The sequence below is a fragment of the Coptis chinensis genome, chromosome 6 (genome assembly GCF_015680905.1).
Source record: "Coptis chinensis isolate HL-2020 chromosome 6, ASM1568090v1, whole genome shotgun sequence".
Taxonomy (NCBI): Eukaryota; Viridiplantae; Streptophyta; class Magnoliopsida; order Ranunculales; family Ranunculaceae; genus Coptis; species Coptis chinensis.
The window spans coordinates 79,676,391-79,748,222 of record NC_141461.1 but is presented as its reverse complement, the minus strand read 5'-3'; the positions used below and the strand labels follow the sequence as shown (position 1 = coordinate 79,748,222).

At 38.7% G+C, this 71,832-nt stretch overlaps 7 protein-coding genes and 1 pseudogene across 7 annotated transcripts in view; 5 read left to right on the top strand and 3 right to left on the bottom strand.

The window, feature by feature from the left end:
• Window positions 1–4,149, top strand: part of LOC147494707 (wax ester synthase/diacylglycerol acyltransferase 11-like) — a 4,784-nt gene extending 635 nt beyond the window's left edge. Inside the window, exons 2-7 of the mRNA XM_086569207.1 lie at window positions 691–1,284; window positions 1,384–1,450; window positions 1,972–2,081; window positions 2,166–2,378; window positions 2,740–2,877; window positions 3,784–4,149. Coding sequence (XP_086425333.1) covers window positions 691–1,284; window positions 1,384–1,450; window positions 1,972–2,081; window positions 2,166–2,378; window positions 2,740–2,877; window positions 3,784–3,936 — 1,275 coding nt within the window. The 3' untranslated portion in view covers window positions 3,937–4,149. The remainder of the gene's footprint in view (window positions 1–690; window positions 1,285–1,383; window positions 1,451–1,971; window positions 2,082–2,165; window positions 2,379–2,739; window positions 2,878–3,783) is intronic.
• An 8,486-nt stretch (window positions 4,150–12,635) lies between these two features.
• LOC147494706 (Ribonuclease P protein subunit P38-like protein) lies at window positions 12,636–15,732 on the bottom strand. The gene is made up of 3 exons (XM_086565789.1): window positions 14,304–15,732; window positions 13,229–14,103; window positions 12,636–13,150 (listed from the first exon to the last, which is right to left on the bottom strand). Exons 1-3 carry the CDS (start codon window positions 15,550–15,552, stop codon window positions 12,809–12,811), a joined length of 2,466 nt encoding a protein of 821 aa, XP_086421915.1. The 5' UTR covers window positions 15,553–15,732; the 3' UTR covers window positions 12,636–12,808.
• Window positions 15,733–21,412: 5,680 nt separating this feature from the next.
• On the top strand, window positions 21,413–22,336 carry LOC147494705 (uncharacterized). Its single transcript, XM_086568222.1, has one exon. The coding sequence runs from the start codon at window positions 21,413–21,415 to the stop codon at window positions 22,334–22,336; it is 924 nt and encodes a 307-aa protein (XP_086424348.1).
• A 957-nt stretch (window positions 22,337–23,293) lies between these two features.
• LOC147494704 (uncharacterized) lies at window positions 23,294–24,139 on the top strand. Its single transcript, XM_086568221.1, has one exon. The coding sequence runs from the start codon at window positions 23,294–23,296 to the stop codon at window positions 24,137–24,139; it is 846 nt and encodes a 281-aa protein (XP_086424347.1).
• An 11,934-nt stretch (window positions 24,140–36,073) lies between these two features.
• On the bottom strand, window positions 36,074–37,982 carry LOC147494703 (polygalacturonase-like). The gene is made up of 4 exons (XM_086568220.1): window positions 37,545–37,982; window positions 37,080–37,369; window positions 36,744–36,972; window positions 36,074–36,292 (listed from the first exon to the last, which is right to left on the bottom strand). The coding sequence occupies exons 1-4, from the start codon at window positions 37,980–37,982 to the stop codon at window positions 36,074–36,076; spliced, it is 1,176 nt and encodes a 391-aa protein (XP_086424346.1).
• Window positions 37,983–41,419: 3,437 nt separating this feature from the next.
• Window positions 41,420–42,559, top strand: LOC147494702 (uncharacterized). The gene has a single exon (XM_086568219.1). It carries the CDS (start codon window positions 41,420–41,422, stop codon window positions 42,557–42,559), a length of 1,140 nt encoding a protein of 379 aa, XP_086424345.1.
• Window positions 42,560–50,627: 8,068 nt separating this feature from the next.
• Window positions 50,628–51,371, top strand: LOC147494701 (uncharacterized). Its single transcript, XM_086568218.1, has one exon. The coding sequence runs from the start codon at window positions 50,628–50,630 to the stop codon at window positions 51,369–51,371; it is 744 nt and encodes a 247-aa protein (XP_086424344.1).
• Window positions 51,372–70,276: 18,905 nt separating this feature from the next.
• LOC147494700 (small nucleolar RNA R71) lies at window positions 70,277–70,369 on the bottom strand (annotated as a pseudogene).
• Window positions 70,370–71,832: the final 1,463 nt, after the last annotated feature.

The window sequence follows — 71,832 nt, the reverse complement described above, 5'->3', positions numbered from 1 at the left end:
GAAGGTGCGGTCACACCCCTGGCACCATGCCACCATCCTGTGTTCCATAACCTTGCATAGAGTCCTGAATACTTTTAGCATAGTCTTGGAATTTATCTTAAGGAGTTATACATAATGTTGGAGTTTATATAGTATTAAAAAAGAATATACTAAAACTCACATTTTTGTTTAGAAATCGAAAATAAAAACTGAACTAGTTCTCCTGTGGTAGCATTTGGGCTGTAGAAAAGATGTTTTCAGATGGATTATTAGCTGTTTTTGCCATAGGTGTTCATGAGAGAAAAACTTCAGATTCCTTTTTTAATTTTTTTTTTCTTTCAAGAATGAGAAATAAGTTGTGTACTTGTTTTTGAAATTTAAAATTAAAGGACATCAAGAGAGTAAAAAGAAAATTTTGACAAAATAATCATTTTTAATTTTGTTTAATAGAATAGATTCACTAGTTTTAAGCTGAGTTACGGATTCACAGTTTGGCCATGAGCATGTGTAGAGTTTTCAGTCAGCTGAAATCTAGTCTGCATGCACAACCACTAATCACAAAGGTCGCAGTTAGCTTGAAAGCATGACATGCCTGTTGTCGACGTGGCACGTGTACCTAATGTACTTGACAGTTAACTAACTAAATGAAGTTCTAGTTCTAGAGTTTTAATTGTGTATGAGTGTGCCTTTCTTACAAAATCATGTATGTAGGTACACCACAAAAGTGAAAAGCAGGGTGAGCAGATCATGAAATGGGTTCCAACATTGGTGAACCTAGATAAACACATACACATACCGGATGTGGATCAAAACATGGAGTCGCCTGATAAGTTTGTGGAAGACTACATTTCTAATCTCACAAAAACAACTATGGACATGTCGGGGCCGCTCTGGGACCTCCATCTCCTCAATGTGACAATCACTAATGCTGAGGCAGTAGGCGTTTTCCGAATCCACCATTCACTTGGTGATGGTGTATCTCTCATGTCTCTTCTCCTTGCTTGTACTCGACAAACTTCTAATCCAAATGCATTGCCATCTATCCCAAGGAAGAATGTAGTAATTAGGAAAAAGCCTAATAGGTTGTGGCGGCTTTTAAAGGCGATATGGATGATGTGGGTGATTTTTCAACTCATGTGGAATACTTTCATGGATATGGTTGTATTTATGTGTACATCGATTTTTTTGAAAGATACTGAGACACCTTTCAAGGGTGCACCAGGAGTTGAGCTCACTCCTAAGCGAATTGTTCATCGGACAGTCAGCCTTGATGATATTAAACTGGTGAAAAATGCCATGAACATGGTGAGTTAACAAAAGACGAAAAATCAAATCTCATGATTTTTTTATTTTACATTTACTGAATTATCTTCTTAACAAGAATTGTTGTTCGTTTGTCTTTAGACAATAAATGATGTGGTGCTGGGTGTCACGGCTGCTGGTCTCTCTCGTTATCTCAACAGGAGATACGGTATGTTATTTCACTTTTCAAAAACTGTACCTACAATTAAAGCGTTAAAACAAAGGTTAATGAAATACATTGTTCGAGGGGATTTCTAAGTTGATCATCAGATGAATGTAATAATGCCCCTTTGAGTATAAGGATTCATTATGGGTGAGGTGAGAGTTGGAAATTGATAGATTACAAGAAGGTAGAGCAGCATTGCAAGAATATGGGATGACATAAGCAGAGGAATGTAGGGTCTTTTGAAAGTGCATTTACAGAAACAAAAGGCCCACAAAGAGTCAAAGTAGCAAGCAAAACAATCACACATATCGCACACTCTCACCTTTTAACAACCTTAATATGTTTCACAGAATCTTCCTGTAAATAAAACTAAAATTGTTATGTTACAACCATATTTACACCAAGTCACTTTTAATGCTGATAAGGTTTGTTATAGGATGTTGATAGGAAAATGAGATTTGCTCAGGCCACCTTGGTGCATTTGTTAGTTTGCAGTATTCTTAACACATTTTTGTATTCTTCAGGTGAGGGAAAGAAAGATAAAGGGTCAACACAGAAGAAAAATAACCTGCGAAAGTATATTCGTCTCAGAGCAACTCTTCTTGTTAATATTCGTCCATCTGTCGGGATCCAGGTGAGCTTGTAAACCATTGGAAATGTGAATTTGTTATACAGTATTTTATTTTGTCTTTAGTCTTGTGTAATATATAAACTACAGGCTTTGGCTGACATGATGGACAAGGGTAAATCAGATGCAAAGTGGGGCAACTGGATGGGTTATGTACTCCTTCCTTTCAACATTGGCTTACGAGATGATCCATTGGATTATGTTCGTGAAGCGAAAGCCATTATTGATCGAAAAAAACTCTCTCTTGAAGCTATCTACACATTTTCATGTGGTTCTTTCATAGTGAACTCCTTGGGCACAAAGGTCTAGTAGTTTTTGTTACTCAAGTTTCTAGTGTTCTATATCTAGATATCTTTGGTACTTTATATTTGAAAAGAAAATCGGAAGGCTAATAACCAGCCCCGCTCAAAGGTGCACTGATGCCACTGAATCTATAATGCATGCTATGTCAACTGTCACCAATTTCTTGTACATACACGTGGATTGCATATTTTCTTTTTTGTTGAGTAGATATACTAGATCTGTATGCCAACGGTTAAAATGGACTTGACATGCCAGGGTTGGCATCATTTCAACTCATTAAAGAGTGCTTACTGGCATTCCTCATATCTTGTAGTTGATATTCAGGCTTCTTAATTCCTATTCGTATAAATTATTCCTACAGGCTGCATCTGCTCTATCAAATAAAATTCTTGCAAACACAACGATGTCCTTCTCAAATATTGTTGGACCACTCGAGGAGATCAGTTTCTATGGGCATCCCATGGTTTACCTTGCCCCCAGTGTTTATGGGCATCCACATGTAAGTGTTCTTCAGACGAAATAGTTTATGTCACGGTACGTCGATCACTTGAACATTAACTGAATCTGAACCAATATGAAGTGATTTTTTCCAATGTTTGGTCATCAATATATATATCATAGAAGGTCTATACAGCCCAAGATGATGGTATAATCAATCACATATTACTCTCATTGGTAACCTGCATATGCTTAACTGGGATCTCGTAATATTTAGTTTGGTTTGGATCAATTTTTTTGGTTATTGACTTAACTTGTTTCATCTTGAGTTGTCGGTTCCACTAGTGTTGTTTAGGAACTAATCTTAATCTTCATATGACAGCGATATATCCAACTTTTTTGCTGATTTTAAATGCTACATCTCTTTCAAGCTATTTCTGCTTAGTTGACATAATAGAACAACTTTTTTTCTGCATATAATCCGATGGTAGAAATTAAAAAAGAACTTGGCCCGCTCAGAAGCCACTATTTAGTGATTCCCTTGAATCATCTTGGATAGAATTGAAGTTGTTTATCTGACAAAGTTCTTTTCTGAACCAAGGGCTGGCCTCCATTGAATCATGCCTAAGAATCCAACTTTCTACATTTTCTATTAGCGGAGAAAGTTGGACTGTGCTATGATTGATTGAAGTGACACATGGTTCTTAAAGAAACCATCATCAGCATGTCTGTTATATGATTGTAGAAAGATTGTCTGATATTAATGTCGGTGGAGGCGACGATTTTTATTTGTGACTGTTACTTCCAACAATAATATTGCATTAGCCAAGGTTTTCACGAACCAAAACCTTCCTTTGGTCTTGTCACTGGTCCCTTGGCAAAAATACACTCATTTACTGGAAGTGGGGTCAAAATATTATGTTTTGCATGGATCAAGTATCAGCCACTTAAAGATGAATTCTGGCAGGGATTAACTATTCATTTACAAAGTTACTTGGACAAGATGACCATCGTTCTCACAGTTGACGAGAAATGCGTTCCAGATCCTCATCAACTCTGCGACGATTTAGAAGAATCTCTAAAGCTAATCAAAGGCACGATTTTAGCAGGACGAAGTTGAAAATGTAAGTATATGTATATGCAAATAGTAGACCGGCATGAAGGCTAAGAGATTTATTATGGTTTGAATAATGTGCAACAACTCACTAGTGCTATTGGCTTTAGCTCTGGTATAAGCTTTCTTCACCAGTACAAATGTTTCCTTTTATTTTAAAGAATCCTTTTTGTGGTTGATAATCATAATCCCTACATATAGGGAAAAGCAATTTTTCAAGACTTTCACTTTACCTTTAGGTACAGTTGAATACATAGACAGTTTAAAAATTATGAATCGAGAATTTTTTTAGAACTTTAAGAAGCATATAATCTGCCTGTTTGGACTAGAAATTCCCAAACACAGTTAGGGTTGTGAAGAGTGGATTGATTGACCAAAAGAAATGAGACTGAACCTTAGAAGGTTGCTTTACATTACCCGATCCAGAAAGCGGGGATCAAAGTCCAGTTTTTGTTTGCGTAGTTCTGAAAGTGAGAGCAGACTCTTATAAGAAAGATTCGGATCCCAAGATCCGGATCCCACTCTAACCCCTAAATCTTTGAAGATTTTGGTTTATCTTCTTTTTTCCTTCTCTGTCCCCGTTGACCAGACTGTGCCTATTTTCTTTCTTAAACCTATGCCAGATGCACTTGTAAATATTTGGATCTGGACCAAGTCCGGAATCATGTTGGGTTGAATCCAGAATGTTGGGCCAGAGTCCGGAAAGGTGATGAGCCGGATCCGAGTCTGGAAACACACCGAAGGTGGGGCCCAAACATCACTTGTGCCAGATGCACCTGTAAATATTTGGATCTGGACCAAGTCCGGAATCATGTTGGGTTGAATCCAGAATGTTGGGCGAGTGGAAAGGTGATGGGCGGATCGAGGAGTCGGGAACACACCAAGGTGGGCCAAACATCGCCCCTCTTTGTCATATGGATGAAAGCCATGTGGCAAAGAATGAGAAAAAAAATGCAAAAACACTTTTGCAAAAAAAATAAAACCCAATCCAGAGTAGACATTGTTTGACTAAAGGGCACAAAAAACACTGTTGTAATAAAAAAAATAAAACCCAACATCTGTTTAAGTGCTTTGCTAGTACTTAAGTTCTTGTCCGGAAACAAAACTTATGCTGCGAGTGTCTGCACTCGGCTGTTTAAGCGCGCGTTTGCTAACACTTACAATTATTTGTCCGGAAACAAACTTATGATGCGAAAGTGTAATCGCGACTTTCGGCTGCTTAAGTACGCGTTTGCTAACACTTACAATTATTTGTCCAGAAACAAACTTATGATGCGAGTGTCTGCACTCGGCTGCTTAAGTGCGCGTTTGCTAACACTTACAATTTTTGTCCGGAAACAAACTTATGATGCGAGTGTCTGCACTCGGCTGTTTAAGTGCGCGTTTGCTAACACTTACAATTTCGTCCGGAAACAAAATTGTTCTGCAAGTGTCTACACTTGGTGGCTAAATGCGGGTCAACACACAGACGTCAACTTTGTTCAGAAAACAAAATGTTAAAGGTTTGCGCCGATGATTGCACTTGCTAGATGATGTAAAAATGTATTATGTAAAAATAAAGCATAGTAGCATATGGAGAAATTTGATTATTAATGAAAATCAAAATAGAGTTAACTAAATACTAATGGTAAAATTTACGAAGTCTTGTTGCATTCCAAGGCTTTGGAAGAAAATCTCCGGAAAGAGTTTTCAGTACATAATAACCGTTAGGCCCTGTTTTCTCCACAATAAAAGGACCTTCCCAAGCTTCTCGACGGCTTGCCCCGATTGGTCATCCAATTTTCTCCGGTACCCAATCTCGGGCTGGAATGTTCACGACCTAACGCGTTCTTGTCATAACTTTTTGACACTCTGTTGATACTTTTCCAAATGCCGGAGTGCCTCTTCTCTGCTCATCAATGAATTGTTTTCGGGAAGACAAAAATTCTTCATTATCATCGAAATGACATTTTCGGGGTTATTTGGTGGGAGCCATGAGTTCAGTTTGGCAAAACCGATTACATCCCATATGCTAGAGAAAGGAGTCATTCGTAGAAGTTTTGGCGTCTTTGCGGTATGCCCACAAAAAGCGACTAGTAATTCTGTACCCATTTTCCTTTTGCTTCTTTAAGCGCCTTTTCAAATTGGCTAGGAGAGACTTGTTAGTTGCTTCGGCTTGTCCATTAGCTTTGTGGATGGTAAGGAGCGAGAAAAATTATGTTGAATTTTGAAGGTGTCACTAACCGATTTTAATTTCATCGAATCAAACCGCTTTCCATTATCGGATACAATTACTGGCCGGTATTCCATATCGACATATGATATCTCTCCAAATGAACTGTTTGACTTTGGAGGATGGAGTCCGCGACGAGTGGAATCGCCTAAACCCACTTTGTGAAATAATCGATGGATGCAAAAGGAATCGAAATTTCACGGTGCTTTGGGCAAAGGTCCAACAATATCTAGACCCCATTTAGCAAATGGCCAAGAACTCAAACTGGAAACAATTCATTGTTTGGTAGATGGTTTGAGTTCGCATGCATTTGACATTGTACACAAGTTTGGTCAGATAACTTAGCTTGTTTCGCATTCCGGGCCACCAATAACCTTGAGTGAGTGCTCATGTGCCATACTAACGCCCAATATGATTGCCGCCAAATGCCCCGATGCAACTCTTCTAGAATAAAGTGACCTTGTTAGGATGTAAGACAATGAACAACGGAGATAAATTATGCTTCCTATATAACTGGATCGTCACCGCCAATGGAAGAATGGAAAACTTGAATGATGTCCGGAGTATGTAATCGCAAGTTTCTTGTCTTCGAGGGAGAGTCGGTGTTGCAGGTACTCTATGTAAGGAATCGCCAATCATTCATCTTGGGAATATGCTCTACATCTATTAGGTGGATTGTTGTTGGTCGGGATCTAGCGTTTCATCATGGTTGATTTGGACATTTCAATTGTCAATGTCGTCCCCGATGATTTCTACTTCCCTGCCGAATCCTTTTCTTTATTTGGACTGCAAGCATAAAGAGGCTTGTGCAGAGTACAATACTTGTAGTGCTAAACATTCATCAACATATATTTTTCTGTGGTTGAGAGTGGTGAAGTCGATGCTTGGTTGCTCCTGATATTCAACTTGTATCGTCCGTGCTTCCTTGCAATTTGTAGCTGTTGAAAGATAAGCTAAAGCATCTGCATGCCTCACATCATGTCTTGATTTCTTTGTGATAGATACAGATCTTAATCTTCTTGCTAAAGAATGAATAACATCTAGATACGCGGACATTCTTTCATCTTTAGCTCTATATATACCTCCAAATTGGTTGGTGATTAATTTGGAGTCTGTGAAAATGGCAATATCAGTCGTCCCCAAATCAATAGCTGTCTTCATACCGAAAATTGCTGCTTCATATTCCGCTTCATTGTTAGACGCTTTAAATCCCGGCCTAACAAAATTTTTCTATCTATAAACCATCAGGACATATAAGTACACATCCAATTCCGGATCCTGATTGATTTCGAGAACCGTCAGTGTAGATTTTCCAAGAAATATGCTTCGAGGATGGGTTTTCGCCCCCGAGAGATGTTTCTTCAGTTTGAGTTGTGGCTGCAGCTCTGTTTGGCTAGTCCGGAATGATAGCAAAAGAAACATCATCGATTGGAAAGTCTGCAATTAAGGATGCGAGCATGTCCTTTTCTCGCACGGCGTGGTTCATATATGATCTCATATGCACTAAGATAAGGCGCTAGAGGCAAAGTGCAGCAGGTATCTGAGCATTAGCTAGAGCTTTTCGAAGAGGGTACTCTGTATGAACCCGGATGGTCCTACCCTGAAAATAAGGTTTCAGTCATCTAGCAGCATGTACTAAAGCTAATGCTATTTTCTCAATATTACTGTATCGAGATTCCGGACCTGTTAAAGTCTTACTTATAAAAAAAATTGGCCTCTCTTCCGGACTTTCAACGAAAAGCATTACGCTTACTACAATACCAGTTGTAGCAAGATATACTCCTACTGGCTGACTAGTTTTAGGACTTACCAATACTGGTGGTGAGGAAAGATAAGTTTTAAGGCTATCAAAAGCTCTTTAGCACTCAGAATACCAAGTGGAGTTTGATTTAATCGTATTGAAAAATGGACAACACTTATCTGAGAATTTAGCAATAAATCTCATTAAGGCTGCCAACCGTCCAGTAAGTCTTTGAATCTCCTTTTTGTTTTTTGGAGTCGGCATGTCTAGTATGGCCCTTATCGATCGAGGGGTTAGCTTGATGCCTTTATGGGTCATAAGATAACCCAAAAATTTCCCGGAGGAAACTCAAAAAGAACATTTTCTTTGCATTCAATTTGAGATTGAATTTTATTACCCTATCAAAGGTTATCGAAGATCGAAGATGATCACTTGTTAACCATGACTTAGTGACCATGTCATCAATATATATTTCCACAATTATCACCTATTAGGCCTTCAAAGATTGTGTTGCCTAATTTCTGAAAAGTGGCTGAGGCATTTTTAAGGCCAAAAGGCATGACTGTAAAACAATAAATGCCTATATATGTTAATGTTATAAAGGTTGTATGTTCTTGGTCTGGACCATACAAAAGTATTTGGTAAAACACGAAGAAGCATCCATGAATGAAATTCTCTGATATCCTGAAGTAGCATCAACTAAATCATTTATCTTAGGCAAAGGGTAAGGATTAAGTGGGCAAACTTCATTAAGTTTAATGAAATCTATACACATTCTTAATTTGCCATTCTTCTTGGTAACTACAACTATGTTTGATAACCATTTAGGATATTCTACTGGTCGAATAAACTTAGCCTTCAGTAAACGACTAACCTCTTCATAGACTTTCAGCCTTTTATCAGGTGCCATGCGCCTTGGTCTTTGCCTGACAGGTTTTGCTGTATGATCCACATCAAGATGATGACATGCTATGTCTGGACTGATGCCAGTCATGTCATCTATGCTCCATGCAAAAGTCGTGCTATTTTTCTTTAACAATTTCGTCATGTCTCTTTTCTCAACTTCGGAAAGCTTAGTTGATATGAAAGTGGTATGTTCCGGACTCATTCCAATCTGAACTTCCTCAAGTTTATCAACAGTAGGAAGGTCCTTTTGTTTCTCGCCTGAAATGGATGTGGAGCCATACTGTAATTGCTACTTCTGTGGAGTGTCCTGAATGACTCTATTGGCATGAATTCCGGAAGGTTTGTAGTCATCTAGTGCTTTGTCATGACATCTGTGGGATTCCATCTGATCACTCCGGATTTTACAGATTCCTTGACTACATGGAAACTTGACTGCCTGGTGGAAAGTAGATATAAGCCGCATCGCATCGATGGATCAATCTACGCCCGAATTGCATTATATATGGAGTGGCAATTCATGAGCAAAAATTGATTTCAGCCCACTTGTTTCCGATCGTATTCTTGGTAGGCGATGCGACTCTATCAAAATAGTTCTTTGTTCCATCGAACCCAACAATAGGGTTTTCTTTCGGAATGATAAGCTCCTGTGGCAACTTCATTTCTATATAAGCTCTAGAAAATAACACACTTACAGAGCTTCCAGTATCTAGCATAAATTTTTGAACCCTCCACATTCCAATGAATGTTGATGTCATAACAATATCATAATGTGGCTGAAATACTCCATATAAGTCACGATCACTGAAGGATAAGGGTTCAGGTTCATATATTTCTGCGTTGTCACCTTTAAGAAAATCAATGCCGTTGACTCTGTTCCAGTCCATTAGAAAATTGAATTTTTGTTTTTTCTCAAACTTCCGCTGATTATTTGAAATGGAATCTAGACGGGCATGTCTAGCCCTGATAACCATATGTTCGGCAAACTTCACTTGTTCTGCTTTCTGTATGAATTCATCCAACTTCTTGTCATCAACTAAGCGCTGAATAGCACTCCGAAGAATTCTGCAATCGTCAGTAGTGTGGCCAAAATCATCATGAAATTTACATCGTTTGGATTTATCTCTGATGTTGGTACGTATCTTCGGTAATGGCCTTGGCTTATAAAGAAGATTTAAGCCCTTTTATTCTTTCGTAATCTTGAGAAAGTTTCATCGACAAAGGAGTGAAAATCTTTTCCTCTTTATTTGGCCGGGTAGGCTTAGAGTTAAATCGGTTGGAAGTTGTTACGCTTTGTTTTCATCTCCGTCCTTTATAGTTCTTTGGAGTTCCGGTCCAGGACTCTTTTTGTTTTTCTGAAGATTTTCTTCTCGAAGCTACCTAGCTTTGAGATCATCCTCAACTCGTGCAAACTCTTCAACACGATCAAACAGCTCGGACTTGGAGAAAGGCGGCTGTCTAGTGAGCGAACTGTATAGACCACTACGATCATATCCTATGGCATCTTTGAAAGCTTGGATGATAAACTGGTCAGAGGGAGGATCAGTAACATTGAGTAAAGTTTGAAACCTTTTGCGAAAATCCCTGATAGATTCTCCAGAATTTTTTGTGAGATTAAATAAAGGCGTGAGAATCTGTTTAATCTCGCAGCTTATTATCGATAGTTATCAACAAACTTCTTAGCTAATTCTGGGAAGTTTCTAATTGATTTGGAAGTAAGAGAGTTGAACCATACTAAAGCATCACCTTTGAGAGTGGTGGAAACAACTTACAAAGTAGTGCATCATCATTTTCCATAGCCATTTGGGACACGTAGTAAAAGCGGATGAGTGTATGGATCTCCATTCTCTTCATCATACATTTCAAGTCGGGCTTCTTGAAGTTAAGTAGAGGCTTACGATAGTTCTGAATATAATCTGAAAATGGATAATGTTGAAAACCCATTACGGCTAAGTCTCTGATTTGGTCATTGCGAGTACTTCTTCCTCTGATTGCTCTTGCTACAATATCTTCGATAGTCCTTCGATCGAGTCTAGCATTACTTTCTTCCGGGAAATCATGTCAGTGTGAATGAGTAGGCCGATATCTGTGAGCATATGGGGGAGGAGTCAGAACTCGATGTCGATGACCGCGTGAATCAAAATTTACCCGTCGGAATGGCCGGGATGGGGAGTAGTCGAGTCAGGGCTCCATGTCCGAAATCTGTCCTTCTGGTTGAATGATGATCATGAGTCCGGACTCCATGTCCGGACTTTGTCCTTCTGGGTGAATGATGATCATGAGTCCGGACTCTATGTCCGGACTCGCCCTTCGGGTATTATGGCGAGAATCCAAACCTAGTCCATCCCATACATTGGATTGTCTTTGGAGGAACCGGGTTCTCGCCTATCATCGATAGCATTTCGATTCCTTTCGCGGTCTTGATGAATGTTGTTCGAACTATTTGGAGAGGGAATTCTAGGCCTTTTCCCCTAGCATTCCGGAGTCTTTCATTCTCTACAGTAAGCCTCAGGATTTCTGATTGGAGTTCATCCGGATTGGGTTGAACTTGTTGCGGATGGCGTGAAGATTCGAACATCCCGGACAACATTTTGTGGGATGTTCAATTGGTGTGTGTGGCATTGGCGGGGAATCATTCTACGAAAGTAGATCGTTGGGAGACTACAGGATGTTGTTGGCCATTTAGGCCATTGGTTTGTGATCTGGTTTGTGCTCTTCCCATTGGTGTGGATTTGAAAAGCACAGACGGAGCCAAATGTTTGGACTAGAAATTTCCAAACACAGTTAGGGTTGTGAAGAGTGGATTGATTGACCAAAAGAAATGAGACTGAACCTTAGAAGGCTGCCTACGTACCCCAGTCCGGAAACAAGGATCAAGTCTCAGCAGTTTTTGTTTGCGTAGTTCTGAAAGTGAGAGCAGACTCTTATAAAAAAGATCTGGATCCCACTCTAACCCCCAAATCTTTGAAGGTTTATCTTCTTTTTTCCTTCTCTGTCCCCGTTGACCAGACTGTGCCTATTTCCTTTCTTAAACCTGTGCCAGATGCACTTGTAAATATTTGGATCTGGACCAAGTCCGGAATCATGTTGGGTTGAATCCAGAATGTTGGGCCAGAGTCCGGAAAGGTGATGAGCCGGATCCGAGTCTGGAAAAGAGTTGGGAAACACACCGAAGGTGTGGCCAAACATCACCTGTGTCAGATGCACCTGTAAATATTTGGATCTGGATCAAGTCCGGAATCATATTGGGTTGAATCCAAAATGTTGGGCTAGAGTCCGGAAAGGTGATGGGCCGGATCCGAGTCTGGGAACACACCGAAGGTGGGGCCCAAACACTGCCCATTTGTATAAGTGGTTTAAGCTCTCAGAAATAAAACCCCGGGATTATTCCTGTTGATGAACCGACTTCTGTTGATCTGAGAAAGTTTAGAAACTACTAGACAGTTGAGATTATGTGCTTTGCCCTAGCCTGGTCGTTGTCATTAATCTTGTTTGGTAGATTTATTAGTCCTATCTACATCAGGAATTTATCTTCCTTAGAAGTTAGTTTCTCCTATTATCTTGCAGAGTTTTTCTATGTTTGGTTTGCATATTTAGAGGCATTGCAATTGGAAATTATATATCTACTTGATCAAACTGACAGTCAGGCAAACTCTTTTAACCTAGAGAAGTTGTTTTGATTTTGGCAGTTAAAATAACTTTTTTGTAATGATGGTTGTTTCATGAACATATTTTACTTTGAATATACATGCTGTTATACTTTCCTATTCAGCTATTCTTTTGTATAGTCGAATTTTGGATAGACTTGGATTGGCCTTCGATATTCTACATCAAAGACATTCTCTATTACTGCATATCTGGATATATAGATTAGCATCAACATGAAAATAGGAAAATTTGATATAACTTTCTGTACAAACTCAACGTTATAATATATATCAGAAGTGTGTCATGAAATAATTGTAGGCCTTACTAAGACGTGATTTAAATCTTATTAACTCAGTTACCATATGCCATCAGAACTATCTTCTGAAATGTGTGATGCCATCACAAGTCAATGTTCCCCCAAGATCCCCTATGATTCGAGCTATTCGAACTTCCAGTCCCCTTTGTACGTCCCTGAAGAGGGTTCTGACACTGTCACCAAATCGCTTCATATCAATTCCTGAAGATCTGTTATCGTCGACAGAAATTGTAAATCCAGATGCTATCCGTGGTTGTATCTCCATTAGTTTCTGTCCTGTCGCAACCATGTATCTTTGTAGCAGGAAAGTTTCTTCAAGAATCATTTCTAGTGTTTTAGTTTCTTTTGTAGTCTTCGCACATCTTGATCCTTCACCACTGCTGTCTAGATAATTTTCATGCTGAATATGGAAAACAAAAAAAATATAAATACTGGAATTTTTTTCCTTTTGGAAGAAAGAATAGAAAAACTTGCTTACCATCCTTTTGCATAGATCATCGATCTTCTCTTGAAGGGATTGATACCTGCAGACTTGTTTATTGAGCAGAGACATATGCACGTTGAAACCCTTTGTCCCAAAAAGCGAACTATCACCGGACTCTCTGTCTTCAAAACCTTTTGAAATTCCTACTAACTTATTAAGCAAGAGAAGTTGTTGCTTCAATCTCTTGATGTTGTAGGAAACTCCTTGAGAATGAAGATCCATTTTCCAAGTAGAAGTATCTTTACTAATTAAACAATGTCTGTTTGATTCTAACTTGACTAACTTGGCCTGCTCCAAACCCACATTTTTCTTTCCTCCATGGCCTGTGTCCATTGTAACCTCTTTCTCTACTTCAATATCTTTTTCAGGAGCAGCCAGTGTAGAATTGCTATACAAGGGGATGTCCTCAATTATCTTCTTCTCTTCTTTCTCAGAGTACACCAGAGGCAATTCCTCCTCGCATGGCTTTGTTTTAATTATCTTGACTTCAGACCAATTGGCGTTTTGATCTGTCTTTTGATCTTTTGGTGAAGAATGCCAGTTAGCTGTTCCATGTAAACTTGTGCTCCCCTTATTTAATGATTTCAGTTCTGCTTCTCGACCCAATAAGGCTTCTAGTTTCATCTTTTCCTTCATGAGCTGTGACAGACTCTTCTCGAGCTCTTCAGTGTGGGAGTGCAACCGTTTTGATTCAAGTTCATTGCTTAGTATCCGCCAGCGGAAAGCTTCTAAGTTCTCCTCTTTGATTCTTAACTGTTCTGCAAAAGCATCTATTTCCATTCGATGCCTCTGCTCAATTATGGCAGTTATCTTCTCTGTTTCGGAGCAAACCCAATCTTTTAACTGCTTAACATCTGTTGTGATTAATTCTAAGAAAGACAGAATGAAACATTCAAAATTCAGATGCAACAAAGGTGGTAGTCATACTTTTGTAAGGCTGTACTACAAGTGAGATGAGTAGTTTAAGAAGGCTAAATGCAAAGACTACTGTTACGTTAGTGATCAATTTGAAATATTTTGATTAGTTAGAGAAAGCATGTCAGATTAAAAATAAACAATCTAAACTTACCAAATTGTCTTTTTTCTGGTGGGTAATGATCAGGACTGTCTGCAACCACATTAACCGCGTCTGGTACAATAAAACTATGTTCTGGTGTATGCTCGACCTCCATGCATTCGAGGAGAAGATTTCTGGTTTTGCTTCTTTTTCCAGTAGGATGTATAACTGTCCGGTTTTGTGGGTGACCTGCATCAATGGAATGGACCTCTTTAGCCTTTGAGAAGATCTCTGATCTCGAATGTGCTCGATTGAGCAAATTACTTCTTGAAGAGGACTTCTCATATATCGACTCATGCAGTGTTCTATATTTCTGCATCTCAAGCTCCGCTTGTTTTCTCTTTACGTTGGAGATCCTCACTTCCTTCAACAACATTTCTTTTTCTGCTGTGTCCAATTTGGATTTCCTCAGCATGGCGGACAGAATCTTATCCTTCTGTTCCGAGTCCTTACGCATCTTTATAACTTCTTTCGATAGCTGTTGAACCATCATGACTGACTCATCCTTTTTCTTAATTACTGAGTCAAGCTCGTGTTTTGCTACTTCAACTTGTCGGAGGGCACGACCCATTTCAGCTTCAAGCTGACGCTGGTTTGAGACAAGCTCGAGGAATGTAGTTTTATGCTTCCAAAGATCAGAGTTATGTTTTTGAGCTTCTTTCTTTATAGTTTCTCTGAACTCCTCTGCAATAGCCTCAGCTCTTTGTGACTTTTCTTCACCTTCTTTTCTCTTAGCCTCTGCTTCCTCCAAGGCCTTATCTTTAGACTGTATCATAAGCTCTTTCTCCTGGACCTTTCCTGTCAAATTCAAAATAATTTCTTCTTTCTTTATTTTTGTAATCTGTAGCTCATTAACGAGGGCACCAAGTTGCTGTTTGAGCTGCCTTTTTTCAGTGAACCAGCTCTGTTGCCGTGTTGCATAGATACTTACAACCTTCTCGGTTGCTTTTGCATCTTCGCTTCTTTGCTTCTTCAACTCTTCCACTTCTATTCGTGCTTTTTCTAGCCTGTTTAGAAGATCATACCTCCCTTCTGCAACTTCCCTTCTCTGAACTGTCCAGACAAGCAATCCGAGTAGGTTAGCACTTCCTTGAAGCATTTTATCTATTACTTGTGACCACTGCTCATCATTGGTATCAGATCTTGACATAAGCTTGAGAACCATGAATGCACATGAAACACTAAAGTACATTGGATACAAACTGTCAGTTCTCCCTCCAGAGATAGACACGGGTAACTTTGAAGCCTCCTCCTCATCCATTGCTCAGACTGGAACTCAAATTTTGACAAAATAAAGAAACCTGTCACAGAGTTAATAAACTAGGAGTCAGAAAATTACCCAAGGCAGAAATTCTTGCATACAATTAACTTGATTTGATATGCTTGCACCCTCAAAGAAGGATTTGAGGTCTGGGGAATGATGGATGTTCAAGACTCAGGGGGGATCAATAAAGTGAAGCAATAAGAATATCAGAGAACCTGTTTTATAAATGCATGGTCAGATGTTTTTCATGCGAAAAAAATGCATAAAGCATGGCAGTTACAACTTACAAGTCTGGATGACTGCAAAGTCAGTTAAAGAATGGTATTGTCACGGAAAAGCAGGAGAAAGTCGTGACAAATATTCCCTGGTTTTCAGTTAAAAGACAAAGCCAATCTAACCCACATTATCTTTTTCTTACTTCTGATTCATCAGTGGAAGCAGAAGTGCTAGATTCCTGGTGATTGGTCATATTTTGTTTTAGGAAAAAGTAGTGAGATGGATATTTCTTTATCTTGACAGCCTAAAAGAGCTGTATTCTTTAGAAGAGTGATTTTTTGCTCCCACTCTCCCAGCGTTGGTTCCTCCAAGCGCAAAATCTCTCGTAGTCAAACAATCTCACCTATTAAAAGAATCTAGTTAATGGTCTAAATAGATTTAACTTATGACTATGGGTGAAATTTCTAAAATCTTAGGCAAATCATTAGATCTAGTAAAAGATCACCAAAAAGAGATCTAGTATGCTCAACATAAGCTAACACATACTGGACCACAGGCTATGGAGTATGGACCATTTGCTCAATAAAGTGAGTACACTGTCAATAATATATGGTGCTAATATATATATTTTTTCTAACATGGTGTTCTCCGCCCATTCGAGTGGTCCTAGTCACCACAGAGTCCTGCCATCCCGGCATTTCTCAGGGTAAGCCAGTACAATTAAACAACCCCATCATAGCATAAACTTCTAAGCTGAAGCAACTTGGTTCATTAACATTCCTTTTGACCATTCAAAAGAAAATCACGGCTGCAATGTATGTGCATAGACCATACTACACTTCTTTACCAATAGAACCTAGTCAATCTACAGAGCTAAACAAGCCTCTTAATTATGAAGAGCTTTAATATAATCACAGATCCATATAAGTTCAATCATTTTGCCAATATAAAGTTCCTGGATCTCTTTTTCCAAAGACGAAATCAACCTATCAAAGCCATCATTCTTTTCATCATAAAACCACCTCGGATCCAGAGGCTTCAAGTCAAGGGTGGAGAGTATGGCGGTTTAATGCTACTTTGCTGCCTGTAAAGGAGGAACTTTGTTGAGATAAAGCTATACATCTTTTCACAAATGACATAAACAACTTCCGCCCATATTCTTTCTTGTACTCTTATCCTATTTTGATCTATCTGTCCTTGAAATATGGACTTTGTGTAAGGTGGATACTCATTTCTTGAATCCAAAGCAACCAACAAATTTCATAGAGTAACAAAAGGAACAAAATATGAAGACCCACATGCTAATGCTACCCTTCTTTTGACGTTTGTCATTAGTTCGATCGTTTTCTTTCTATCATGCACATAACCACTTAACGTTTTCATCAGCCATGCTTTAAAGAAAACACAAAAAAGCATAAAAATCAATATCTGATGATTATAAGTCTTCAATCTTCATCCTGATTCCTGACTGGTGGAACATGTATTATATATCGTACCGGACTTAATCACAAGCTCTGGCCTATACATCGAGTAATAATTTGGTGAAGTCTGTTTTGCCGGCCATCGGGTTTAGTCCCTAACCACATTATAGGGAAGAACAATAATACTCTTTAGTGTTCAACATTTTGAGTGAGATAAAAAGTTATTAAGTTCCAAAAATAGGAGAGAGTAGAAGATCTACTCATGAATAGATAAAATTGAGAGTGAGTTCGATTTGAGAGGCTGATGTAAACTCTAAACTTTGATTCAAACACACAAAATTGAATAATATATGTAGAAGACAAATTTGATTTAAACAAACTTTATTATATCAATTCAACCACTTATATTAAATATAATTAACAAAAGAACTTATCACTTCATACCGATACATCTCTTTTCAACAATGGCTTCTCTTTTGTTATTATCTCACTTATCTACTATCTATATACTAAAGCAGGATGATTTTCTCTCTACTATGTGGCACTATAATATGAAATATAGTATTTTCTAATATCATACAATCCCAAAACTCTTTGGAGAGTTTGAGTGTATTTCTAATTCTTATATTTGGAGAGTCTTTCAAATTCTTATATATTTGATCAAATAAAAAAAATTGCTAAAAAATAGGTGATTTGTAAAAGGTAATTTCCTATTACGAATCAAACATTTTTAGTATTCCAATTCTTATATATTTGATCAAATAAAAAAAAAAATTGCTAAAAAATAGGTGATTTGTAGAAACTAATTCCCTATTACAAATCATACAATTTTAGTATCTATGATAAAGCACCGACTTATTTCGAATATATCCTTAACACGACCTCAAAACATAGTTAAAAACAATTACACAAAATATATAATAGAAAATGAAAAAAAATTAATAACGGCAAAACAATAATGACAAATAGTTTTAAAAAATATATAATACTGAATGAAACTAATGTCAAAAAACAATTAATGGAGAATCGAAAAACTGGATGCAAATGCATCGAACTAACTTCAAATAATATTTAACGGGAAATCGAAAACTGGATACAAATGCAAGCATTAAACTAATCTTAAAAAGTAATTAATAGAAAATTGGAATATGGATACAACTACATTAAACTAACCTTAAAGAATAATTAACGGAAAATCAAAACTTGAATACAAATACATCAAACTAACATAAAAAAATAATTGTCGGAAAATCGGAAACTGGATGCAAATGCATTGAGCTAACCCTCAAAGATTAAATTAACGGGAAATCGGAAACTGGATGCAACTGCATTGAACTAACCTCAAAGAAAAATTAATTATAAATTGGAAACATGATGCAAATGCATGGAACTAATCTTAAAAAATAATTAATGGGAAATCGAAAACCGGATACAACAACACTGAACTAATCTCAAAAAACATAAACTGGATGCAAATGCATTTGACTAACCTCAAGAAATAATTAACGGAAAATCGGAAACTGGATGCAAATTCATTAAACTAGCCTCAAACAATAATTAGTAGGAAATCGGAAACCAAATGCAAATGCAACTTTATCAAATAATAAACGAGAAATCAGAAACTAAATGCAAATGCATTAAATTAATCTCACATAATAATTAACGGGAAATCAGAAACTGGATGCAAATGCATTGAACTGACCTCAAATAACAATTAATAGAAAATTGGAAATTAGATGCAAATGTATTGAACTAACCGAAAAGAATAATTAACGAGAAAACAGAAACTGGATGCAACTGCATTGAATTGATCTCAAAAAATAAATAACGGGAATTGGAAATCTGATGCAAATGCATTGAACTAACCTCAAAATATAACAGAAAATCATAAACTGGATGCAAATACATTGAACTAATCTCAAAACATAGTTGGGTTATATATTGTGGGAATGTCTCGATAAATATAGTTTTGCATTTAAAATAGTGTTTATCTTATCTTTTTTCGTATGATTGAGAACTCCTTGCTATTCAAGTAGTTTCAATATATATGAACTTCACCTTATTAGACAATCTAACAAAAATTCAATCAAACTTCTTTTGTTAAACAACAAAATAAAGTTGAAGGATTTTATCAAAGGCGATTTTTTTTTTAAATGGAAAGTGAGGTTTTCACGTTATAAGAAATTTGGTTGAGTGATTAATATAATATTAATATATAATAGTTATGCATATTTGCAAATATTTTTCAGAATAATTAATATAACAACACCCGTTCGTAGATAATCTTTGAAGATTTCACATAGTGAGTCATGTATAATTTAAAGAATAATTAATAGGAAATCGGGAACTGGATAATCTTCGATGATCCCACATAGTAAATTAAGTATAATTTACTTTTTATGTCATATTTGCAAGGACACTACATATAGATCAGTAGAAGTTAGTATTACACACCACATTGGATAATTAAAAGAAAATAAGAAACTAGATTCAAATACATAACTGAGCTCAAAGAGTAATTAACGGAAAATCGAAAACTTTATACAAATGCAATAAACTAAACTCAAAAAGTAATTAACTAGAAATTGAAAACTGGATGCAATTGCATTAAACTAACGCCAGATGATAACTAATGGGAAATTAGAAATTGGATGCAAATCCTTGAAAAATATCTAATAGGAAATCGGAAACGGTATGCAAATACATCAAACAAACCTCAGATAATAATTAATGGGAAACCGGAAACTAGATTCAAATGCATTGAACTAAACTCAAAAAATAATTAACAGAAAATCAAAAATCGAATGCAACTGCATTAAACTAACCTTATATAATAATTGGTGGGAAATCGAAAACTAAATGCAAATGCATTGAAATAATCTTAAAGAATAATTAACGAAAAATCAGAAACCGGATATAATTATATCGAACTAACCTCAAAGCATAAATAACCATAAACTAGATGCATATGTATTGAACTAACCTTAAAGAGTTATTCACGGGAAATCGGAAACTGGATCCAAATGCAATGAACTAATATCAAAGACTAATTAACGAAACATTGAAAAATGGATGAAACTACACTGAATTAACCTAAATGAATAATTAACGGAAAATTATAAATTTGATGTAACTGTATTGAACTAACCTAAAAATATAATTAATGGAAAATCGAAAACTTGATGCAAATGCATTGAACTAACCTTAAAGAACAATTAACATAAAATCGAAAATTGGATGCAACTGCATTGAACTAACCTCAAAGAATAATTAACGGAAAACCAAAAACTGAATGCAACTGTATTAAATTAAAATAAGAGATTAACTAACGGGAAATCAAAAATTGGATGCAAATGTATTGAAATAACCTCAAAAAATAGTTAATCGAAAATTGGAAGTCGAATGTAAGCAAGATCGCGACTAATCTCAAAGCATAAATGTCTGTTTTTTTAGCCTTCTCACATGAGTAATTACGAGTAATTAGGAACCCAAAATGAAAGTGAGTTTATAAAAACAGACTCTTACATGTATGCAAACTGTATAGAAATTTTAAACTATCGAACTAACCTAGAAAAACAATTAACGGGAAATCAGAAACTGGATGCAGATATATTGAACTAACCTCAAAGAGTAATTAATGGGAGATTGGAACCTGGATGCAAATGCAATGAACTAATCTCAAATACTAATTAACGAAACATCGAAAATTGGTCGGATGCAACTATACTGAATTAACCTTAATGAATAACTAACGGAAAATCATAAAGTGGATGCAATTGCACTGAACTAATCTCAAATAATAATTAACAGGAAATTGAAAACTTGATACAACTGCATTGAACTAACCTCAAAAAATAATTAATGAGAAATTGGAAACTGGATGTAATGTACTACATTAAACTAACCTCAAAAAATAATTAATGAAAAATCAGAAACTTGATGTAAATACATTGAACTAATAACCTTAAAATATATTTGTATTATATGTAGAGAGAATAAAATATAGACGATGTCCTTAAAAACAATGGGGACACTCTTAGGGGGGAATTGTTGTGAAATAACTTAAACTACTCCAGTGATCCAGTGCTTTCTTTTTCCTAGAATAGAAAAAAAGCTTTAGGTTGGGTTTCACTATCCGTTTTTAGCTTCTTGATTATTTCCTTTTCTAGTAAAATCCTCCCATCGACGTGATTGTGAGTTTAGAAAGGAATTAACCAAGCATGGATCTTTATGCTCTTGAGAACCCATCCTCTGTTACTGGTGAGACAAGCCCCAGTACGGTACAGGAAAATCTAGTTATAGTGAAAGATGGGACCGGGGCTCCCAAAGCTTCTTTTGCAGATAAAGTTAGAGGTGCTCAACCTCAACAGATAAACTTAGCTGACCTTCCAGTCCCAGAGATGAAAGGAAACATTCCTTCCATTAGACTACCACAAAAAGCAGTTGAAAGAGGATTGCTTTACTGCAAATTCTGCCTGATAGGAAGGTTAGAGTTCCAGAAAATAAAGCTAGAGGAAGTGAAAACAATAGCTCAGGAGAAATGGCACCCGCAAGGGGATTGGAAAATCGTTCCTTTGGGCAAGGGGTTCTTCATGATACGCCTAACTTGTGAAGATGACTTGAAAAAAATTTGGGGTGGAGGCCCCTGGAAGTTTGGCGACCAAATTCTGCAACTTTCGAGATGGACGCCTGACTTTGATCCAGCAATACATCGAACTTCCACAGCAGCAGTTTGGGTGAAATTCCCAAAGCTTGGACAACAATATTGGGACTATGAAATTCTGATGTCCATAGCAAGAGGTCTTGGGAACCCAGTAGGTGTTGACAAGCATACGCTAAACCGAGACTTCGGCTTCTTTGCGTCAGTTTTGGTGGAAATCGATCTCGCCAGGCCTATCCCTGGAAAAATATTAGTGGAGGAGGGGGAAGGAAAATCTTCCTTCCAGGAGGTGGAAGTGGAGAAATTGCCGAAATTCTGCTCCCACTGCAAAGTAGTAGGACATATCATTGCGGAATGCACGGTGATGAGAAGGATAAGGGGTGGAGAAAACAGAGGCAAGAACGCTGCATCCAAGCCAGATGATCAATTGCCTGAGAGTAATAACGGCAAGGAAGCAGCAGAGACTGATCAACCGGCATGGTAGAGGAAAAAAAACAAAAGAAATAGAAGGAAGAAGAATACTACTACCCAAGCCCCGAATGCAGGAGTGGGTGGCACCAAGGATGCCCTTGGGAATTTGATAGAGGCTTACGCAATGTAGAGTCGGGGAAATCTTTTCGTGACTCTATTTCGAACTAGAAGAGATCACGCTTGAGAACACGGTGAGATGGAGGTAAAGGACACAAGTGGATCCGTTTCTAATCGAAATTCGAACGCTTTGGCTCGGTGGAGAATGCTAGGAAGTCAATAGTGGCAGTTACTAATGGTGATCAAGCTATTGTCTCCAAAAGAGCGATGACCAAGTTGGGGGCAATCTTCGAGGAAGGTGAGCATTAATCGGGGCGTGGGATACGCTCATATGACGATGCCCACTCGCTACAATTGGTTGTTGCAAAAAGATGGCCGACCCCATTCGTCACTCAAGTCAACCACAAATACTCTCGAGCTCTTAACGGTAGACTCGCTATTTGGCGCCTTGTCACGGACATGGACATGGGTGAGGAGGCGAAGAAGCCGAGAGCGAGAATGAAGGAACATGGAGGACAAAAAGAAGAAGGCAACAAAGTCCAAGTGGATGGAGCGGGACCTCCCACCTCCATCTACAAGGGCCGACTAGCCTCCATACCTCAATAATGAATATAAGCTATTGGAACATCGGGGAGTGAAACGGGGAAAAATCAATCACTTTACGAAGGATGTCATAGCCGAATCATAAACCGGACATTATATGTCCGCGTAACCCTCATGTCTCCGCCTCTAGGGCCTTTGAGTTTCTTTGAAGTGCGAGGTTGGGGTTCAATGAGGACTTCAGACATAATAATATTCCCAATAGGATAGGGAATCTATGGGTTTTTGGAGGAAGGAATTGTAATAAATCTGGTTGATATGTCGATCAAGATATATCTATTAAAACCGGTGATCTCCTTATATCATTTGGTTCATGCCGGATCGCTTATGTGCAAAGACGAAAGCACTATGGGACGAAGTTGTCGCGAATTTGGGTTTGAATGTGGAAGCTTGGGCGTGGCAGGGGACTTTAATGTGGTTAATTCGAATGAAGAAAAAGAAAAGGGGAAGGCTTCCTTGTCAAATAGCAGTAAATGAGTTTGTTGAGTTTATAAATGGGAATGCGCTGATAGATACTACAAGTCTAGGCTTCAAGTTTTCATGGTCAAACAAAAGGCACGGAGATAAAAGAATGGTACAGAAAATTGATCGCATTTTGGTTAATCAGAAATGGATAGATGCAGCCACAGGATGGCGAAGCAAGATCCTACAATGGAGGATTTCGGATCACTCCCCTATTGTAGGATGGTTCACCGCTATTCCTAAGCCTCACAATATCCCTTTCAGGTTCAAGAAACATTGGATAAAGCATGAGAGTCTCAAAGAGGTCGCCAAACAGAAGCCGGGAAGAACGCCCGAGGATGCCCATCGAAAAGTCATGAAAAAACTCAAAAGGTTGAAGGAAGTCCTAAAAACATGGAGCTGGGAAACTTTCGGGGATTTGAGAAAAAAGAAAAAGAGAGTGACAGAGGATCTGGAAAGGATAATGAAGGAGCAAGAGGAGGACCCTTTTAATGTCCAGCTTCAGGAAAGGGAACGGAATAAAGAAGAGGAATTAAATGGCATTTTAGACACAGAAGCGGCACAATGGCGGCAAAAAGCTAGAGTTAGTGAGGCCTTTGAAGGGGACAGGAACACAGCTTATTTCCATGCGCTTCACAAGCTGCGAATGAATAAAGCTTTGATCCGGAAATCAGAAAGGCGATGGAACCATACTTAAGCAACAACAAGACATAAAGCAGCACATAGTCTCGGTGTTTGAAGCCAAGTACAAGCCCATGGCCATACCCAATGTTGGGTGATGGAACTCATACCGAAGCTTGTGGATCGACGAGGAGAATGCAAAATCTCGAAATCCCTACCATCACGAGAGATCAAGCATGCTGTTTTAACATGGACGCTAATAGCTCACCAGTCCCGGATGGATTTCAAGGTGCATTTTACCAAACTTTTTGGGATATAGTGGGACTGGATGTCAGCAAAGCCATTATCTCTTTCTTCAAAGACAACAAGCTGCCGCAGGGTATGAACTCAAACTTTTTGGTGCTCCTACCAAAGGTATCTAATGCCAAAGCTGTAAATCATTATAGACCTATATGTTTGAGTAATTTCCTTTTTAAGATTATTACAAAATCTTGTCTATAAGGGTTAATCTAATGGCAACCAAGTTGATCAGTTGTGAACAGCTTGGCTTCATCAAAGGCAGGAATAGCTCCACGGGCATCTGTTTAGCGTCAGAAATGATGAATGAGCTTGAGCACCATCGAAGGGGAGGTAACATTGGGCTGAAATTTGGACATAGCGCAGGCGTTCGACACTCTTAGCTGGGAGTTCCTTGCCGAGGTTATGAAGAGATTTGGCTTCTCCAAAAAGTGGTGTGCTTGGATTGAGACAATTCTCAGCAGTGCAAAGCTATCGGTTATGATAAACGGAGGACCATGTGGGTTCTTTGTAGCTGGAAGAGGGTTGAGGCAGGGGGATCCCCTGTCCCCGTTCCTTTTCGACTTGGCGGAAGATGTCCTCAGTAGGAGAATAAATCACTGTTTTCAGGTTGGCCTCGTGAAGCAGATGGTGACCATCGGAGATACTCCTGGGCCTACTCATATTCTTTTTGCGGATGATCTCTTCCTGTTTGCAAATGGTGACATCCGAGGGCTCAGAAGACTGAAGGAGGCACTTTCAGAGTATCAGCACGCAGCTGGCCAATTCTTTAACACCGCGAAAAGCAAAATCTTTCTGGGGAATATGGCAGGTGTTAAGAAAAGGAAAATAGAGGAACTCTTGGATATCAAAGAAGGAGAGCTCCCGGAAACTTATCTTGGTGTCCCGCTTTTTAAAGGCAGAGTTACAAGTAGATGTATCCAACCTCTAGTCGATAGAATCAAACGGAAAGCTTCTAGGTGGGCAGGCAGGTTGCTATCTTTTCAAGGGAGAGTGATCATGGTACATGCTATCCTCTCAAGTATACCGATACACAACATGTCGGTGTATAAATGGCCTAAGAAAAGCATCAAGGACGGAGAAGCGGCCATAAGGAATTTTATATGGTCAGGGGACCCTACGAAGAGACGAATGATCACTCTTAAGTGGGAAAGTGTTTGTAAACCCAAGGATGAAGGGGGGCTTGGAATATGAAGGTTGGAGGAGCTGAACAAGGCGCTACTCAGCAAGTTAGCATGGTGCTTCTTAAATAAACAAAATGATTGGAGTATCTTCATGAGCAGGAAATTCACTAAAAAGGATGGAAGCTACCTCACTTACCACAAACCTTCATCGGTTTGGCCAGGTCTTCGAGGTGCACTGCAGGATGTACAACCTCTCACTGGATGGATCATCGGCAAAGGCAACAAGGTGGATCTATGGAGAGATAATTGGGCAGGGCAATCGGTCATGGGGCTGCTCACCGAGGTGAACTGGTCTGGTTTCAAGGCAAAGGTCGCAGAGGTTATAGAAGACAATAAATGGAAGTTCCCAGAGGCAGTAGTTGAAGTATTCATGCGTCTGGGCATAGACTTGTCTTCCATCCCACAACCTAGTGGGGAAGAGGATATTCGTATTTGGAAACCATAAATAGATGGCACTTTCACGGTTCAGTCTGCGTTTGAAGCTATTAGACGGAAGAAGAACAAGATCTCATGGCATAAGAAGCTTTGGGCAGTGCATTTACACCCCAGAACAGCTTGTATAGTGTGGAAGCTTCTGCACAAGGCGGTACCAACAAAGGACAGGGTGAAAAAGGTAGGGGTAAATCTTGCATCACGATGTCACCTCTGCCATCAAGAGGAGGAAAACGTTCAGCATATGCTATGGGACTGCAGCAAGGCTCAAGAAATTTGGGCATGGGCAGCAGACTTGTTTGAACTGAATATTCGGGATCATAGCTTTAAAGCTTTACAGAGAATAGCAAAAGGGAGAAGTTTTATTGTTCAAGACTTGTGGAACGCGGCCATAGTCCACATTATGGTGCAGGTATGGAAAACCCGGAACCGAGAGCACTTCGAGGACATACCTATCCGCTTGAGTTTCATTAAGAGAGAAGTGCTGAAGGGGATCAAGGTTTCGGGCTGGCTGTCCAAAGGCAAAAAACGCAATGACATGCAAGAATTTCGCATTCTTGATAGGCTGGACGTACATGTAAAAAGTGCACCAGCACAGTCGATCCAAGAAGTGCACTGGGTCGCTCCAGTGGGCAACGTAATCAAATGCAACACTGATGGATCAGCCCAGGGAGTTCCTAGTAAGGGCGGGGCTGGTATGGTATGCCGGAATAAGGAGTTAGCTGTGGTTGGGGTTCTGGCTGTGGGTCTGGGTCGGGTAGACAGCTACCATGCCGAATGCACAGCCATAGTCATGGCAGCCGAGAAAGCGGTGGAGATGGATTGGGGTTGCATATGGATAGAAGCCGACTCAGAAGCTGCTATAAAAGCATTCAATGGCGAGGCAATCCCATGGAGGTTTCGAGCGAGATGGAAGCGAGCAATCGCCCGTTTACAACACTGGAAGCTATCACATGTCCGAGAGAATGCAACTTTTAGCGGATGCGCAACAAAGGAAGGGATCCACTTTATTGATGGACACTTCAGTATGGTACTCTAGTAGACCAGACTTTGTCTGTAAGATAGAATGTCCCTTTGGGACATATTATCGTTTTGGTTGATACAGTATGTAACTTGTATTATCTTCGACAATTCCTTCTTTAATAAATTTCCTTACTTGCGTGCAAAAAAAAAAAAAAAAGGGAATAAATGTCTTGACAAATATAGTTTTGCATTTTAAGTAGTGTTAGTCATAATTCATTTATTGTGATTGGAAATGTCTTGCTATTCAAGTAGCTTCAATATTATCTTCGCCACATTGGGCATTCTCACAAAACATTAATCAAACTTTTATTGTTAAACCTAACAATAAAAAGAAGTCGATGAGTTTTATCAAAGTTTGATGTTTCTTTTTTATAGAGAGGTGCAAGAAATTTAAATGAGTAATTAATATAATTTTCATATCTCAGAGCTATGCATAGTTGCTAATATTTTTTAGAATAATTTAATATAACGACACCCGTTCGTAGGACACGTTCATGTGATAAATCTTTTCAAGTGGGCGTAGTGTATTCTTTGAGGATATGGAAACAATCAATATGTTTTAGTGATTTGTACACATTAGTACGTAAGCCGAACAGTGATGATTTACCGCTAAATCTAATAAAACTATTATACAAACTAGATCGAGTTTAAGATAATTCCATTTGAAAATGACGGATTAATATCCTAAACCACAAAGTGAAGAGGCTATCTCAATTTGATCCCTTAGTTTCTAAGTACTTATGCACCATAATCGCTGCTTATTAACGTATTTCGGTTTATTTTCAATAAAAATATATTTTGATTCGAAAATTTGCCGCTAAATCACCATAAATATAAGAAAACTATTATATAAGCTAGATCGAGGTTAAGATAATTCTATTTAAAATTTTTGGATTAATATCCTAAACCACAAAGTGAAGAAGCTATATTAATTTGATCCCTTATTAGTTCCCAAGTACTTATGCACTATAATCGCTGCTCATTAACGTATTTCGGTTTATTTTCATTAAAAATATATTCTGATTCGAAAATTTGTGTGAGACATTTTGTAAAGCCTTTTCAGCACAAAAAATATTTAATAGATCCCGGGCGTATGTCCGGGTTCAAAATCTAGTTCTTATGCTAAAGTCTAGGCCACTCGCACGTATATATAGCTTCTCCAATTACTAATTCCTACTAAGCTACTAATTAGAAAAATTCTAATACCAACCCAATTCTAATCTTACTTGTATTGTCAATATCAACTTGGTTCCTAATAACAACTCATACTTGCTAATCACGCCATTTTATAATTAATTAGCCCGCCAACTCTAATTTAACCAAAATAGCTAGATCTAAAATTACTAATTCCAATTGCCTCCCTTAATTTGAGATCTAGCAACAAGTACTAAATCTCATTTTAGTAATTCCAACAGCTTCCCTTAAATTGAGATTTTAGAATGCGGTCATTCTTAGAAACGTTTTCAGCTTGATAAGTTTTTCGACTTTTAGCGGTTCCATGATGATATCTACCACTTGACATCTTAGTTGATGAAATTCCATTACAACATTAATATTATACTTACACTTGACTTCCGTGTGTTTACTCCACCCATGAAATATCAAAACTTTCTTGTATTGTGTTTTGCTTTAGACTTGTATCGCTTTAATTTTGGCTTGTACCATTTTTGATTTTTCTTACGAACACTTGGAACCAATCTGGATCTTGATGAGTTCTACCCTTCTACACTGTTACAATTCCCACGAAATACCGAACTCTTCTTGTATCTTCTCAAGTTTGGCTTGGATCTTCTACCATCTTGTTTGTATACTCTTAGTACCATTAAAATTTTCACAAAACTTTCCCTCTTTTTAATCTTGTATATTTTTCTATTTTGTTTATATGTCTTTGTACCAATTTACCTCTTAAACAACTCTCCCCCATTTTTGGCTTGTAATAATGTTGTTTGTGTAGTTATTCTACCACTCTTGATTTCAAACTATTCACCTTCCTCTTTTGTTTGTATTTTTCTTTTTGCACCTATTTGACATCAAATACCGTTTTGTCACAAAGAAACTCAGTAAACTTCATTGTCTCAATTTTTTCATCTCCATGGATTTTCTCCATCATATCTACAATCATATTTTCTTCTTCATGTACTATTTCAATGCTTTCTTATTTTTCTTCTTCCGTCGTTGGTTGTTTTTTTTTTAAAGTGAAAATTTTATTGATAATGATAATGAGTTTTATAAATGATTATGATAAGCATGCAACAAGTTGCGCTGCAAGTCCTTTATGAATGACAAATCATATCCTCTTAAATACAAACTCGTTAGAACCAGCTGTCATTACATTACTATCAATAACTTTTTACAACCTCTTAAGGAGCTCAACAGACTGTTGTGCCAAGAAACCAAAATTGTCGAAACTAAATAGAATGAAACAATGTTGGTTAGCCTTACAAGCATCCTCATGTCTTTTAATCTTCCCTGCCACTACTTTATTAGTTGTTTCTCCCACCTCAAAGACTCCATTCCCAAGCCCTACTAACGGAGAGGCTCCAGTTACATCAACACATGCATGCTTCCCTTCATACCAACTATAGAGCAATACATCCGTAGGTCGAAGTGTCGATCTTCCCTCATTCGGATCAATGAGAAAATTGACAGGAGCCTCCTTCTTCACTTGTACTCCAGCCTTCCAAAATGCATCACATAAAATGTCTCTGACATGATCATGACAGTATTTGAAACCTGAAAAATGTCGACAATGTGCTGCATGGTCCTCGAAGGCATCCAATCTACTCTTTTTACAAACAAAGTATAAACCACCGTCAGAGTACAAATGAATCATGAGACGATATTGGAGAATAGAACGATACTCCACCGGTGACATACGCTGTCCAAGTCCCTCCATCGGAATAGCAAGTAGAAAATCTTTTGCGTGTTCCGACTGCAAGCATCCCATGACTGTCTTTTGACGAGTAGATAAATCAAACTCCTTTCGAGACCAGTAACAATCCTACCGAAGAATGCCTATGCCAAAATGTTTTGTGGTTTTGAGGGGACGGTAGCATTCATAGCCAGAGAATTGAGGTCAAAATCAGGTAGGCAGAGACTCAATGCGCTGCTAGCAACATCAAGAATCTTATTCAAAAGTACTGGGCCATAACTCCTAAGAATGTGGTTCTGAAGCTTAGAAGTCTGAAAACGGGATGCCACAAAAGCAAATATAGAGACATCAGTGGCACAATAACTACCTAAACCACCCAGACGTAATGGGAGTGTCGATAAACGCCACTGCAAATCACCGAAGCCAGGACTATCAGAAACCACAATACCCTGGAGAACACTGCGGAGATGCCGATTAAAAGTCTGAGTTGCCTCTCTGAAAATGGATGGTGGACAAGTACGAATCACGAAGACCAACATAGAGAGCCTAACACAAGCTTGTAAGAGTGCTAACTCACATTGTGGATCTTCTAATACAGCTAAACGGTCTATCAAAGTCATAGCCTTGTCAATATGCTTGCGAGCAAGGACCATGACAAAAGAAGCATCAGTGCTAACTGCACCTCCAAGCAACCTGACCCCCTGTTGAAGATGGGACAAATCTGAAGTTTTAGCCACATTAAGAACCAACCCATAAGAAGGTCCTTCTTCCTGAATCACACCCAAAGCTGTTGCGACTTATTATGTATCCCCGATGAGAGTCCCATTATCTAGGTACCAAGCCTGTAACAATAACTGATAGCTGGACTGGATCCGTAAAATCAGAGGATGCAACACTAGTGCAAAGAGAAGGGGACCTAAAGGGTTGCCTTGCTGGACCCAGTAGCAGACCATATGTAGCCTTCCCCCAAATATAACCTCGCAGGTTGATAATACAGGTGCTCGACCCAAGGGGCAATAGTTGGGCAACGGATACGAACCTCTCTCAACATGGTAGTCCGATCAACCATGTTAAAAGCATTCTGAAAATCTACAAACAACATCGAAAAAGAGGTACTGTCATTGTTAACATACACCATATGGTTAACAGCGTGCAAAATCGCCTTTGCTCTGCAAGAAACACCAACCCAATACTAAAAATCTTGTAAGTACCCTACGACATCTTTGGAAACTCCTTTCATTGCGATCTTGGAGACCAGACGATGCCAAACTATGCCCACAACTATAGGATGAATACTATTATTCGGTTTAAGAAGTGGAGTAAGCGGAGCACTCGCTATGAATTCTGCTAACGGCTGTGGATATCGTTCCTGTAACCAAAGATTCACCATAGAAGTCAATGCATCTAGCAAATCAGACGATATAGCTACTGCAACACCACTCATGGAATCTAACAAGTGTTGAGCTCGGAGACCATCACGACCACAAGTAGTACCCTTCGGAAACGACTTAATACATGACAGAAGGGTGTCTCTCTCTACCACTAAATGGGGCTCAACAAAAGGAACAAGTGGTTGTCGCATCGGGTGTTTCTCCTGGAATGCACATATGGTCTCTGCAGTATTGGAGGCAACCCCTGATGATAACAATACCTTTACTGCTACAAGCAAAATGTCCATCAGCAACTTTCTGCAAGCATCAACACACATTCTGAGTGGGGACATATCTCTGGGGTGGCTGGATTGAAGGAGGCTCTAGTGCAGATTCTAAGAGGCGAAATGGTCCACCAGGCTCATTCCATATCGTCAAAGCATGAAGAATTTGCTTCTACTGAAGTTTTTTCCTTGTACCAGACCGACGTTCCTGACGATTCTGTGGTTAAAAAACCTGTAGAGTGCAACACGGAAGGAGGAGACGAACCCATGGCATAACTAAAGTAGGATTAGCCGTAATATCCCAGAGAGAATATTTCAATGCACAAGAAAATGCCAAACGACAAGCACGTGGTATACTTTTCACAGTACGAAAAGGTATACAAAATGCCCTACCAAGAAGTGTCTCATCAAGAGAGGGAGCAACAACAAAAGGCCTAAGGGCAACACTAGTGCCCCCCGTGTGATGACAGTGTAGGTTGCATGGTCTTAGGGATGGGTGGTGGTTCTGATATACTGACAATGAGACATCCAAGTTCCCCATTTTCAGTTATATTCAGTGGTTTTATGATGCCTCCCGAATGATGACACGGTATGGTTAGTGCATGTATGCTGAGACAGTGACCACATATCCATTTGTTTGCCATTTTCAAGAAGTTAAGAAGCAATAGATATAAACCTATGTCCTCTTTGATCCTATCTCGTAGTCGATCTATATATATCTCCCTGGCTACTCAAGTGCTGCTTCTTAATATAAGTTTCAATATACGAAACCGCGACCACCATTAATCCTATTTTTGCACTTGTCAAAATCATGAAAAGGGCAATGCATATGCTCTTTTTGAGAGGGCATAACGACAACACCTTATGCTCTAACAAACCCAAAACCAGACGAAACCAAATCTAAACCACAACAAATAAAAACACTACGTCAAATCAAACCCAATCAACATACCCAACACTGAACCAAACCCAACTCAGTTAAATCCAACAAATAACCATAAGCAGCTACATTTTCGTTAAACTAAACCAAAACCATGAAAGTTGTTTTTTCGGCCATGACCAACAGTTCAATGTAAACCAAATTCAAACAAAACCCAGAAAGAACCAACTAATAAAACAGAACAGTTCAACCAAACAACCAATCCAGCACAAGCCGAAAAACAAGTCCAACACAGACAAAATCCACACACAATTGATCGAGGCAAAATCAGTCCAATCAAAAACCCCACACACAGTTTTTTTTTGGTTTTGGTTTGGTTTGGTACATGAGGACCGAGATGGTTTAGTGGTAGTAGTGGTAGTGGATATAAGGGGATAGTAGGAGGATGATGGCTATAAGAGTGCATCACTGTTTTTGGGGGTTGGGGAGAAGGTAGTTGTGAGAGATGATGGCAGAGAGTGATGATGGTGTTGATGAGATGGTATGCATTGGTGGTGGTAGTTGATGTTGGTTGGGTGGTGCAATGGTGGTAATAATGATGGTGCTAATGCGATGGTGGTGCAGGAAGGTTGGGTTTTTATTGTTTGAAGGATCGTAGAAGGTGGTGTCAAGGATGGTGGTCAGTCGGTGGTGGGGGTTGTTGACTAGTGGGACCAGGTCGTGGGAATAGTGGTAGGTGATGGTGGCGACGGTGGTAGAGTTGGGTGCAGCACGAGTAGTGTAGTGTTTTTTTTTTTGTTTGATGTTGGTTTCTTTTTTTGTCAAGGATGGTGGTGGTGGATGTCAATGATGGTGGCGGTGGATTGGTGGTCAGTTGGTGGTGGGGGTTGTTGATTAGAGGGACCAGGTCATGGGAATAGTGTTAGGTGATGGTGGCGGCAGTGGTAGAGTTGGGTGCACGAGTAGTGCAGCGCTGGTTCCCCACCCCACCCCACCCCCCACTAATATTGGTGCATACACAAAATCTTCATTTTCAGTTGCAACAAAAAAACTTTAAATCATTAACAAGTAACAATTTTGTATCACATTCCCAATAAACCTTATCACGTACTTCATATTATTCAACATCAAAATCAAGACTAACAATCACTTCTTATGAGTCGAACACTTATGTGTTTTTCTTAATTTCTTTTTTTAAAATCAATTCTTCTTTTCACACTTGTAATACCGAAATTTAGATTTGTCAATCATTTTATTTTCACCAGTACCACTATTAAAACAATCATGTAAAATCTCTCATGCATCTTTTGAAGTTTGAGCGGAAGTAATTTTCTTATAATTTGAAATACCTAGTCCTCTACAAATACAACACAATGCTAAACTTTTTTTTTTCTTCTAATGTATATTTTTCTTCTTTGCTACAATAATGCTTCATTTTCAAGCTCTTTAATTTATTGATTAACGACTTCCCATATATTCAGATATTTAAACGTACACAATCTCCATTTGAAAACTCCAATGCCCAAAATTCACGATCTCTTCCCACTTTGGAACCATCCACATACCATCTTCCATTGATTAATTTTGGATCTTTAACCGTAAAACTCTGATACCAAATGTAGAATCTAAACTTTGATTCAAACACATAAAATTGAATAATACATATAGAAGACAAACTTGACTTAAACAAACTTTATTATATCAATTCAACCATTTATATTAAACTTAATTAACAAAAGAACTTACCAGGCCACTTCATACCGATACATCTCTTTTCAACAATGTGTCTCTTTTGTTATTCTCTCACTTCTTCTTATGCTAAAGTCTAGGCACTTGCACATATATACTAGAAAGTAGACCCGTGCATATGCACATACTCTTTTAAATACTTGTTCAACAATCATAACTATACATATATAAATTTTCTAACAAATCGTGATTCATGTTTTCGTCGTTAACCCGTTTTAATTTCTTAAAAAATTATTTTAATCAAGTCTTAAAAACCCGTTTTAATTTCTCAACAAATTATTTTAATTAAGTTTTAAAACCCATTTTTTAATTGAGGGAGGGATCCTGTTTTAATTTAGAAGTGTGATTCCCATTTTTAATAGGAGAAGGATTATCGTTTTAATTAGAAGTGTTAGATTTTTCTTTTTAAATAGGGGAAATTTTTTCATTATAATAGGAGAAGGATTCCCGTTTAATAGGAGTTGATGATGTGGAATTTTAAGAGAGCTAGAATTCTCGTTTTAATAGGAGTTGATAATGTGGAATTCTAGTAGGCCGTGCATACGCACAGACTCTTTTGAAAATATTTTGATTATTTTTAGAAAATTGGGACTACCATTTTAGTCGTTAACCCGTTTTAATTTTCTAACAAATTGTGTTAATTAAGTTTTAAAAACCCATTTTTTTCAATTGGGAGAGAGATCATGTTTAATAGGAGAATAATTTCCGTTTTAATTAGATATGCTAGATTTTCCCTTTTCAATAGGGGAGGAATTCCCATTTTAATAGGAGAATGATTTCTGCTTTAATTAGTGCTAGAATTTATTTTAATAGGAGAAGAATTTCCGTTATAATAGGAGAGAAATTCTCGTTTTAATAGGAGATGACGTGGAATTTTAATAGAGCTCGAAAAATACCCTTGTGGGAGCTTTAATATTAAGACTAGCTTGTAGGCCCGTGCATAGCACCAGTTCTTTTGAAAATATTTTGATTTTTTTTAGAAAATTGGGACTACCGTTTTAGTTGCTAACCCGTTTTAATTTTCTAACAAATTGTTTTAATTAAGTTTTAAAAACCCATTTTTTTCAATTGCGAGAGAGATCATGTTTTAATAGGAGAATAATTCCCGTTTTAATTAGATATACTAGATTTTCCCTTTTCAATAGGGGAGGAATTCCCATTTTAATAGGAGAATGATTCCCACTTTAATTAGAAGTGTTAGATTTTGTTTTAATATGAGAGAAATTCCTGTTATAATAGGAGAGGAATTCCCGTTTTAATAGAAGATGACGTGGAATTTTAATAGAGCTCGAAAAATACCCCTGTGGGAGCTTTAATATTAAGATATAGATATAGATCGATATAGATATAGATAGCTTCTCAAATTACTAATTCATACTAAGCTACTAATTCGAAAAATTCTAATACCAACCCAATTATAATATTACTTATATTGTCAATACCAACTTGGTTCATAATAACAACTCATACTTGCTAATCACACCACTTTCTAATTAATTAACCTGCCCCAACTCTAATTTAACCAAAATAGCTAGATCTAAAATTACTAATTCCAACAACCTCTCTTAATTTGAGATCTAAAAACAATTACTAAATCTCAATTTAGTAATTCTAACAGCCGAGATGACAGGTTTAGTGTGGTGATCGAAAATAAGTAAAGGTGACCATTTTATGTCATTTTATATGTTTGATGATTGATATTCTAGGTTAACTAGCTGCGTCAAAAATGATTGGCATTTTGCTACTTCTAACGTATTGGTTCCTCAAGTAATTGAAGTTGAAACATGTTTGCAAACCTCAAGTTGTGTACAACTGCACCTTTCAAAATTCGTCTAAAAGCAAATTGAGAAACGGATTCTGTATTTTCATGTAATTGTTTTATATACATTTACACAATTTTTTTGTTCTTTTTTCATACTTCATAAACAACCTGCAGGCTCAACAACACCGTGAATAGATCCGTCTGCATTTGAACATGATGAAACTGCTGGTTGATTATTATATCTAAGCTTTACATTCTCCAAGTTGATACCTTCGCATGGATTTTTGGGGCTGCAATCCAATTTTACAGCAACTTTAGTTGCTGAAGTCCCTTGTATATCTTGGAAAGTAATATGGCTGATCTTTACACCTGACACCTTCACAAATATCACAACAAAGGAGAAATTATAAAACATATATGTCCTTTAATCATGTAAAAAATTTGTGGAAGATTACATAGATTGCTGAAATCATGTCCAAGCCCACTGATTTAAGGCCAGGGCAATCACCTCTGCGGCTCTGCCCATTCATAAGTGTACATAATTACAGATGATAGATGATACTAGCCATAAATAATTCTGAAGGTTGCCAAGTGTTTGGACGTTTTGTACTTCGGTTTCAAACACACGCACACTGGAGTCAGAAAAGTTGCTTTGGGCCCTATCTAGATCCTGGGCTGGACTGGAGGCCCAGGATTGGGACTGAAAATAACATGATAATACACTGCCGAAATTTCATAATAAGCCAACTATCTAAAACAATATTTTTCATATTTTCACTGTCTAAATTTGTAACTGTGTTTCTAAAAATTTTGTGCTTATATCTTACCTGATTAGGGCAACCTTCATCACGAGGGCAGTAGTTTTGGTCTATAATGATGGGGTTCTGGACATTTTTCATAAGGACATGTTGGAATACAACTCCTTTGACAAACCCATTGCTTGGTCTTCCCCAAGCCTTTATCCTTAGCCCATTTTGAGTACCAGTAAAAACAACGGTTTTAACTGTCACATTTTGTACACCGGGTTCATCAAGATTCTTTGCCAAACTCCCAATGCTGCACCAACCAAACAAAGTGACATGCGATTGTGAGTATGGTGTATACATGGAGTGTACTACTGTACTCTTAAACTTGAATATCATGTAACATGTGCAATATGTCACCTGATGCCATGGCCCGGTCCACATGCAATGTGCTCAATCCAAAGGTTTTTGGTGCCTGGGCCAATTGAGATGCAGTCATCTCCGGTCTTGATGCCGGAATTCATAATTGTGACACCAGTCGATAATTGCACATGTATGCCGTCTGTGTTAGGGCTGTTGCCTGAGGCCGTTATCATCAGTCCTCGCATGTTGACATTTTCGCAGCGATTGATCACAATGTGAAACATTTGGGCGTTGAGTGACTTTAGTCCATTGATCACTATGTCTTTTGAGTTGGTGAAGGAAAGGGACTGCAGCAAAACCTCAACATGTTAGTTACAACTTACAAGTACAAAATTTAACTGTAGCAAAAATGATATATACTCCTTCCTTATTCCGACTCCCCAACACTGGTTAGAAAACTGGCTACCATTGGCTTACTTTGAAATCTGTTTGGGAGTCATCAGTAAATATAAATTGACCTACCGTTGCTCCATCAGGGCATTTCTTATTGCCAAGTTTACAAGCCCATAAACCAATCCCTTGACCATCAAGGGTGCCACCATATATAGAAACGCCAGTGATCCATTGAAAGGAGAGCCAGTTTTCGGAATTTCCAATGACATTGTAGTCCGACGGAGCGATAAGAGTTCCCTCTATGCGTATTGTAATGTCAGCATTCTTACATGGCCCTTTGAACACACCATTCCTGATCAAATATCTACCTGATGGCACATTGATTGTAGAAGAATCACTCGAACCACAGGCACCAGCCCACGCCTCAATAAACGATTTGGTTGAGTCCGTTTTTCCATCGGGTTTGGCCCCTAATTTGACCACATTAAATACTGCATTACTAGCTGCTAATGGGACAGCACTGATAAATAGAATGGAGAGAATTATACACACTTTGGTCTTCAACATAGTGAACGAGATTGCAAGTATTGAGTAAGAGAGAAGTAATGTGTTGAGGTTTGCAAGATAGTTTACGAGAGAAAGAAGAGTTCAGGATTTGAGGTGAGAAGTTGGAACGGTTGGAGCTATTACTTTGTGGTTCGCTGTAATGGGAGCTATTACTAACTACCCATTTACTCGTGTTTGGCCCACTAATACAAAGTGGCAGTTATACTAAGTTGCACTCACGTGCACCGTATAAATAGGTCAGGAGACAACTTGTTGCAGCTGTAAAGGAGTGTTTTGGATTTCTTGTTGGGACCGAGTTCGCTTCTGAGCGAACTGCCTACGTATCCTCTTCTTAGTTTTTCTCCTTTTCTTTCTTTCTTGGGAGAGAGGAATCAGGCCCGACGTAGTTCAATCAGGTGGTATTTATAGGCTTAGGGAAGGATCAATCTAGAAGATACGTGTGTTTATGATACACGTATAAGGTCGAGATCATGAATGAGTGTCGAAATTTGGTTATATTATAAGTCATGCACTCATTGGGTCTTTGATGAGGTTATCCCTATTTTCGGGGGGGATGGGTAATGATTACCCCCGATGGTTATCATTACACGAGGCGCTCGCCATGTGCTCAGTATTGAAATATCTTCGCCCTCCTTTTCGTAGGTCGCTCTTGGAGGTCATGCCAGGGGTGTTCTCGAGGGGCTGCTCACGATTCGGTCTCGGGGTCGGAAGGCCCCGAAGTTCGCGTTACGTTGCACGCGTGCATAATAAGATATCGCTCCCCTACAGCAGCCAAAAAAATAGTGTAACCATTTGCAATTCCTCCTCTCTCTTGTTTCGTAGTAAGGAAAAAAAAAAGGGTCTTTTGCATTTTGGTCCTAATATTAATAGCGAAATTAGGGATTGGTCCACAATTAACCGTTTATTGCAGTTTGGTCCCAAATTGACAGAGGTCCGTCTATACTTTCTTAATACCCAAATTACCCTAACACGTGTACTGCACATGAAACTAATCAACGGTCATGTTTTGATCATCTGTCAACTTCTTCATTTTAGATTGACGGCTCATGTTCTCCCACGAGTGCTCGAGATGACCATAGATTAGTTACGCGTGTCTAAATCTTGGTCATTGATCTTTTAGCGGGAATTGACAGCCCTAACCACTCTCTCACTTCACTTTAGACAGAAACCGTCATTCTTTGTCTCTCTCTCTCTCTCTCTCTCTTATCTTCAAAGAATTAGGGTTGATAATCTAGGGTTTTAAGTTAAAAGGTTGGAGAAGTAAACTTAAACCATCATCATCTTGCATCAGTTTAGTAAAATGGTTTAGAGAGTGAGAAGGTGGAGGTGGAGCAGACTTGAAGTGAAGGATGATAATTTGAAGAACGAAGTACTGAAGTAGTTGAAGATCGATCTGTTTGAATACGAAAAGGAGTTGCTTTGCTTGCTTTCTTGGTATATTTCATCGTTTCCCTTTCTGCCATGCTTGATTTCTTACTATTTTTTGAATGTTTGTACTTTATTCGTTTTTTGCATGTACTTTCAAATTTGAAATTCAAATATTGGACCAAACCCTATATTTTAATTAAAAATTGTGACCAAACCCTAATTTTTAATTAAAAATTGGGGTTTTTTTGTTTTAATGAAATACCCATGAAATAAATGTTCAACTGAACTTTTGTTTGTGTTTAGTTTGTATTGAATTGTCTTGACCCAACCATGCATGCGTACCCTAATTGTTGTTATCTAATTTTTGTTCAATGTTGAAAATCACTTGTCTCACACAGATGGGGAAAAGTAACACTAAGGGTAAGGGTAAGGGTAAGGGTAAGGGTAAGGGTAAGATTAGGAATGTTGGAGAATCTCCACATCATAGGAGAGGTAAGGATTATCCAAGACATTTAATGTGTGCAATAAGGTTTGGGTATAACAATTGCTCTAAGGATGAGGTTATGGCTGCTAGAGCTTATGTCGATGAGCATGGGGATGATGTTTCTCTTGAAGAACTCCATGCTTATTTGTTTGAATGGAAAGACAAAGTAGAAGCACAAAGGGTTGCTGTAGGACTACCATGTCCATTTCTAGAAGAAGATGAAGAGGAGGAGTTAATGAAGCAGTGTTGGTTTGACTATATGAGGGAGTGTTGCAGTGCACCTGATAGTCCTGATGCTAAGGCTAAGGGTAAGGGTAAGGGCAAGGGTAAGGGTAATCCTAAGGCAAAAGAAAGATCAAGCCAACCTGTGGAGGTAGTGCAGGCTTTAATGTGTCCTCAAGAGTATGAGGCTTTTCAGCTTTCACTCAAGAATAAGAGGAAGAAGTGATTGTGCTATGTGGCCCTTGTTTGTGGGATGATTTGCAATTTGATGTTGTCTATGTTTATGTTTGTTTTATGTTCAATCAAATGACTTGATGTAATCAAATGAAAGTTCATGTTATGTTGTTTCATGTTCAATGAAGTTTAATCAAATGAATGTTTCATGTTATGCTGTTTCATGTTCAATGAAGTCTATATTTATGTTTGTTATTCAATCAAGTTTATCATGTGTTTAATGAAATGAATACTTGAATGAATGTTGGTACCCATGTTTATGTTTCTTATTTTGTTATTTTGTATATATGTATATGTATCTATCAGTTACATAGCTCCTCTGATGGGTGAGAGGGACTTTATTTTGCACTATAATGGGCTTTGGGTCAAGCTGATTCCTGGGAAGATAAAGTTTTCTGACTTTAGAGGTGGAACACAAAGTGCATTAGTTATAGATGGTGATGAGATGTGTAACTTTTTTTTTTTTGCACACAAATAAGGTGAGATGTGTTACTTAGATATGTTTAAGGAGATCAAGATACATATTGGGGATGCACCTGTGTCATGTGTGAAATACATTAGTAGGGGGCATTTGTGTTCATTCAAGTCTGATGGTGAAATGTTATCAATGTGGGATCTTATTAGAACTGAGAGGGATATGAAGCACCACTTATTTGTGTCTATGGTTACTGTTGACATCACCAGACCAAGCCCAGTCCATGTCCATTTAAGTCCATTAACCAATGAGCCACATAAAATCACATCTAAAAAGCCTACTTTACCTTCTTCCCCTTCCCCATCAACTCTAAAATCAGCAACCAATGTCCATGAACTAAGGAGATCACCTAGGTTTGTTTCCATTCCAACAACTCCAAAATCAATTACCACTCACACTGAAGTTAGGAAATAAATTACCACTCACACTAGTCCAACACCACCAAAAAACAATTTTGAGCTGAGAAAATCCCCTAGACTCAACCATGTAATTAATTTAGATTCCTCACCACCCACTATCAAATCAGCCAAAAAACTGAAATTTTGCACTCCAGCCACCAAGGTTAGGGTTCAACTTGTTAGTGAAGCTAGGGTTGAAGAGCCTGTTAATGTGGATCATGTGAGTACTCAGGGTGAAGAGATTGTTGATTGTGGTATGGCTTTTGAAGATTTATTTGATAATGAGGTTGAGGAATTTGATGCTGGAGTTAGTGAAGATGATGAAGTTGATAGGGTGCTGGAAGTTGGGCATACATTTGGCCCTCATGTGCTCATCCAGAATGGTTATATAAGTGCTGCTTCATCTGACTCTGAAGATGAAGAATTTATTCTTAATGATGATGAAAGTGACAGTGGTAATGATGTGGTACCTGAGTTGGTTCATTCTGAAGATGATGTGAGTGATGATGAAGTTAGGTCTTTTGTTAAAATAGCTAAGAACCAATATGAAGCTAAAGAGAATGAGAGAAATGATGGCCCAAAGAATGCAGTGGTTGGTATGCAATTGGTTGTTGGGATGGAGTGGAAGACACATAAGGAATGTAGGCAATTCATGAAGGATTTGGCAATTGATCAAAAGTTCACTTACCACCAGATAAAAAATGACAAACAAAGATTGAAGTTAAGATGTAAGGATTTTGAGTGCAGGTGGAGGGTGTTTTGTAGTTTGTCTGGTAAGCATACTTTCAAGTTGAGGACATTTGTACCTACTCACACTTGTGAGGCTGATGAGACAAACAAGTATGATCAGGCCAAGACCCCTTGGGTAGTTGATAAGTTAGAGGAATATGTGAGAGCTCATCCAAATTTGTCACCAAAGGACCTCATGGCACATGTGCTATATGAGTTTGGGGTTGCTATTTCATATTGGACTGCTTGGAGATCAAGGTCTAGAGTGTTGGAGAGGATTAATGGAAATTATGAAGAGAGTTATACTAAGATATCTGTACTGAAAACACAAATATTGCATAGGAATGATGGATCAATTGCAAAGTGGTATAGACATGGGGAAACATGTGAGTTTGTTGGATTTTTTCTGGCATATAAGGCATCATTGGATGGCTTTGTTAATGGATGTAGACCTATCATTGGTCTGGATGGTACATTTCTTAAAGGCAAGTATGAAGGTTGTGTGTTGACTGCAATTGGTCTAGATGCAATAAATGGGCTCTTTCCCCTTGCTATCTACATATGCAAGGGTGAAGATAAGTTTACATGGAATAAGTTTTTACTCAATCTGAGACCACATGTGAACAAGCATGCAGAGAAGCTGACATTTATCTCGCATGAGAAATGACTAATAGATCTTTGTTCATGTCAACTTTCCCGAGTCTAATCACAGGTATATCATATGTGTTTATATGTTTTAAATTACTCTTAAACTGCTAAATTACATTACAAGTATTAATTTTGTGTATTGCACTTTGAATGCTTGGTTTAGGTATTGTTTTAGGCATATGTATAAGAATTTTAAGCAAACTTTTAAGGGTGACTATTTGGAAAGTTTGAGTTGGGGTGCAGCAAAGTCATATAAAGTAGTGGAGCATGAAATGTTTATGGATCGGTTGGAGGAGGATGAAGTTGATGCAAAGGTGTGGTTAGAAAGAGAAGCCAAGAGTACTTGGGCTAGATCACATTTTGACCTCACATCAAAATGTGATGCTATAACCAACAACTTTAGTGAGTCCTTTAATGCATGGATTCTAAAGATTAGGGATAAAAAACCTTTATTAATTTTGTGGACAAGTACAGTTTAACAGTGATGGGGTTATTGCATGATAGAAGACTGCTTTCTATGGAGATGGATGATAATGATTTGATTCCAGCTATTGTTCTTGTTATTAAAAAGCTAGAGAGGAAGTCTCATAGGTACAAGACCCATGGTGTGTTAGACACTGCATATTGTGCCATTAACATCAAGAGTGATAAGAAGTTTATAATTGACTTGGTTGACAAAACATGTACCTGCATTGTTTGGCAAATTTAGACCCTCCAAAGAAAGTTGGGCAAGGTTAGTGTCATTTCAGATTTGCATTTGTCCATTTTAGTTATCATAAAGTTGTATACTACTGACTTTTAGGATATGCAGGTATTGCAGCCCATATTACCATGTTAATGCATTTAGGGCAACTTATGCTGGTTGTATATTTCCCTTTGACAATGTAGATGAATGGGGCAAGGTAGAATCTCATCTATAATTAAGTCTACTTGTAATTTATTATAAAATATAGTTATATACTTATAGTCACTATACTTATAGGTTATGCCTGGTGATGAAGTCCTACCTCCAAGCATTGAAAGGAAGGCTGGAAGACCTAGAAAACAAAGGATAAGAGGTGATGATGAAGAGAGAGCAACTAGCAAGAGAAAATGCAAAAAATGTAAGGAACCAGGGCATAATAGTAGGACATGTCCTCATGGTAAGAGTGGGCAAAATGGAAAGAAACAAAAGAATACAAGTGACTGCAATAAAATTGAAGGTGGGGTGGAGGCTGAAGGTGAAAATGTGGAGCCTATTGTTGATGTGCAGCAACAACAAGAAGACACTCAAGTTCACAATGTTGATGATATACCTAGAGCAACTAGAGGTGGCAGAAGAGGTGGTAGGAGGGGTGGTAGGAGAGGTGGAAGTCAGAATGTCAATGTGGACCAACCACCAAATGAAACTCAGGTTGATAATGTGCAACAGAATGTGTACAATGAGATCCTTAGAGGTGGTTCAGCTGGTAGGAAAGGTGGTAGAGGAGGTGGAAGTCAGAATGTCAATGTGGACCAACCACCAAATGAAACTCAAATTGATAATGTGCAACAGAATGTGGTCTTTAGAGGTGGTGGTAGAGGTGGTTTAGCTGGTAGGAGAGGTGGTAGAGGAGGCAGAGGCAGAGGCAGAGCCACTGGTAGAGGAGTGGGTTGGTGGATTGGGATTGATGAAGAAGAGCCAGAAACACCTTCCACACCAGGACCCTCAAATCCTACACCTGCTCTCAGTGAGTGTTTGACTCAATCTCAGCCTTAGTAGGTATGGTTCTGTTGGTGTGTGTGTTTAGACACTTATGTATTATGTTATGTCTATTTTGCTTGTTTTGAGATACTTGGTAATGGTTTGGCTATGTACTATGTATGATATACTTGCACATTTCTGGCATTTTGGTGGTATTTTGTTTTGTTGCTTGTTTACAAACTAGCTTAAGCATCTGTACTGGCTCTGTTTGAATGAATGAATGAAGACTAAACATGCTTTTTAAAGTTTTGTTATGACTGTTAAAGTTTTGTTATGACTGGTATGTCTATTTTGTTATGAATGAATGAATGAAAATTTATGTTTATTCATAGAGTACTGATTACATCCTCTCTGTCTCTCACACTCTCTCACAGTACTCTCACACAATCACAGTTAGTCACACCATCTACACTTGTAGGTAGATGGCATTGTTCACATAGGAGACAACCCTTGCAGATAGGAGATTCTTCCTTGCATAGTTGACAGACTAGTGCAATCACCTCTTTGTTTGAGTGAATCTCCTGCACAGCACCACAACCATTCCTTGAGCACCTAAGAAACTTTTTCTCTAGGGTTCTAGTCTCATTGTACTCAATAACCACACGCATAAAGCCACAACAGTATGCTTTAGGGTAGTGAAGACCTATGTAAGAGCATGTTGAAGCATAATGCCCTTCTTCTTTGCAAAACTGGCAGACCTGCAAGAAAGTATATATATTAGTGAATAGTCAGTATAATGTTTGGTCTAATTAGACTTTGGTACTGCCTGTATATGCCTATTTTAGTGTTTGGTCCTTCAAATCCACCATTAATGAAATTTAAAAACCTTCGAGAAAGGTTTCAAAACTTACCTTTGGTGGAGAGAAGACTGCAACTGAACTTCCACCCATCATAGTTTGACTATTTGAAGAGGATAAATAGGTAGTTTACTTGTGGGGAGGTGTTTGCAGATAAGATGTGGCTGGTGGAAGAAGGCCTTATATAGGTGATGCAGGAGACTAGTACCAACGGCTAGTGGATTGGGATCCTTGGATGTATTTTGTGATTTGGCCAAGCTAATTTGATGATGTATGATGATGTAAACAAAAATAAGAAATCACGTGGCTAACATGCGCAGGGTAAAATTGCCATTTTCAAAAATGCTACCATGTGCCCACTTTCGACCGTTTGCTACATTCACAATCAGCTAACTGTAACGGCAAAGCTCTGTCAATTTGGGACCAAATTGCAATAAACGATTAATTGTGGACCAATCCCTAATTTTGCTATTAATAATAGGACCAAAATACAAAAGACCCAAAAAAAAATTTAGTTTTTTCATTTCAATTTCTCCTCTTCATGAAAAATAAACCATCTCAAATTAACTAATTTCATTGAATCTCAATCTCCTCTCTATGAAGATTTAAACTAATTCAAATCAACTAATTTTGTTAAATCTCCGTCGGAATTATATAAAAAATTGAAGGAAAAAATTGAGAAAAAAAAATATTTTAGGTAGTTTTTATAGATGAGAATTGAAAATAAACTGTTCAGTACTTACATGGAACTGTTAATTTAAAGACTTGTGTTTAATCTTAAAGTGGGTATTTAGGATTTAGAATTATGGAGAGGAGAAAATCATCTAGTTATTTAGTTATGTATTTGTGAAGAAGATGAAAAAAATTAAAAATTAATAAATAAAAACATATAAAAGATGACGTAGGGTGCTTTTGCACTACTCTAACTAAACAAGAGAAGTGAATTGTCATTGCAATTCCTGGTTGTGCATTACGATGTAATTGCATCGATTTGCTATTTGCACTTGCTTCCATTGAACCAAACAGAGCAATATAGCATTTCATTCAGTTTTGATGGTTGCAATTCTAAGCAAATCTAGCCACACTTCACATGCAAGTAGTGCCTTTTTGTAACTAAACGCACAAGTACCTTAATCTCTGCTTTATCTTCTGTTTTATTTTATTTTATTATTTTTTTTTTTGTATTTATTTTTGAACTTCTGTTTTAACTTCTAAGTATTTACATGTGACTCAATGGCAATAGTAGTCTGATGCCGCAGTTTCATTCTCCATTTTAATTAGTCAAAATATTCAATATGACCAAGGGCGGCTCAAGAAAATCATGGCCAAACAACAATGTCACAAACTTGAAATTTTTATTGATTTATTTAACAAAGAATTATACAAGAGAGAGAGAAGAAGAAAAATTCTACACCAAATTAAACAATATAGAAAAACCAAATAAGACAAAGAATGATAGAGATAAGATTGAAGTGTTGGCTTCAATGCCTCACATTTGATAAATTGTCATAGGATGATAAAGGAGTTTAATTAGTTATGGAGGCGTGTCTGTTTATTTGTTGGAGAAGGCGAAAACGTGAGGGAAACTAAGGAGTTTAATGCGATTTTCTAATTTCCAATTTTCCAATGTAAAACCGTTTATCTATTTTCAATTTTCCAATGTAAAACCCTTTATCTAACAGATTAAAATAAATGAAAAACAAATAGTGAGTTTTTTTTTTTCATAATAAAACAATAATGAACTTATATTGGGCCCTTGGGCTGCGGGTCCTAAGCGGCTGCTTATTTTGCTATAGATTAGAACCGGCCCATTTTACTATAGGGTAGAACCAGCCTGAATATGACCATAAATTGTATTGAAGTTTATATGTAATAATTCTCTTTAATTGGACTAATACGAAAACATTTTGGTATGTGACTTCCGTAATTAAGTATAGGTCACACCCTGTGCTAGTTGCAGACTTACTGAGGATCCTTTTAAAAAATCAAATAAAACAAAATCGCAATGCTATCCCTGAAATATTGACACTTAAGCTTGGGTACGGCTAGAAGTACAAACGGATAGGTTCGGATGCGGATATGGCTGTATCCGAATCCGAATCCGAAAATTTATACCGATATCCGAATCCGAATCCGAATCCGACGGATATTAAAAAAGTTATCCGAATCCGATTTGGATATCCAAAACGGATATCGGATAATATCCGATCCAAAAATTAAAATTAATTAAAATTTTATTTGTTTTGAATAATTCATTTTACCACTATAAAAACTAGTATAAATATTATATTTGTCATTTATTATTATTATTTTGTTATTATAGTTTTATATTATTAGTTTATGATTTTATATAATATTTTATACAATAAAAAATGAATAAATTAATTATATATAATAACTATTAATTTTTTTAAATTGGATCGGATATTATCGGATGCGGATATGTCAGTATCTGAATCCGTATCCGAAACCAGTTCGGACATAAAAAAATATATCCGAATCCGAAATTTTCGGATAATATCCGATTTTTCGAATACGAATTCGAATCGGATTTGAATATTTGGATATCCACTTGCACCCCTAGGTATGGCAGAATTTCCTGTTTTGATTTCAGAGGGGCAGCGGTATATTAGAAGCTAAAAAGCTGAAAATTACCATATCTATAAGCTTCTTGTGTTATTTACTATTAGTTATTTAGTAATTAGTTAATTACTATTAGTTTTTTTGATGTAATTAGTTAATTACTATTAGTTATTTAGGCATTTTGATATCGTTCCACTTGAAAATTTCTGTTATTCTCATTTTTCTTCTGTAATTGCGTTTTCATTCCTGTATTATGGTAACTTACCAAGTACAACACCTCGCTTAAAAAAAATCGTTCTTGGGGAATACATGAATCAGGTAATCATATTTTTGACAATACTTCTGAATATAGTAAATAACATGTTTTCTTCAATAGTTTGTTCGTTATGAAATAAGAACGAACATATAAATTAGTTTCAAAAGCTTTGGTGCTTTGAGTGTATAATTTACCTTCATCTATAAGGAGTAATAAGATGGAGTGATGGACTTCATTGAATCATTGTACGTACGTAATACAAGTATTCTCCCATGTATGTACTTGACTGATTGGGGCCTTGAGTGAAAACCAAAATTGAACTTACCTTCACGCAGTCATATAAGGTACGCCGAAAAACTTTGTGTAGTCAATTACTCAATTAGAATCATAGTAGTGTAAATACCGTTTATAAGTGTAAACTTCGGGTTAAAGTTAAAAACTTTGGCTGGCTGAAGTCAAAAGTCGTTATAAACATCAAAACTACTTAAGCAGTTCAGCTGAAGAAAAAGAGTATAGAGTTAAGAATCCGGAAAATTACCTATAGGCTTAACTATCAAATTTCTATGACAAAAAAATCGGGTGGTCTAACTTTTAGGACTATTCAAATGGTAATCTACAATTTTCATTACCAAAAACCAAACTAACTAGGAAGAGACTAACTCAGAGAGCATAAATTCACAATTTTTTCCAAAAATACCCTTCTTCATTTTTTCCAATATTTTATTTTTAATAACAACTAACAACTTTACCTATTTTCAAATCAAAGAATCTAAAAAGGTAATTCACTAAAATATTTTTACCTCTACGTCCATTCTCTTTCTCTCTTAGAGCAAGTCCAATGGGAGGCTATATGAGCTGCTAAAGGCAAATATAGTACCCCAACCACAAAAATGTTATTTCAATGGGGCTATTAAAAGGGTCTTAAATTTGGAAGGAGTCAAAAACCCAGCCAAAGTTAAGACCTTCGCTAGCAACTGCTATAATAAGTTCGGGAGACGGATGACATAGTTTCTATCGTTCGTGTGTTAAATTTCGACAGACGGCATAAACTGTGCCGTCAGTCCCAAAAAATTTCAACTTAAGTTACAAAATAATGGACGGACGACAGAAATTATGCCGTCCGTATCATTTAGCACTTCAAAATAGAAAAAGTGATTGGATTGTTTTTTTTTATTTTGAGGTACCAAATTTGGCTTGGCAAGCTAAAAAACCTATGTGGCACCTTTTAGCAGCCCAATTTAACAGCTCTCTATTGGACTTGCTCTTAGTCAATCCCTCTTCTTCATTTCACCATTCTCTTTTTCTCCTCTTCATCAAACCAATAAGCACTCTACTTAAAAGTATTTTTTCCAATTAAAATGTTACTTTAAAATTTCCTCACAAACTATATCTAAAACAATGGCAACTTCACCTCCAAAATTATTTAAAACCTAATTTTTTGTGGATATGATCTACTAACCACAAATAATATCTCTACAAAAATTCAATTTGTTTAACAATTTTTAAAGGTCCAAAAATTGTTGTCCACTTTTGAAAAAATATCTAACGGTCCAGAAGATGTCCACTTTTGAAAAAATATCTAACGGTCTAGAAATGTCTAGTTTTTGCAATCGTCTTTTTCCAATGTTAAAAATTGTCAAACAAGTTGAATTTTTGTAGAGATATTATTTGTGGTTAGTAAATCATATCCACAAAAAATTAGATTTTAAATCATTTTGTAGGTTCTTATTTTAGATCTGGTTCTTATTTAAGATATTATTTTAGATCTGGTTCTTATTTAAGGTCTTTTTAAAATATATAAAATATATATATATATATTTTAAAGATTTTGAAGTTATTGAACATGTTTACTTATAAGTAAAAAAATGTCTAACGTGTAGGATGTCTTCCACCAGTACAAAGTCACTCATGTGTTATTACTTTTTTGGAGGTCGGGTGACTCACTCTCCAAATGGTACATACACTTACGAATGAGGTTCAACTGAGGGATTTCTTATTGATCCACTCATGAATTATGATTTATTTGCGAGTGAGGTTTGTGATCGCACAAAGATTGGGAGAGATAGAATCGTTATTAGGTACTCTATACAAAACCATCAACACCCGCCAATTATCATGCGAACGGAAATTGACTACAACAACTTTATCCGTTTTAATGAGAATGTAGTAGATATCTATGTCTTTGAAATCGGCAACTATTCAGATTATATCAATGCCACGATTAGGTATGATTGCTTTTATTTATTGAGGCTTTAGTATCCGATGTTCATTCTGTTCATCTAATTGTCATTAGTTTTGGTTGTTGTAGGTCATCTCAAACTGTGGATCCTTCAGCTAATGGTGTTCTTAACCAGTCAAGATCTCAAACCATTTCTTGCACGCTTCCACCAAAATTTGTAAGCACGTCGAGTTCTGTTGCTAAGGGCAAAACGCTTTTATTGTCGTCCATTTCGTCTAAATAATGGACTAAGGTTGGACAATTGTTCTTATCTGGAGCTTAATTTCGATTAAGTTTGAGAAAATTTGCTTTATCACAAAAATTTAGTTTTCAATACAAAGATAATGACAAAAGTTACATCAGGGCTTGGTGCGACTTTGTTGAGTGCAAATGGAAAGCCAGTGGTAGTAGAGTTGGAGATATAGATCAGTTTATGATGTACAAATTTGTAACTTTTCAAAATTTGTAGAAGAGCATACACATACTACAGGCGATAATTTCAATATCGATATGGGCATTTCCAAAAAACTTATTGCAGATATTATTTTAGAAAAAATCCGGGTGACGCCTAGTTATTCTCCCCGCCAAATTGTGAAGGATTTCATGCATGACTACGATATAGAATTGCCTTACAAGCAAGCTTGGCGTGCTAAGGAATTAGCGAAGGAGCTAATTAATGACCATGTGGGTGATTCCTATAAGCGGTTGCCCTGGTACTGTGAAAGGATTAAGGAAAGCAATCCTGGGAGTGTTGCAAAAGTTACTTGGGACGAGCAAAACAGGTTTACACAGTGTTTTATTTCATTTTACGCATCATTGCATGGGTTTCGAACTGGGTGTCGACTAATATTATTCATAGATGGTACTTTCTTAAAGGATGGGTTCAAGGAAACTATTTTATCTACCATTACAACAGATGCTGGTAATGGCATGTTTCTAGTAGCTTTTGTAGTTGTTGTTGGTGAGACTTATCGTGATTGGCATTTGTTTTTAACAAATCTTATGTCTTCTCTTCAGTACCAACATGATGATCTTATAATTGTGTCTGATAGACATCAAAACATAATTAATGATGTTGGTGATGTATTTGGAAGTGTATTGCACGCTCATTATTTTCGACATGTGGAACAAAATGTGTTAGCGCATATTAGAGGTGATCGTTTCGGGCCTTGTATGAAAGATGCTTTAAAGACTGCTCTATGGAAAACAGCTTGTGCAAGGTTAGGTACGGTGTTGATTATGACCGAGGTTTGAATGAAGTGAACTACATATCGAGTAACGTATATAGTTATTTGATTGATCAGAAACCAGAGCATTGGGCCGTTTCAAAGTTTCCACAAAGAAGGTTTAACTTGATGACTTCTAACCATGCTAAGTCCTTTAATAGTTGGATTAGGGAGGCTCGTGATATGCCGATCCTTGCTATGATTGACACCATTAGGATGAAGATGATGAAGATACTAGATGATCGTCGTAAATGTGAATGGAAATGCCCTGTGGGACCTTTGATAGATGAAGATCTTCAAGCGAAATTGGATCGTTCAATGGGTTTAACATATACACACAGTGGCGGAGCCAGGATTTTGAGTGAGGGTGAGCCACAAAAAGGGAAACATTTGAGGCCTTGTCTAGTACAAAACTAAGAGATTGCATTGCATACAATTATTTTGGTGTATGTTAAGGCACTAATGTTTTAGTTTGATCTAGTTCTATTTTTGCTCCAATTATATGTCACCAAAGAGATATCGATTTCAATTCTTACAAAAGATATGTTGTAACAGTTTTGATGGACATACACCTCTATCATTTGATGAGAAAGGGAAGTCAAATTGTATTCTCTAATAAAACTTGTGTATAAAACATTACATTCCCACATCTTTTGTTTTGAATTTTTTTGCTTTACACCAAACTGAGACTATTGCTAGTTGCTACTACTTTGGGATGGACTCAATGTGTACAGAAGAAACTGAGACTATTGCTAGTTGCTACTACTTTGGGATGGACTCAATGTGTACAGAAGATATTTCCTCAATATTTAGATGGTTGGTCCATAGGGAAAGGAGCTTTTATGAGTTTACGTAGTTTTTTATGAATATAATATAAATTGATCCAAGTTAGAAATTAAAACACCGAAAAGAAATATAAACTGAAAAGAGAGGAACAACTTATCAGTACTTTGCTATACACAAAAAAGCTACAATGGAATTTGTTTGCCGAGGCACAAATTTGGCACTGACGAAATATCTGAATAAGTCAAAATTCATGGGTTCTTTGCACAGCTTGGCTGTTGTACAACCCTCTATATGTCTTGAAGAACTGTCTAAAAGTATTGATCGGCATTTTTGCTGCACACAAAGCTTCCCAGAACTTCTAACAGATCTTAGGGCTAGGTGCAAACTTTCTCCGTCAAAGCAGTATATTATTTTATACTAAACACAGTGTATACTAAATTTAGAAATGAATTAGAGGTGATATACTCTTCATACGAAGAAGAGTGCATCCTGTGATCCTAAATTCCTAATACATACGGACAAACCAACCCACGTAGAGTGAGTTATACCTACTTCCATGACTACTAAAACAGAACTAGATGAGAAAGGTAATGCAACATTTAGAATTTTAGATACAATTTTTTTCAGTATATATATAGGGGGGGGAGGAGGAGGGAGAAGTCAAGAAGATTGAGAGTAGAGAGAACGTGAGGGATTTTTGGGTTTCTTTTTCTTTTTGTACGGGTCGTGGTTTTGTTTTGTGCGTGTTAATTATATTTTTTGTTTTTTTTTGAGAAATATGAGGGTGAGCTGCATGCACCCTAGGCCCCCGGCTCGCATAATTGTATACTGATCCGCAGAACTGAATGAATATGAGGTTCGTGGTGGAGAGGTAAACCATTGTGTTAATATTAGAAGTTGTTCTTCACGTTTTGCAAAGCGCGCACACACTCTATTCAAAGCACAATTAGAGCGCGCCCGCGCCTTGCGTCTTGTTTAGAAATCTACCGCACCGTTTGTTTTTGTTCCTATTTTAGAAACTTGTAATCTCTATATAAACAATTGTAATCTCATTAGAAATCAATCAAGTAAATATTATCAAATCTCTCTCTAATTTATTATGGTATCAGCCTAATTTCGATCCAAACCCTAACCCTAACCGCTCTAAGCTTCCGCCTCCTCCCAATTCTCAATGGCCGATGCCTCAAACACCAATAATGACTCTCCTCCAGGTTCCGATGATCCTTTCTTTGTACACCACTCAGATAGTCCCACGGCTATTCTCGTCTCTCTGTTATCCGGTGACAATTATCCGACTTGGTTACGATCTATTTCTAGAGCCCTTCGAGCAAAGAATAAGTTTGGTTTTGTCGATGGCTCTGTCACCTCTCCTACTACTCCCAAAAAAAAATCCAAGTAGTTGCGATGTGATGACCTCGTTGCTTCATGGATTCTCAATTCTGTTACTCCAGATATCCGTGGAAGCATCCTCTATGCCGACTCGGCATCCGAAATCTGGAACGATCTAGGTGACCGTTTTTCACAAACTACTGCACCCAAGGTCTATCAACTGAAGGATTCTATCACTCTTCTCAAACAAGACAATCGTCCGGTATCTATTTACTTCACTTTACTTAAATCTTTATGGGATGAATTAAGTTCTTTGTCTACTATGCCTGTTTGTACTTGTGGTCATGCATCTATTTTTGCCAAAGAGGTTGAAGACAGTCATTCTATGAAATTCATGCAAGGCTTAGATGCTCATTTTCAATCTATTCGCAGTTAAATTCTCTTAATGGATCATTTTCCTCGTATGTCCAAGATTTATTCTTTAATCCGACAGGAAGAGAAGCAACAAGAGATTCATGCACTCTCTCTCCCTTCTGCTCCAGACACTGCTGCCCTAAGTACCCACTTTCAAAAGACTAACTGGGCTTCTTCTTTGAAATCAGGCCCGTCTAAACCTCCGCTGTAAAACACTGGTTCACAACAGCCTTAAGCGTGCGCGCCCTCAGATACATGGCAACCAGAGCGCTCACGCGCTCGTCCATTCTGCAACCAATGTAACCGAGTTGGACATCATATTGGTACATATTACAAACTGCACGGTTATCCACCCAAGCCTGCTAAAGCCAATGCGGTTGTTACAGACTCCAATTTCTCATGTTTTCTCTACAGAACAATACAACCAACTTCTCAGTTTGCTTGATTCAGGTAGTACCACTTCACAAACAAACCTGACAGGTATATCTTTCTTGTGTTTTTCTAAATCCATATGGATCATTGACTCTGGTGCTACCAATCATGTCTGTCCATTATTACATCTGTTTTCTCATTATCATACTTGTTTAACACATTCTACTCTTAAACTTCTGGATGGAATAGACCATTTAATTACTCATGTTGGTAGTGTTATTCTCTCTCCTCTTTTACGTCTTGACAACGTTCTATTTGTTCCCACCTTTCATTCTAACTTGCTTTCCATTAGTGAACTAGTCAAATCTCACCCTATCTCTGTCACGTTCACTAATGATTCTTGCCTTTTTCAGGACCAGTTATCGAAGAAGAAGATTAGATTGGGACGGCTTAATGGGGGACTCTACCATCTCCAACTAGCTTCTGTTTGCTCATCCCATAACTTCACCACCAATAATTTATGGAATTATCGCTTAAGACATCTCTCTTCTACGCCTTTGCAGATTTTAGCTAAGCAGTTTCCTTTCATTTCTAGTTCCAATAATACTTGCAATGTGTGTCCGCAAGCTAAGCAAACATGTTTATCTTTTTCTCATAGTTCAATAAAAACTATTAGACCTTTCCAAATGATTCATTGTGACATTTGCGGTCCTTTTCATTTACCATCCTATTCTAATGCTCATTTTTTCTTAACTATTGTCGATGATTTTAGTCGTGCTACATGGATTTATCTTATGACTGTCAAATCTGAAACTGCCATGCATTTACAATCTTTTTTTGCCATGATTCATACTCAATTTCATTCTACAATACATTCACTCATATTTATCCATAGCAACATTGATGACCATTTTCATGAAATTCAAGTCCTTCGATCCGACAATGGATCCGAATTTATGTCCCATAACATGCAATAATTTTTTTTTTCCAAATATGGGGTTATCCACCAACGTAGTTGCGTTGCTACTCTCCAACAAAACGCTATTGTTGAAAAAAAACATCGTCACTTACTCAACGTTGCACGAGCGTTATGTTTTCAAGCTCATTTTCCCTTATCCTTCTAGGGTGAATGCATTCTCACCGCAGGCTATCTCATTAACAAAATTCCTAGCACCTTGTTAAATGGCAAATCACCTTATGAGCTTTTGTTTACAACAGCTCCCACTCTTGCCCATCTTCATGTTTTTGGTTGTTTATATTTTGCTTACAACACTTCCATTAAAAATATGTTTGATCACCGCGTGAAACCTGACATCTTCATTGGTTATCCATATGCTCAGAAAGGCTATCACATTTATGATTTACCTTCCAAGAAAATTTATACTTCTCATGACGTGATTTTTCATGAGAATGTATTCCCCTATCAACATTTATCTTCCCCACCATCACATATGTCAGTTTATCCCTTACCCATCCCAGACAATGAAACTTTCAATATTCTATCCTCAATTGTAATTCTAGAGGACGGAGCCCGCACCTTGGTCCAGCATAAATCGAGCGCACATGCGCCCTCCTTTATGTAACTCCAATAGATAGAGCACGCACGTCCTCTACTCCAGTACAAACAGAGCATGCCCGCACCCTCCCTCCTGACAATCTTCCAACTCCCACAGCTTTGTCACCCGCATTTTTGGAACTCCCTCAGCCACCACACCCCAATCCTCCTACCTCACCTCGATCTACTAGAGTGCGACACCCCCCACCAATTCTTATCAAAGATGATCACTATCATATTCTCACCAAGGCACCTACAGTCCCTCGTTCGGCCAACCTCCTCCAATCGGACTCTTAGGTAACACGGTCTTCCACTCCATATCCTATGGCTTTCTATGTTTCTGACACTAATTTTTCTAAAGTATCTTCTTCAGTTGCTCCTACATCTTTTTCTCAAGCGGTCAAAATTCCATAATGGAGAGCTGCTATGGCTGCTGAAATTGCAGCTTTGGAACAGAATAATACATGGACTCTTGTTCCGTTATCTTCTCATCATAAGCCTATTGGTTGTAAATGGGTTTTCAAGATTAAATATCATTTAGATGGCTCTATTGAATGTTACAAAGCTCGTCTTGTTGCCAAGGGTTACAATCAGATTGAAGGCCAAGACTATCATGATACTTTTGCACCTATTGCTAAATTAGTCACTGTTCCATTACTTCTCTCCATTGCTGCTGTAGGGGGGATTTCTGTCACTGAATAGATGACACGTATATGGGAAATAACCTAAGACTATAGATGTTCAGAATGAGACAAGGACCATCGGATTAGTTCTATGAGTAAGTAATCTCGTGCGTAGCACGAGTGTTTAGTAAGCATGTGCTAGGCACATGGTTGACCGCCTTCTAACATAACAGTTACCCAGTCGTTAGGAACTGATGTAGACAGTTCCTGAACAGAAGGGAACTGAAGATGGCGATCTTTGATGAGAAGGAAGGAATCGTGAATACATATCTTAGGAGTTTCCTTTTAGATATAATCTTCCCATACACGATGGGACATTATAATCAGCAAGGAAACTTACCTCTCATAAAGATATGGTCTAGATTCAGACTTCCATAAAGAGGGAATTCCTAATAGGAAGATAGAGTCTAAAGATGGAAGGGAACTCACAAGCGGTGAAGACAGCCCTAACCCTAGGACTCTCAAAGCTCTTCCTATATAAACCAGAGGGATTTCGCTCTTAGGAACTACGCAAGATAGGGTTTGATTCTCCATAATTAACAAGGAGATATATAGGCAGCCGTCAGACAGTTCAACCCTGAACTCACACTCATCTCATACCATCTCTATTCATTCAAAGGTTCTAAGATCACAAGGCACAGAGAAAGATCAGGGAAAACTCGAAAAATCCCCTACATCTAGTGGCGCCATCTGTGGGGATAAAAAGCAGGTAAATATACATTTTAGACGATTCATTTAGCCTAAAAACTCTTACTATTGTGATGGCAGGAGCAAAGAAAACAAAGGGTGGCGCTACCACACGCAGCATCGCTGTGAGAGAAGAAGAGCATGAGACACTTAAAGAGGGGGACAACGCTGGTCACCACGCTGCGGACAACCCCTTCCAAAGACCCATGACCAACACCGATGCCCCAGCAATTCCCGGTGCAGGCCCCAGGAATAATGCTCAAGAGGAGCGTCAATATGGTGAGAATGCTGTCTTCGCCAACCCAGAGTCTGTTCAGGCAAGCCAGGCAGTACAGGCTCTGGAACAACAAATGAGCAATCTTGAATGAGAAGTACAGCTGCTGAGGCATCTGTATCAATCTGACATAGGGAAGGAGCCACTCATCGACCTCGATGATGACGACCTTCCAGAAGGTGGTTGTGCAAAGAACCCAAGACATGGGGGTCCAGCTCGACACGAGACATCTGAGTCGGAATACAACAACTCAGATGAGGACTTAGATACAACATCCAAACTAGAGTCAACTGACCAAGATCGTGATGTCGACCCTCGACACAGAAAAAAAGCTCAGACCAAGAAGCATTATACTAAAGAAGCTGCCTAGGAAAATGAGAAGAATGACCTGATCCATCAGATGCATCGGATGACAGGTAAGGGGAGAAAAATGCAAGACTCCCTCGTTCAATCCGCCATAATGGGGGCATGCAGATCTCCTTTCGCATCACGAGTGATGAGGAAACCATATCCCCGTGGTTAAAGACAACCGAAGTTCAGTGTCTTTAGTGGCAAGTCAGATTCAATGGATCACGTATTCAGGTATCGTGCCACTATGGGACAATATGAGAGATATAACCATGTCATGTGTCAAGAATTCAAAGCTTCCTTGTCTGGATTTACACTCCAGTGGTACCACAGATTACCTGAGCGTTAGATTAGGTCCTCAGAAGAACTAGTTAGGACTTTCATAGATAGGTACTCGTACAGCAAGCATCAACCTAATAGGATCGATGCACTGTTCAACATCAAGAAAAAGGATGGAGAGGCACTGAGATCCTACATGCAATGGTTCATGGAAATTTCAGTCTTGTGATGAATAGATTGCTATAATAGCTTTTAAACAAGGGTTGGATGAAAACAATACCTTATTCGGATCTCTCTCCAGAAAACCATCCCGTGATTTAGAGGAACTCCTTGACAAGGTTAAAACACATGCGGGGTGGGAAGAAGATGTCCTAAACAGACGTCAAGAAGCGAAGAAAGCTAGTCGGACAGTTCCTGGAATTCCTCATGAAGGGATTGGAAATTCTTCCCCTCGAAAATCAAAGAGAGACCATAATCGTGGTCGCCAAAGGGCTGAATCCCCATCAAAGGGATGAACTCCCAGAGGGCAATACCAGAATGTAGCCAGTAGTGTAGATGGAAAGCAACAGAAGAAGCCACATATGGAAGGAACTGAAGAAGCTCTTCCCTTAATGGACAAAAACTTTGCTCCTCTGAACAAAATGCCAGATGAGGTTCTGGACTCGATAAAAAATCAGAGTTACCTCAAATGGCCAGCTCCGCTTAAGCCAGGTTCCCTAGGTACCAGAGACCAAAGAACCTACTGCAAGTTCCATAAAAGTAAGACTCATAGCACCAGAGCCTGCAGGATCCTGAAAAATGAACTACAGGATCTAATTGAAAGGGGGTATTTGAAGCAATTTGTGGCAAACAAACAGGCAAATGCAGCACAGCCTGAGGATATCAGTATGTCAGTTTAGGACCCCCAAGGTATTGGACCGCTCAATGGTCGACTCCAAATAAATATGATTTCTGGTAAAGCAAGTAAATGAGGTAGACAGGTCATTGACAATGGTGCACGATATAAAATGTGCATCGCCAAGCAAAAGAGGATCATGAACAACGAGCTGACTACAGGAGCTCAGGTCAACGTAGTACCCCAAAAAGATCCGCTCATTCTTTTCACTGAAGCTGACTGCCTTAACATCCAAAGCCCACATGAGGATGCGCTGGTTCTCACACTCTCTTTTGGAGATTATGATTTGCACCGCATATTGGTGGACCCGGGCAGTTCAGCAGATGTACTCTACTATGAAGCATTCAGAAAGTTGTAGATCCCAGATATGGAGATGGTTGCCACCAACTCCAACCTGTATGGATTCAGTGGGGACAAAGCCCTCACAGTTGGGGAGATCTAGTTACCTGTAGACACTGGTCTGGTAACTCTTATCATAAATTTTGTTGTGGTAAAAGCTAACACACCATATCATATGATTTTAGGTAAGACCTGGCTATACAGACTCATAGCCGTTCCCAGAACCTATCACCAATGTCTAAAATTCCCACATCATTGGAAAATTGAGACAATCAGAGGAGATTAGGTGGCTGCCAAGACGTGCTACGCTTTGGCAACAAAACAGTCCCCACTCCCTTTTGAACCAATGGAGGTGGGGCCACCCGCCAAATAACAATTACAGTTGGATCCAGCTCTCCCAGACCTAGTCCCACGAGAGAGGGAGGATCCCCCCTCACTGGAGCCATTGGAAGAAGTGAATATTGGGGGAGGCAACTCCCTAAAAACCACTTTCATTGGCACCATGTTGAGTTCTGAAGAGCGCAGGGCTCTGATACAGTTCCTCTGAGAGCACAATGATGTGTTTGCTTGGTCGTTTGAAGAAATGCCAGGTATTGATCCCCATGTGGCATGCCACTGACTCAATGTCCTCAGTGATGTTGTAGTAATCAAGGAGAAACCAAGGAAAATAGGTGCTGACAGATCCAAAGCTGTAAAAGTCGAAGTCGAAAAGCTAAAGGCAGCTAAATTTGTCAGAGAAATCAATTTTCCCACTTGGATTTCTAATATTGTCCCAGTAAGAAAGAAGAATGGGTCATGGAGAATCTGTATCGATTTCATGAATTTGAACTGTGCATGTCTGAAGGACAGCTACCCTCTGCCACAAATTGATAAATTGGTGGATGCAACGGCTGGACATTAATTGTTGTCTTTCACAGATGGGTCGTCTAGTTACAACCAGATCCCCTTGCATGAAGAGGACTACAAACATGCCAGTTTCACAACTGAGAATGGCCTGTACTGCTATCAGGTCATGCCGTTCGGGCTAAAAAATGTAGGGGCTGCATACCAGCGATTGGTAAACAAGATGTTCAAAGGATTGATAGGTGACATCATGGAGGTGTATGTAGATGATCTTTTGATCAAAAGCCTGAGATGAGGAGATTATCTCTCCCACCTGAAGCGTCCATTCAACATTCTCAGGGAGTATCACATGAAGCTCAACCCTGTAAAATGTGCTTTCACTGTCTCATCAGGGAAGTTTCTGGGGTATCTAGTTACCAAAAGAGGAATCGAGGCAAAACCAGATCAAATCAGGGCACTCCTAAATATGCCCTCACCTAAAAATATGAAAGAGGTTCAAAAAGTGGCGGGCAGGTTAGCAGCTCTGAACAGGTTCATCTCCAAGAGTTCAGATAAGTGCAAACCTCTCTTTCAATTACTACGGAAGAATACCTCATTTGCATGGACGAAAGAATGCAAGAAAGCATTTGATCAACTCAAAACATACTTGGGGGCACCACTAATCCTTTCCAAGCTAGTTGATGGAGAGGTTTTGGTCTTTATCTCTGTTCGTCCAACTATGGTATCAGCTCTGTACTAATACGCGTAGATGAAAAGAAGGTTGAAAAGCCTGTCTATTTCTTGAGCCGCACACTTTTTCCAACAGAAACAAGGTACCCAAAACTCAAAAGAATGGCTCTAGCACTTGTCTTTGCAGCAGAGAAGTTGCGACCATACTTCCAGTCCCACATTATCAGAGTAATCACAGAGTACCAATTGCGGTCAGTTCTAGAAAGACTGAACAGGTAAGGGAGTCTTGCAAAATGGACTGTGCAACTATCAGAATATGATATTTTTTACGTCCCCAAAATTTCAGAGAAGGGTCATGCACTAGCAGAATTCTTGGGAGATTTCCCAATGACCTACACAGGGTACGACTTAACTACCCCCAGTTCAGATGATCGCATCCAGCCTGAATCTCCAGAAAACCATCTAGATCCCTGGGAGCCAAGCTCCAGGTGGCGATTGTTTGTGGATGGATCTTCAAATGACAAAGGCGTAGGAATTGGAGCTGTGTTAGTTACTCCTGACAATATGCGATTGGAGAAATCCATTCGATTAGGTTGGAATGCTTCCAACAACAAGGTAGAATATGAATCCACTCTTGCTGGCCTCACAATGGCTTTTGATCTGGGCCTGAAACACCTCACAGTTTTTAGTGACTCACATCTGGTTGTCTTTCAAGTTGATTGTGGGTACGAGGCTAGGGATGAGCGAATGACAAAATACCTAGAACTAGTAAGGGGCCTTCAGAGCAAGTTTGAGAACATTTAGTTCTATTAGCTGCCTCGGTCAGACAATAGACATGTATATGCTTTGGCATATGTTGCCTCAATGTTGGGAAACAGCGAGTCTCGTTCAATCCTTATCGAGTTCCAGGAGAAATCTAGCATTCAAGTCCCAGTTACAACAGTCTGTGTTGTTCCGGCCATTACTCCAACTTGGATGGATCCATATAGGTCCTACCTCAAAGAAGGGACACTCCTTGAAGATAAGAGTATGGCAAGGAGTATGCTTGCAAAGATACATAGATTCACCCTCGTAGGAGATGAACTGTACAAGAAGTCCTTTCTGGGACCTCATCGCAGATGTCTCTCCCCAGATCTCGTTGAACAAGTTATGCGAGAAGTTCATGAAGGAATTTTTGGCAACCATGCTGGGGGCAGAACTCTAACTCTCAAGATCTTAAGGCAATGATACTTTTGGCCTTATATACAAAAGGATGCGCAAGTTTTTACCCGCAAGTGCGAAAAGTGTCAACGATTCGCTCCACTTATCCATGCTCCAGCAACAGAACTATACCCATTGGCCAACCCATGGCCATTCGCACAATGGGGCACTGACATTGTAGGACCCCTACCACCCACGTCGGGCAATGTCAGGTTCTTGTTGGTTGCAAGAGATTACTTCACCAAGTGGATAGAAGCAATTCCTCTTGTCTTCATCCGAGAACAGGAAGTTAGAAAGTTCATTTGGAACAACATTGTCTACAGGTTTGGCATATCCGAAGTTATCATTTCAGATAATGGGCAACAGTTCGCTGGAGGACTGGTTGCTGAACTATGTGAGGAGTTCCACATCACCCATATATTCTCAACTCCAAGATACCCACAAAGCAATGGCCAGGTTGAAGCCTCTAACAGGGTCATCTTGGATAACATGAAGCGTAAATTAGATGACACAAAAGGTTTATGGGTTGAAGAGCTACCTAAGGTCCTATGGGAGTACCGAACTACACCCAGACGGTTAACTAGTGGGTCTCCATTTTCACTGACCTTCGGAACTGAAACTGTCATAGCTCCAGAATTGGTAGCTCCACTCAAAAGTTAGATGTTGTGCACACTTTGGACAACGAGGAGCTATTATGCAGAGAAATGAATATCCTAGATGAAAAGCGAGAAAGTGTCGCACTTTGCATAGCTGCTAACCAATAGACTTTGAAGAGATCATACGACAAGAGAGTTCGGATTCGATCTTTCAAAACTGGCGATTTGGTTCTCTGTGAGATCCCAGAGCCCAACGACAAACTTGGACCTAACTGGGAAGGACCATACATCATCGACAAGGTTGGTCGAACTGGTTTTTACTACCTACGCATTGTTGAAGGTGACGTTCTTGTCAAACCTTGGAACGGACAGCACCTTCGCAAGTATTATCAGTAAATTATTATCATGCTTTGTTATGCATATTTCACCATCAATAAAGTTCTCCACTTTGCAATCAAATATATCCCTTGCACATTCTTTATTATCCTCAATGTACTAAGCCTTTAGAGAATTATTTGCTCACTATTTGTTCAAGAATATTGTACGCCAATTTGCTTTGGAACCAGTGATACTGAGTAAGGGAAAGTTGAACGGACAGTTCCTTTCTCAGCCCCATGCAGCTAGAACTGTATGCCAGTTCTTTCAAACTGCAAGTATCCTCGATGGGTTAAGCCTTTAGGGAATATAACCACGCTAACTATTCAGTAAATTGTATGCCGATTTGACTTGGAACAAGAGATAGTGTTCTTGCGAGCCTGAACTACATACCAGTTCTGGGCACTCTTAAAACATCAAACACAAGAGTTGCTGGGAAGATCTGGGTGGGATCCAGATCCTAGCACACCATCATTGGCCTGGAACTGCATCGGCATGATGGTGTTGAGGAAGAATCCTCCATTGCTGTTCAGGCGATACCCTTTCTATTTTTTAAAATAAATTGGTCCTATCGTTATTAAACACAGTGTTGTGCTCATGGTATTAAGTTGCTTTGGCAAAGGCATATGCCTCTATGCAATCGAACTTTCAGTTACAGTTAAGTTGAAATGGCTCCCATATATGACATCCTGATTAGATTCTGGCAATGCCCTATCTTAAACTGTTTAGCCTACTAGGGCCACCTATTGTTGTTCCAAATGAACTTTGGGGGCAACAGGGGTAGAGTATGCACAGTAATATATGTAATGTAACATAGAACACTTCTAAGGCATACACAAAATAGAAGTGCTACAGAGCTCAGTAAGTAAATAACATGCATAAAATAGAAGAGCTACAGAGCCCAGTAAAGTAAATTGTATGTGAGCTACATAACTCAATATTACAGACCTATAAAATAATTGTTTATGTGATATTGAGCACTGAAAGGCTTATGAAGCAGGGGTAGAATCAAACTTTGGTTCACCATCAGTGCTTGCTGCTGCACCATCAGACTATGTGGTTGGATTAGCTGGAACGGTTGGCTGAACAAAACACTCACCTGAAACGGGAACTGGCAGAAAAGGAAGCTGAATGGGAGGCATATCATCATCAATGTCTTTTTCAGAGGATGAGGAAGCATCAGGCATAAGTTCTTCCTGGATAGCTGAGATACTGGTGTTTAGATCAGAAAATAAGATGAAAGGGGGTCACTCGCCCCTGAGCATCCAACTGAGAGACATATCCAGTAGCCTCAATAACCTCTTCAAACTTAACTTGTCTGGCAGCCTCGAACGACTCTTGAGAAATATCAAGTACTCTCATAGCAAAGCTAACGACATCTTCAGCTGACCTCTTCCTCATCTCCTTCACCACTTGAAAATATAACTCAGAGGTCTCTTCCAAGAGGTCACCAGTCTTTTTATTAGAGCGAAGACGTTTTTCTTTTAGGGCCCTCTCGTAGCCGAACATGACCTCATTTGCATGGCCAATGGCTTGCCCAAGTGTCCTTATCTCAGTGTTCCTATGGTTGAGTTCCCCTTGGACTTGATCATGTTGTGCTTGCATGGTAGTGAAGTGGGCGCGCAGTTCCAAGAACTTTACTTTCCAAACAGCAGCATCAGCAGCTCTTTTTTAGGCTTTCTCTAGAGAGCTCCGAAGGTTGGAGATAGTATCTCTCATGTTCCTTAAGCCAGTATCAGATTTTTTCTCTTTTTCCAAGAGCTGGTCAACCTGGATCTGCAGCTCAGCAGCTCTCTTCTCAGAAGCTTCTTTTGCCCAGATTAGCTCACCAGTAGCCATAGCATTAGTGGATGCATTGGCGGTGGCCGCAAAGATGGGGTCTTTCATAGTCAAGAAGTAATTCAATAACTGGAGAAGAACATAGGATGTGTAAGTACCACAATGAGAGAAACCAAACATTGAACAAAAAAGAAAGTCTTACCGTGGAAAGGTGAACAATAGAGCGACAATAGGGCAAGTCCAAGGTCCCAGCTATATTAGCTTCAGCCTTATCAACTGGAAGTCGCACAACTTCCAAAACTCCAAGCGCAATATCAACATATTTAACAGAATGTTTGTTAGTAACAGTCTGTTCATCAGTTTGTCCCCAACGCCTCATCTCTACTATCATCTCCCGTTCAGGGGAATCTGGCGTTCCAGGTGAAAAAGGGATGTCATCACTCTCCCTCCTCCTATCACCAAATCGAGAAGGGGGGAGAGCAATAGTCACAGTAGTGGTCTCAGCAATACCTTTCCCTTTGCGATTATCAGGGAGGGGAGGGTCAACAGTCAGAAGGACATTATCACCAGTTTGTTCAGTACCTGTAGAAGGAACTGGAACTGGTGGAAGTACAACTACATTCTTACAAGATTTAACAGGTGGGGGAATACTAGCAGGAACTTTAAAAAGTGTATCTTCACTAACAGAGAGAAGGCGAAACTTCATTTTCTTACCATAGGGGGCAACATCAAAAGTGGTATCAGACCTCTTCAAGTTTGAACGGTTGGACGCACGCACTCCCCTTTTAAAATTATTGGCCGCCAGCAGTTCATGAAGTAGTTCAGGGACCCTCGCACCAGTGATCACACAATCATCACTAATAGTAGGCTCCTGAATTGAACCCGACGGTGCATCATCACTGGAGACGACCTCCGAACTCTTCTCCTTGTGGTTTCCTCTTCTTTTAGTAATCAGAGAGGATTCATCCTAAATTGGAGGAGGAAGAAGTCCGACATCCTGATCAACAGGAGGAGGAAGTATTGTGCGCCCATAATTCACAGTATTTATCCCAAAAAGGGAAGTGCTAGGAGTAAGTTGCAGCAACTCTTCAGTAGACATGTTAAGATATTCAAAAAGACGGGTGGGATCAGGAACTATCACCCAAGGCATTCTCTGTTCCTTGGGGATCTTTTTGATAATGTCCACCGTAGCAGCATCAGTTGCAGTTAGTTGATTCTAGGGGGAAGAGTCATCTAAGGAATAATAGCAAAAGATATTCAGGCAAAAGACTCCTATGTCAAGTTATAAAGTACCTAAGTAGGAAGACTTATTGGTTGGAGCATGGGTGTGCTTTTTGGGCACATGAATTCCCATGGGTTCACCATCATCATCAGAGGGGCGAACATCCCAAGCATCACCCAATACACGAAGGTGGTGATCAGCCCTGCCGCCGTCACTCTGTCTTCCCCTAAAAATGATGATCAGAGAATTCTTGTCTCTGGTCATGAGGTAATAGTACGATTGGTCTCGAATACGCCATACCTCATAAAAGTAATCGAACACCTAACGATTGAGAGCAAATCCATGTCTCTTAGCAAGAAGGGCAGAGTACATCACAGTTCTGTAAAATAGGGGTGCTGCCTAACCAATAACAAGATTAAAGTGAATCAGACACTCTCGTAGCAATGGGTGGTGGGGAAGAATGAGTCCGGCCTTAGGTTGACCAATGGTGATGAGCGCCACCTCCTTGTAGGCCAACTCATTAGATAACCTCCCCTACTCCAGACCAACATCTTTAGGGATGTGAAATTTTGTGCAGATCAGTTCCAGAGAGGAAAGATCTTCAAAGTTTACAAGTGTCCAGTTGGGATTCATGGTTAAGAAAGATAAAAAGTTTCAAGCTTTGGTTAAACCTTAACGGGAGATCAAAAGGTTCAGTATGAAGAAAATAGTTGCAGAAGAGGTAATGCAAGTTCTCTCACCAAATCTCTTATATACAGATAAGATGGACGGTTAGGATGAACCCTAGTGGTGCGTCTTTTCGGGATTGAACTGCTATCATTACCTTTTTTGGGAAATGGCGTGTTTGTTCGAGCCTTCTTTTCAGCACCATAATTAGTTGGGTACATCAACAGTTCCCAACAACAGGTTTGGAAAAAAGATTCTCACGCCAAAAGCAGCGTTGCTTCAAGCACCCATGTGCTAGGTGGCACGAGAGGGGGCATCTGTAGGGGGATTTCCCGTCATTGAATAGATGACACGTATATGAGAAATAACCTAAGACTATAGATGTTCAGAATGAGACGAGGACCATCGGATCAGTTCTATGAGTAAGTAATCTTGTGTGTAGCACGAGTGTTTAGTAAGCGTGTGCCAGGCACATGGCTGACCGCCTTCCAACATAATAGTTACCCACTCGTTAGGAACTGATGTAGACAGTTCCTGAACAGAAGGGAATTGAAGATGGCGATCTTTGATGATAAAGAAGGAATCATGAATACATATCTAAGGAGTTTCCTTTTAGATATAATTTTCCTATACACGATGGGACATTATGATCAGTAAGAAAACTTACCTCTCATAAAGATATAGTCTAGATTCAGACTTCCATAAAGAGGGAATTCCTAATAGGAAGATAGAGTCCAAAGAGGGAAGGGAAGTCACAAGCGGTGAAGACAGCCCTAACCCTAGGACTCTCAAAGCTTTTTCATATATAAACCAGAGGGATTTCACTCTTAGGAACTACGCAAGATGGGGTTTAATTCTCCATAATTAACAAGGAGATACATAAGCAGCCGTCAGACGGTTCAACCCTGAACTCACACTCATCTCATCCCATCTCTATTCATTCAAAGGTTCCAAGATCACAAGGCACAGAGAAAGATCAGGGAAAACTCGAAAAATCCCCTACAGCTGCTATCAGACATTGGTCCATTCATCAGCTGGATGTCCACAATGCCTTTTGATAAGAGCCCAAAACTGTAGTTTTAACCCTGTAACAGTCATACTATTAGACCAATTATGTGAGTAATAATTAAGAGTTAACACTGATTACATGTTTTTATGCATTTCAGGCTTCAAAGTCCATTATGTGCAGAAATGTGCCACTTTAGCGAGATAAAGGAGCAAAGGTCGGTTACTAAGGAGTTCCGTGATTAAAGGCCAAGATTCAAGAAGATAAAGCCTTTCTAAAGCCCGGTCAAAAGCTGAAAAGTCGGCGGGGCGAAACAAAGACACAAGTCGTGAGAACTTTCGAAGGCCGTATCTTTGGACTCAAACCTCGGAATGGGGCCTACCTTATGTCAAAACGACCGGCTTGGAAAGAGCTTTCCAATGGTCTAAGCCTTGACCCAATCAGAGGAGCAAAAGTGGACGAAAAGTCTATTTAAGCCAACTGCAGCTGAAGAGGCATTTTTGGACTGAAGGAATTGGGTTTTGGGCCTGATTCTCTGGCCCAAAACATGGCTCCAATCCCATGCACGATTTTTGGATCTGAATGTATAAAAGCCAAAGCTTCACTCTTTGTTAATGGTAGAGAAGGGTAGAGAAGAGGTAGAGAAGGGTAGATAAGAGGTTAGAAAATAAAAGTAGCTTAGAATAGAAAGTAGCCATTAGAATAGCTTCTAGATCTAGATTTAATTCTTTATGTTAAGTTTAGTTTCAAATCCAATTCTTGTTTTAGATTACACTCTAGAATCATTATTCTTAATTAGATTGATTAATAAAATAGCTAGTTTGTTAATTTCGATTCTTGTCATTTACATTTGTGTTAGATCTGATTTCATTTATTACTTGTTATTCAATTCTTAGTTATTAATTAGATTTTAATTATTGTTTAATTTAGATTAGTAAATTTCAATTCTTTATATTATGTTTAGTTTTAATTTAATCAGAAATAATTGCGTAATAATTCTCGGCTAAACCTCCATTATAGGGGGTTGAGAAGCCTTGATGAAAGCTTGATTCCGATTATTGTAGAGTCGTCGCAATTTCCTTTCCAATCTAGAAGCGATTAGTTCACCATGAGAATGGGTTTAATCGTTCACATGCTAGTTATGAATTGATAGGAATGCCATGTGTAATTAGGGATTAGGAATAACCATATTGTTCTGCGAAGCGATTGATTCGGATTCTGACGATTAAATCGTTAGTAGGATTAAGTCGAGTTAAGGTGGAATCAATCCCCTCTAACTCCTTATCATAGAATCAACATTAGCATTCCCATAGTTGTTACGATGTCGACTAGTTGCATCTTGTGGGTAGTTGCATCGTAGTCTAGTTGCCACTTCGTAAATCTCTCATTAGACTTTAGAGTTAAGAGTACTTATACGTAGAGAACATTAACATGCGGAAGGACTAGGAGTGGAACAAACTTCCTACTCCACTATATCTCATAGGATTGAGAGTAGAATCTTTGATAAACATATAGGCACATAAGAAAGTTTTAGTTTACTTACGTTTTGAGTTCATCGTTCATTTCGTAGGTAAACTATTCAATTTTATAGTTTATCAAATGGCGCCGCTGCCATCTTAGTTTCACATTCGCATTGTTTTCGTACTGTAAGTACTTTTCTTAAAGTCCCATTTCACCCACCCACCCTTGTTTGATTCATACTGTGGTTTTCCGTTTCATCGTTGAAAAATTCCGCGACAAAATTACACTGAAGGATGGCCTATAAAGGGCGCACCCACGCCCTATAGCACTGGGAACCTGGCGACCCGCCCCATACCGAAGCGACGACCCTAAGTTATTTGGAACTTCGGCGCGACCGGCTTCTATGAGCGCACCAGCGCCCTTTGCTAATTTTTTGAATTCTACGGTTTTTTCGAACTTTGATTTTTCAAGTTTTTTGGTGTTCTAACTTGTTATATACGAACAGCGTAAACAAGACGCTATTCATAAGCGAAGCAAGGGGCAATCATGTATTCCTTTCTTCAACACCTCGCATCTCTGTTAGAGGTTTATACTAGTATATCGAGAATTGTTTGGAGTGTTGGCGTCTTTAGCTAAGTTTGGTTTTAGCCTTGTATGAGATTAAGGTGCGGCGAACAAAAACACCGAGCGTAATTACCCAACAACGTCAACAAACAAGTCTATCTAGTATACCACCCACTACACCTCTAGTTACTATTTCACACACATCACGACCAATGCCCGACGAAGAAGAGACTCTCTCTCGACTTCTACAAAGCCTCGGCGATAGCCCCAAATCTTGCATCGTTCTAGCGGACCCGATTGGGGATTTCGAATCCCCAAATATCTTTAATTTGTTACCCGTTTTTCATGGATTAGACCATGAGAAACCTTATCAACATCGTCGTAGGATTGAACAAGTCCTAACAACATTCCACCATCCTACGGTTGGTGCGGAACAAATTAAACTCAGGGTATTCCCTTTCACCTTAGCCGATATAAGGCGTCTTGGTTAAGCGGCCAAGCGCCTAATTACGTGGACTCGTGGGCTAAACTTGTTCAATTTGTTTATGGAACATTTTTACCCACCCCTAAAGACGGATGAGATGCTTTCCAAGATTCATTTCTTTTCGACAAAATCCTCATGAAACATTTTGAAGCTTGGAATCGTTTCACCGATCTCCTTATAGAGTGTCCACATCATAACTTAGCGAAAGACCGTTAGTTAGTGCCTTTTTCAAAGGACTTCTACACCACTATAAAGAAGTCCTAGACATAATGAATGGGGGTAGTTTCTTAAGCAAAGGAGAGCCCGGAGGCTTATAAATTTTAGAGGATCAAACTAAAGCGAAATAACAACGGGGGGTAGTGATGATATCCACGCTCCGCTAGTTCATCAAATGCAGTTAAGGCGCGGTATGTTTGAAATTAAATCTGATCCCGAAGTTTAAAACTCTAATCGAATCACTCACTAAAAGGTAGAGGCCATTTACGTTCAACAAAAGCCTATCCCGTCATGAATGTAAATTCAAATCCATGTAGTTTTTGTTGGAGCCCTAAGCATCGACTCCCACTCGTCCCTATAGCCTATGAACAGGCTTGTTCCATTAATAGTGAACCTAACGCCCTTGGAGACAAAATCCCAACTTCGGTTGGAGAAATAACCAACACGTCACACCTCCGAGGGGTACAATAATCGGTATGTTAGGCCAACACAAAGTTTTAACCAAGCTCCACCACGACAAGGACAGGGTCAGGGTAATTTTAATAATTATAACAACCAAGTGCAACCTCGACAAGGTCAAACACAAGGTCAAGGTAGTTATAATAATTATAATGCTAATAGAGGTATCGTTCCGATAAATAATAACTATCAAAATCCACCTATAAATAATTCACGTGAAATAGTTCCAGTCACACCACCCGTGACTACTACACCCACACAACCGGATCGTCTTGACACCTTCATACAAGTAAGCCAAAAACTTTTCCAAACCATGGCTCAATCTAACCAACAGCTTCTACAATCCGTTAATAATTTAACCCAACAGTTGGCTCAAGATAAAGCCCAACCCAAAGGTGTGTTTCCAGGTCACGAAATACCTAATCCTAAAACAACAAATACAGCCTTTGAGGTAACCGATAATACTAGTAATGAATATGAAAATGTAGGTGAGCTAAAGGCCATCACCACTCTCCGGATTAGGCAGAGTGGTTGATAACAAAGTAACTATGCCTATAGTTACCCCACCAAGATCTCCCTACACCCGCTATTTTACTAGATGCGAAATAGAAATTGAAGAGCCTACCTTTGTAGAGGTACCCGTTACAACACAACCTAAGAAACAGAAAGCCATGGTTAAACATCCGGTGATACTATTGCTAAATATAGGCGAAACCACCGTTTCCACAAAAATTAGCCGTGTTAACTAGGGATACAAATTATGAGGAGATTAGGGATGTTTTCAAGAATCTAACTATAAATCTTCCCTTCCTCGAAGCTATTAAAAGCTACCACATCATGCTAAGTTTCTTAAGGAATTGTGTACTACTAGGTAAGACCAATATACCAAAAGGCGCCTTTTAACAGAACAATTCCCAACTCTATCTGAACATAATGGAATTGTTAAGTACAAGGACCACCGTCGATCCCATCATCTGACAATGCACCT

Bases quoted from the DNA above. Each gene is read 5' to 3' on its own strand.
- LOC147494706 (XM_086565789.1), bottom strand. From the start codon at position 15,552: ATGGATGAGGAGGAGGCTTCAAAGTTACCCGTGTCTATCTCTGGAGGG. The intron at 14,104-14,303 runs GTAAGTTTAGAT...TGTCTTTCTTAG, and splicing joins ACCAGAAAAAAGACAATTTG to AATTAATCACAACAGATGTT. The intron at 13,151-13,228 runs GTAAGCAAGTTT...TTCCATATTCAG, and splicing joins ATGATCTATGCAAAAGGATG to CATGAAAATTATCTAGACAG.
- LOC147494705 (XM_086568222.1), top strand. From the start codon at position 21,413: ATGGATCTTTATGCTCTTGAGAACCCATCCTCTGTTACTGGTGAGACA.
- LOC147494704 (XM_086568221.1), top strand. From the start codon at position 23,294: ATGCCGGATCGCTTATGTGCAAAGACGAAAGCACTATGGGACGAAGTT.
- LOC147494703 (XM_086568220.1), bottom strand. From the start codon at position 37,982: ATGTTGAAGACCAAAGTGTGTATAATTCTCTCCATTCTATTTATCAGT. The intron at 37,370-37,544 runs GTAGGTCAATTT...GTTTTGCTGCAG, and splicing joins AATGCCCTGATGGAGCAACG to TCCCTTTCCTTCACCAACTC. The intron at 36,973-37,079 runs GTGACATATTGC...TGGTTGGTGCAG, and splicing joins GGACCGGGCCATGGCATCAG to CATTGGGAGTTTGGCAAAGA.
- LOC147494702 (XM_086568219.1), top strand. From the start codon at position 41,420: ATGGCTTTTGAAGATTTATTTGATAATGAGGTTGAGGAATTTGATGCT.
- LOC147494701 (XM_086568218.1), top strand. From the start codon at position 50,628: ATGGGCATTTCCAAAAAACTTATTGCAGATATTATTTTAGAAAAAATC.